Below are 72089 nucleotides of genomic sequence, written 5' to 3'. Positions count from 1 at the left end.
AACTGCTCCCCAGATGCCGATGACATTGTTAAGGAAGACACATTTTGGTTGAATGCCTTCAGTTGTGCAACTGACTAGGTTTTCCCTTTCCCTACTTATGTATGTAAGCATATGCATTCATGTGTTTACTTGCATCTGCACGGGTTTCGGTGTGTGTTGTCATCCATAGATTGTTTAGTTTGTGTGTGTGTGTGCAGCCATGTGTGTAAATGTGTGAGTGAGTCAGCTTTCATCTTCAGTCCAGTTGAGTTGGACAGGAGCCAGGGCCCAGCTTTAGGGCAGATAAAGAAAGAGAGAGAGCACACAGAGTAGAGTGCAAAAATAAGAGGAAGAAAAACAGTGGGAGAGGAGAAAATTGAGTTGGAGGGGGGAGTTTGACATAATTTGGCTAAACAGGCAATATCTGCACGCCAACACATATGCTCACCAGGAAAGAAAAAGCCTTACTGCCCTGTGTATTGCGTAAGAGATACGTAGGAGCTATAGAAAGATGGGCTCATTGTAATGGCTGGAATGGAATAACAAAACAGAGTCAACCGTGGTTTCCGTATGCTTGATGACTTTGATACCGTTCCATTTATTCTATTCTAGCCACGACAGTAAGCTAGTCCTATAGCCCCTCCCACCAGCCTCCACTGGTGTATAGGAGTGTGTAAAATGAAAGGATACCTCTCTGGAAGATGCTGCTCCCCTGAAGGGATTCTGTTTACTCTCCTCAGCCAACAGATTTGCAGCAGTAGGGGTGTGTTTTTCTCTCTGGAGCATGTGTGACTGTGTGTATGAGAAAGTGAGTGTCATGTGTGGGGATGTGGCAGAGAAAGAGTGGTATACAGTGCCTTGCAAAAGTGTTCACCCCTCTTGGCTTTTTTCCTATTTTGTTGAATTACAATCTGAAATTTAAATGGGTTTTTATTTGGATTTCATGTGATGGACATCAACAAAATAGTCCAAAATGGTGAAGTGAAATGGAGGTCATTGATCAGAGAGGCAACAAAGAGACCAAAGAAAACCCTGAAGGAGCTACAAAGCTCCACAGCAGAGATTGTAGTATCTGTCCATAGGATCACTTCAAGCCGAGCATTCCACAGAGCTGGGCTTTACGGAAGAGTGGCCAGAAAAAAAGCCATTGCTTAAAGAAAAAAATAAGCAAACGCATTTGGTGTTCGCCAAAAGGCATGTGGGAGACCCCCCTAACCATATGGAAGAAGGTACTCTGGTCAAATTAGACTTAAAAAATGTAGCTTTTTGGTCAAGGAAAATGCTGTCTGGCACAAACCCAACACCTCACATCACCCTGAGAACATCATCCCCACAGTGAAGCATGCTGGTGGCAGCATCATGCTGTGGGGATGTTTTTTATCTGTAGGGACTGGAAAACTGGACAGAATTGAAGGAATGATGGATTGAGCTAAATACACGGAAATTCTTGAGGGAAACCTGTTTCAGTCTTCCAGAGATTTGAGACTTGGACGGAGGTTCACCTTCCAGTAGGACAATGACCCTAAGCATACTGCTAAAGCAACACTCGAGTGGTTTAAGGGGAAACATTTAAATGTCTTGGAATGGCCTAGTCAAAGTCCAGACCTCAATCCAATTGAGAATCTGTGGTATGACTTAAAGATTGCTGTACACCAGCGGAACCCATCCAACTTGAAGGAGCTAAAGCAATTTTGCCTTGAAGAATTGACAAAAATCCCAGTGGCAAGATGTTCCAAGCTTATAGAGACTTACCCCAAGAGACTTGCAGCTGTAATTGCTGCAAAAGGTGGCTCTACAAAGTATTGACTTAGAGGGGTGAATAGTTATGTACACTCAAATTTTCATTTTTTTATTTTTTAATTTATTGTTTGTTTCACAATGTACATTTTTTTGCATCTTCAAAGTGGTAGGTATGTTGTGTAAATCAAATTATACAACCCCCCCCCCAAAATCCATTTTAATTCCAGTCTGTAAGGCAACAAAATAGGAAAAATGCCAAGAGTGGTGAATACTTTTGCATACCACTGTATGTTCATGTGGGAGTGAGAGAGCGTGTGTGTTGTCTCTGCATAAGAGTGTGTCTCCATGTGGCTCTGATTGTTATGTCTAAATCCTGGGCTTTTGTGTTCTTAAATGGAAAGACAGTGTGAAAGCCATTGGAACAACATGTACCTCAATGCCTCTCTGTTTTGAATTGAACAATTTTCCCTCTTAGACACACATGGGCTCTCTGTGTCTCCCCCTCTCTCTCACACATTACACTAAACATGGTCTGTCTGTCTTCTACTGTTCCTTTCCCCTCTGTCTAATAATACAATACAACTGACGGCTATTATCTTAACAATAAAAGCTGAACTGTTTATCATTCTTGGTTAATAGACACTGATATTCGTACACAGTGCCTTGAGAAAGTATTCATACCCCTTGACTTATTCCACATTTTGTTCAAATCAAACTTTATTTGTCACATGCACCAAATACAAGTGTAGACCTTGTTGTGCTTACTTACAAGCCCTAAATCAACAGTGCAGTTCAAGAAGAGTTAAGAAAAGATTTACCAAATAAACTAAAGTTTTTTAAAAAAGTAACACAATAACATAACAATAAAGAGGCTGTATACAGGGGTACCGGGACCGAGTCAGTGTGCAGGGGTACAGGTTAGTCGGGGTAATTTGTAGATGTAGGTAGGGGTGAAGTGACTTTGTATAGATAATAAACAGCGAGTAGCAGCAGTGTATAAAACAAATGGAGGGAGGGGGGGGGATCAATGTAAGTAGTCCAGTGGCCATTTTATTAATTGTTCAGCAGTCTTGTGGGGGTCGAAGCTGTTATGGAGCCTTTTGGCGCTCTGGTACCGCTTGCTGTGCGGTAGCAAAGAGAACAGTCTATGACTTGGGTGACTGGAGTTTCTGACAATTTAATGGGCGTTCCTCTGACACCGCCTATTATATAAGTCGGAAGTTTACATACACTTAGGTTGGAGTCATTAAAACTTGTTTTTCAACCACTCCACTGTCAAGCCCTGACCTTAGAGAGCCTTTTTATTTCTCTATTTGGTTAGGTCAGGGTGTGATTTGGGTGGGCATTCTAGTTGTCTATTTCTTTGTTGGCCGGGTATGGTTCCCAATCAGAGGCAGCTGTCTATCGTTGTCTCTGATTGGGAATCATACTTAGGCAGCCTGTTTTCCACCCTAGTTTGTAGGATCTTGGTTTTGCACAGTAGCTGTTTAGCCCTGCAGAACTTTACGATCGTTTATCCTTTGTTGTTTTTTTGGTGTTCATCTAAATAAAGAAAGATGTAGGCTTACCACGCTGTGCCTTGGTCTCATTCTTTCAACGGACGTAACAGAAGATCCCACCACAAACGGACCAAGCAGCGTGGCCATTGCATGTGTGTAGAAATGCAATGGAACCCAGCTAACTCTCACGGGGGTGCGCCTGAGTGAGCTCGCTGCACACTGCCAGACCCCTGGCTCAATCAGCTCTTATTCCCTCATCCTTCACAGTAGAAGCATCAACCAAGGTTCTAAAGACTGTTGTCATCTAGTGGAAGCCTTGGGAAGTGCAATATGACTCCATAGACACTGTATATTGGATAGGAAAACCTACAAACCTCAGATTTCCCACTTCCTGGTTGAATTTGTCTCAGAGTTCTGTTATACTCACAGACATCATTCAAACAGTTTTAGAAACTTCAGAGTGTTTTCTATACAACCCGACTAATAATATGCATATCTTAGCTTCTGGGCCTGAGTAGCAGGTAGTTTACTTTGGGCACCTTATTCATCCAAGCTACTCAAATACTGCCCCCAGCCATAAGAAGTTAAAGACAGATTATTTAACTTGTAATTCACTGTATCACATTTCCAGTGGGTCATAAGCTAACATACACTAAGTTGACTGTGCCTTTAAACAGCTTGGAAAATTCCAGAAAATGTTGTCATGGCTTTAGAAGCTTCTGATAGGCTAATTGACATAATTTGAGTTAATTGGAGGTGTACCTGTGGATGTATTTCAAGGCCTACCTTCAAACTCAGTGCCTCTTTGCTTGACATCATTGGAAAATCAAAAGAAATCAGCCCCCCCAAAAAAATTAGAGACCACCACAAGTCTGGTTCATCCTTTGGAGAAATTTCCAAACGCCTGACAGTACCATGATCATCTGTACAAACAATAGTACGCAAGTATAAACACCATGGGACCACGCAGCCATCATACCGCTCAGTCAATAAATTGCTTTAAAGTCACCATTGGCCTCATGGTGAAATAGCTGAGCAGTTTCCTTCCTCTTCGGCAACTGAGTTAGGATGGACAACTGTATCTTTGTAGTGACTGGGTGTATTGATACACCATCCAAAGTGTAATCAATAACTACATCAAACTCAAAGGGATGGATATTGAATGTCTGCTTTTTTTTACCCATCTACCAATAGGTGCACTTCTTTGTGAGGCATTGGAAACCTCCCTGGTCTTTGTGGTTGAGTCTGTGTTTGAAATTCACTGCTCAACTGAGGGACCTTACAGATAATTGTATGTGTTGGGTACGGAGATGAGGTAGTCATTCAAAAATCATGTTAAACACTTATCCACACAAAGTGAGTCCATTACAAGACATTTCAGCTTTTCATTTTTTATTAATTAGTAAAAGAAATATATATATATATATTTAAACATAATTATTCCACTTTGACATTATGGGGTATTGTGTGTAGGCCAGTGACAAATCAAATATAAATGTAATCCCTTTTAAATTCAGGATGTAACCCAACAAAAATATGGAAAAAGTCAAGGGGTGTGAATGCTTTCTGAAGGCACTGTATAGTAAGTATCATACTGTACAGACACAGAGACTGTAATGGGGTTCCATCCTCTTTTCCCTCCAGATCTGATGAAACTCAATACTGGTGGAGGGAGAGAGCCTAGGGGGGGGGCTGAGGGAGAGGGAGAGCAGCCTCCATATGGAGCTCTGTCTTTAGAGCCCAGAGTGAAGAATTATCCCTGAGTGTCTAGACAACCAGAAAGAGGCTGCATCCTGTGGAGGTATTTTGGTACTAATCTCCCCACTGACTCATCTGTAGCCATACATTAGCTGAGAAGCCTGTGCTAGGCATAATAATGAAGGGTTTATCACATTAATGAAATTAATATGGGTCTTAATCTGATTTCTTGTATCCTGCTGCCGCAGTGTTATTTATTTGAGATGGAGCCCCATGCCTGGTTTTGGAGGAAAGATCCAAGTGGAGCAGAGGTCTGAAGCACTGCATCTCAGTGCTAGAGGCGTCACTACAGACACCCTGGTTTGAATCCAGGCTGTATCACAACCGGCTGTGATTGGGAGTCACATAGGGCGACGCACAATTGGCCCAAAGTCGTCCGGGTTTGGCCGGTGTAGGCCGTCATTGTAAATAAGAATTTGTTCTTAACGGACTTGCCTAGTTAAATAAAGATTCAATTTCGAGGTATATTTGTGTGGCTTCCTAGCAGGACAGTGTTTGTCCATTGAGTTCCAGTCTACAAGTCCTAATGACCAAATTATATGCATCTAGCTCATTCTTGTACCAGGAAGGTGTGTGATCTACTGCCTGACTGTGTGTGTCTGACTACCGGTATGTTCAGTAACATTTGGCTGTGATTTTGTGTGTGACTGTGCATGTCTCTGTGTTTTCAGACCAACCAACTCCCTCTCTCAGCTCAAGGACATTTCACAAAGAAGTTGTTAATTTAACACATATGGTTCCAAGTGTGCCGGAAAGCTAACCATGTTTGTGTCTGGACCTCCTGAAAAATGTACTGTACCCCTTTCTAACTGTGTATCTGTTATGGCTAGGCGTTCCCCTAGGGGAACTCACCCCCCATTCAGCTGAAGAGGTGGCGCGGGGAATTCAAAAATATTCTTTAGAAATATTTAACTTTCACACATTAACAAGTTCAATACAGCAAATGAAAGATAAACATCTTGTTAATCTACACATCATGTCCGATTTTTTAATTTTTTTACAGTGAAAACACAACATATATTTATGTTAGACCACCACCAAATAAATAAAAAACACAGCCATTTTTCCCAGCCAAAGATAGGAGTCACAAAAGCAGAATTAGAGATAAAATGATTCACTAACCTTTGATAATCTTCATCAGATGACACTCATATGACATGTTACACAATACATTTATGTCTTGTTCGATAATATGCATATTTATATCCACAAATCTCGATTTACATTGACGTCATGTTCACAAATGCCTCCAAAATATCCAGAGTAATTACAGAGAGCTACGCCAGATAACAGAAATACTCATCAGAAACTTTGACGAAAGATACATGTTCTACATACAGTGGGCAAAAACGTATTTAGTCACCCACCAATTGTGCAAGTTCTCCCACTTAAAAAGACGAGAGAGGCCTGTAATTTTCATCATAGGTACACTTCAACTATGACAGACAAAATTAGGAAAAAAAAATCCAGAAAATCACATTGTAGGATTTTTAATGAATTTATTTGCAAATGATGGTGGAAAATAAGTATTTGGTCACCTACAAAAGTTTATCTCAATACTTTGTTATATACCCTTTGTTGGCAATGACAGAGGTCAAACGTTTTCTGTAAGTCTTCACAAGGTTTTCATACACTGTTGCTGGTTTTTTTGCCCATTCCTCCATGCAGATCTCCTCTAGAGCAGTGATGTTTTGGGGCTGTTGCTGGGCAACACGGACTTTCAACTCCCTCCAAAGATTTTCTATGGGGTTGAGATCTGGAGGCTGGCTAGGCCACTCCAGGACGTTGAAATGCTTCTTACGAAGCCACTCCTTCGTTACCCGGGCGGTGAGTTAGGGATCATTGTCATGCTGAAAGACCCAGCCACGTTTCATCTTCAATGCCCTTGCTGATGGAAGGAGGTTTTCACTCAAAATCTCACGATACATGGCCCCATTCATTCTTTCCTTTACACAGATCAGTCGTCCAGAACAGGGCTCCGGGCAGCCGAGCGGAAATGGAGGAAAACTCGCCTCCCTGCGGACCTGGCATCCTTTCACTCCCTCCTCTCTACATTTTCCTCTTCTGTCGCTGCTGCTAAAGCCACTTTCTACCACTCTAAATTCCAAGCATCTGCCTCTAACCCTAGGAAGCTCTTTGCCACCTTCTCCTCCCTCCTGAATCCCCCTCCCCCTCCCCCCCCTCCTCCTTCTCTGCAGATGACTTCGTCAACCATTTTGAAAAGAAGGTCGACGACATCCGATCCTCGTTTGCTAAGTCAAACGACACCGCTGGTTCTGCTCACACTGCCCTACCCTGTGCTCTGACCTCTTTCTCCACTCTCTCTCCAGATGAAATCTCGCGTCTTGTGACGGCCGGCCGCCCAACAACCTGCCCGCTTGACCCTATCCCCTCCTCTCTTCTCCAGACCATTTCCGGAGACCTTCTCCCTTACCTCACCTCGCTCATCAACTCATCCCTGACCGCTGGCTACGTCCCTTCCGTCTTCAAGAGAGCGAGAGTTGCACCCCTTCTGAAAAAACCTACACTCGATCCCTCCGATGTCAACAACTACAGACCAGTATCCCTTCTTTCTTTTCTCTCCAAAACCCTTGAACGTGCCGTCCTTGGCCAACTCTCCCGCTATCTCTCTCAGAATGACCTTCTTGATCCAAATCAGTCAGGTTTCAAGACTAGTCATTCAACTGAGACTGCTCTTCTCTGTATCACGGAGGCGCTCCGCACTGCTAAAGCTAACTCTCTCTCCTCTGCTCTCATCCTTCTAGACCTATCGGCTGCCTTCGATACTGTGAACCATCAGATCCTCCTCTCCACCCTCTCCGAGTTGGGCATCTCCGGCGCGGCCCACGCTTGGATTGCGTCCTACCTGACAGGTCGCTCCTACCAGGTGGCGTGGCGAGAATCCGTCTCCTCACCACGTGCTCTCACCACTGGTGTCCCCAGGGCTCTGTTCTAGGCCCTCTCCTATTCTCGCTATACACCAAGTCACTTGGCTCTGTCATAACCTCACATGGTCTCTCCTATCATTGCTATGCAGACGACACACAATTAATCTTCTCCTTTCCCCTTCTGATGACCAGGTGGCGAATCGCATCTCTGCATGTCTGGCAGACATATCAGTGTGGATGACGGATCACCACCTCAAGCTGAACCTCGGCAAGACGGAGCTGCTCTTCCTCCCGGGAAGGACTGCCCGTTCCATGATCTCGCCATCACGGTTGACAACTCCACTGTGTCCTCCTCCCAGAGCGCTAAGAACCTTGGCGTGATCCTGGACAACACCCTGTCGTTCTCAACTAACATCAAGGCGGTGGCCCGTTCCTGTAGGTTCATGCTCTACAACATCCACAGAGTACGACCCTGCCTCACACAGGAAGCGGCGCAGGTCCTAATCCAGGCACTTGTCATCTCCCGTCTGGATTACTGCAACTCGCTGTTGGCTGGGCTCCCTGTCTGTGCCATTAAACCCTACAACTCATCCAGAACGCCGCAGCCCGTCTGGTGTTCAACCTTCCCAAGTTCTCTCACGTCACCCCGCTCCTCCGCTCTCTCCACTGGCTTCCAGTTGAAGCTCGCATCCGCTACAAGACCATGGTGCTTGCCTACGGAGCTGTGAGGGGAACGGCACCTCAGTACCTCCAGGCTCTGATCAGGCCCTACACCCAAACAAGGGCACTGCGTTCATCCACCTCTGGCCTGCTCGCCTCCCTACCACTGAGGAAGTACAGTTCCCGCTCAGCCCAGTCAAAACTGTTCGCTGCTCTGGCCCCCCAATGGTGGAACAAACTCCCTCACGACGCCAGGACAGCGGAGTCAATCACCACCTTCCGGAGACACCTGAAACCCCACCTCTTTAAGGAATACCTAGGATAGGATAAAGTAATCCTTCTCACCCCCCTTAAAAGATTTAGATGCACTATTGTAAAGTGGCTGCTCCACTGGATGTCATAAGGTGAATGCACCAATTTGTAAGTCGCTCTGGATAAGAGCGTCTGCTAAATGACTTAAATGTTAAATGTAAATGTCCTGGTCCCTTTGCAGAAAAACAGCCCCAAAGCATGGTGTTTCCACCCCCATGCTTCACTGTAGGTATGGTGTTCTTTGGATGCAACTCAGCGTTCTTTGTCCTCCAAACACTTTAAACAATGCTACCTAAGCCACTTTAAACAATGCTACCTAATATAATGTTACATACCCTACATTATTCATCTCATATGCATACGTATATACTGTACTCTATATCATCGACTGCATCCTTATGTAATACATATATCACTAGCCACTTTAACTATGCCACTTTGTTTACATACTCATCTCATATGTATATACTGTACTCGATACCATCTACTGTATCTTGCCTATGCTGCTCTGTACCATCACTCATTCATATATCTTTATGTACATATTCTTTATCCCCTTACACTGTGTATAAGACAGTAGTTTTGGAATTGTTAGTTAGATTACTTGTTGGTTATTACTGCATTGTCGGAACTAGAAGCACAAGCATTTCGCTACACTCACATTAACCTCTTAAGCCCACCCGACACGCATGCGTCCCATCTAGCCATCTGGAAATGCAAATGCCCTACGCTAAATGCTAATAGCACTCGTTAAAACTCAAACGTTCATTAAAACACACATGCAGGGTACTGAATTAAAGCTACACTCGTTGTGAATCCAGCCAACAACTCAGATTTTTAAAATGCTTTTCGGCGAAAGCATGAGAAGCTATTATCTGATAGCATGCAACACCCCGAAATACCTGAAGGGGACGTAAACAAAATAATTAGCATAGCCGGCGCTACACAAAACGCAGAAATAAAATATAAAACATTCATTACCTTTGACAATCTTCTTTGTTGGCACTCCTAGATGTCCCATAAACATCACTATTGGGTCTTTTTTTCGATTAAATCGGTCCATATATACCCTAAATATCGATCTATGAAAAGTGTGTGATCCAGGAAAAAACACCGTTTTAAAACGCAACGTCATTTTTTTAAATTAAAAAAGTTGACGATAAACTTTCACAAAACACTTCGAAATACTTTTGTAATCCAACTTTAGGTATTAGTAAACGTTAATAATCTATCAAATTGATCACGGGGCGATGTGTATTCAATAGCTCCACATCTTCAAATCATGGTCGGAAATTTCTCTGCCAAAACATCCTGTCGGAGACCGGAAGGAATGGGCTCTCTTACTCGTTTGACCAAGAAACAAAGCCCAGGCAATTGACAAGACTGGTGACATCGTGTGGAAGCTGTAGGACTTGCAATCTCAGCCCCATGTAATTTGCTTTCCCATAGACAATACATGCAAAGTGGCGGATTGATATTTTTTCCAGATTTCGGTGATGAGTTTTTCTTCCGCTTTTCGATGAAACACACGTTCTGTTATAGTCACAGCCGTGATTTAACCGGTTTTAGAAACGTCCGAGTGTTTTCTATCCACACATACTAATCATATGCATATACTATATTCCTGGCATGAGTAGCAGGACGCTGAAATGTTGCGCGATTTTTAACAGAATGTTCGAAAAAGTAGGGGGTAGGCTTAACATCTGCTAACCATGTGTATGTGACAAATAAAATTGGATTTGATTTGATTTGAAACACGACAAGTTGAGTTTTTACCAAAAAGTTATATTTTGGTTTCATCTGACCATATGACATTCTCCCAATCTTTTTCTGGATCATTCAAATACTCTCTAGCAAACTTCAGCCGGTCCTGGACATGTACTGGCTTAAGCAGGGGGACACGTCTGGCACTGCAGGATTTGAGTCCCTGGCGGCGTAGTGTGTTACTGATGGTAGGCTTTGTTACTTTGGTCGCAGCTCTCTGCAGGTCATTCACTAGGTCCCCCCGTGTGGTTCTGGGATTTTTGCTCACCGTTCTTGTGATCATTTTGACCCCACGGGGTGAGATCTTGTGTGGAGCCCCAGATCGAGGGAGATTATCAGTGGTCTTGTATGTCTTCCATTTCCTAATAATTGCTCCCACAGTTGATTTCTTCAAACCAAGCTGCTTACCTATTGCAGATTCAGTCTTCCCAGCCTGGTGCAGGTCTACAATTTTGTTTCTGGTGTCCTTTGACAGCTCTTTGGTCTTGGCCATAATGGAGTTTGGAGTGTGACTGTTTGAGGTTGTGGACGGGTGTCTTTTATACTGATAACAAGTTCAAACAGGTACCATTAATACAGGTAACGAGTGGAGGACAGAGGAGCCTCTTAAAGAAGAAGTTACAGGTCTGTGAGAGCCAGAAACCTTGCTTGTTTGTAGGTGAACAAATACTTATTTTCCACCATAATTTGCAAATAAATTCATTAAAAATCCTACAATGTGATTTTCTGGATTTTTTTTCTCATTTTGTCTGTCATAGTTGAAGTGTACCTATGATGAAAATTACAGGCCTCTCTCATCTTTTTAAGTGGGAGAACTTGCACAAATGGTGGCTGACTACATTTTTTTTGCCCCACTGTATAATTAAAGATACACACTGGTTCTTAATGCAACCGCTGTGTCAGATTTTTTTTAAACGTTACGAAAAAAGCCTACCATGCAATAATCTGAGACGGTGCTCAGACGTAAATATATTTCTCCGCCATGTTGGAGTCAACAGAAATACGTAATTACATGATAAATATTCCCTTACCTTTGATGATCTTTCATCAGAATGTAGTGCAAGGAGTCCTAGTTCCACAATAAATTGTTGTTTTGTTCCATAATGTCCAATACTAGTGTCCAATTAGCTGCATTTGCTAGCACTTTCAGCTCACGTGCCCAAAAGCTGATGCTGGTCCAGGAGAACTCGGACGAAAACTTCAAAAATATATATTCCAGGTCGAATAAACTGTTCAAACTAAGTAGAGAATCAATCTTCAGGATGTTATTTTCATATATATCCAATAACGTTCCAACCGGAGCATACGTTTTCATCTGCAGCCAAATGGAACGATGGTGATATCAAGAGACGAACGCGCAACAGGGATATTGCATTCTGCCAGGACAGTGACTCATTCCCCTCCCATTCCGTCAAAGCTCTCACCAGAGGCTCCATTCCACGTTCTACTGAATGAGGACATCTAGTGGAAGGCGTAGGAAGTGCTCACAGATCCATATCTTATTTGGAAGTGAAGAGGCGATGACTTAAAATTAGACCCGCATTCAGAATTTCACTTCCTGTTTGGAAGATTGCCTGCCCTGTGAGTTCTGTTATACTCACAGACATAATTCAAACAGTTTTAGAAACTTCAGAGTGTTTTCTATCCAATAGTAATAATAATATGCATATATTAGCAATCTAGGACAGCGTAGGATGCAGTTCACTATGGGCACGCAATTCATCCAAAGTGAAAATACTGCCCCCTATCCCCAACAAGATTTATCTCTATCTCTCCCTGTGTATAATATGGCATATCTTTCACTATGGACTTCTCTTTCTCTTCGTCTATCTATCTTTTCGTTTCTCTCTGTCCCCGTCTCTCTCTCAGACACAGTACCAGTCGGACACAGTACCAGTCAAATCAGTTGTGTTGGGACAAGGTAGGGGTATACAGAATACAGAAGACAGCCCTATTTGGTAAGAGAGTGTGCAAAGCTGTAAAGGCTACTTTGAAGAATCTCTAATATAAAATATATAACACTTTTTTCGTTACTACATGATTCCATATGTGTTATTGCATAGTGTTGGTGTCTTCACTATTATTCTACAATGTAGAAAATAGTACAAATAAAGAAAACCCCTTGAATGAGTAGGTGTGTCCACACTTTTGACTGGTACTGTATCTATTTCCCTCTGTGTAGGCAGACAGATGGACACCCATGCTGGACTGGTAACTCATGGGGGGGGGGGGGGCTTTTGTGTGATCTTGGGCTGTTAGCTGAATCATGCCCCCCAGTGAGAGGACCATATTACTATAATCTCGGTACCCAGTGAACATAGCTTGGTAATGCCCCAATCATACCCTAAACACACGGCAACACACTCTCCCATTCACACTCATACACATTCCTGTGGTCATTCCTATAGCGTATCGTGTATGTGCTGCGCGGTCACACCCATTGTGTGAACACATGGATTGCATGCTTTAGGGTTTATTCATAGTAAATCACGCATGAAAACACATACTGTACATGGTTTACGTTTTTATATTAAACATTGACAAACTGAAAAGTGTGTGTGTGAGATGAGATGAGAGCTCTTTTCTACCTGCTCTACTTGACAGAGGATCTGTCTGAGTTGATTTGTTTCCTGTCTCACGGTGCATTTGCATGTTAGTTGTAAAATATGCACACTGATTTGATTACGCTCTGGAAGTGTTCCTACCCCACCCCTCTCTCATCAAATCAAATGTATTTATATAGCCTTTCGTACATCAGCTGATATCTCAAAGTGCTGTACAGAAACCCAGCCTAAAACCCCAAACAGCAAGCAATGCAGGTGTAGAAGCACGGTGGCTAGGAAAAACTCCCTAGAAAGGCCAAAACCTAGGAAGAAACCTAGAGAGGAACCAGGCTATGTGGGGTGGCCAGTCCTCTTCTGGCTGTGCCGGGTGGAGATTATAACAGAACATGGCCAAGATGTTCAAATGTTCATAAGTGACCAGCATGGTCCAATAATAATAAGGCAGAACAGTTGAAACTGGAGCAGCAGCATGGCCAGGTGGACTGGGGACAGCAAGGAGTCATCATGTCAGGTAGTCCTGAGGCATGGTCCTAGGGCTCAGGTCCTCCGAGAGAGAGAAAGAAAGCGAGAGAGAGAATTAGAGAGAGCACACTTAAATTCACACAGGACACCGAATAGGACAGGAGAAGTACTCCAGATAAAACAAACTGACCCTAGCCCCCCGACACATAAACTACTGCAGCATAAATACTGGAGGCTGAGACAGGAGGGGTCAGGAGACACTGTGGCCCCATCACCTCAAGCATCTCTGTACTAATGTAATGGTCTTAGGGAAAGCCTAGGGTTATTTTAGGTCCTAGGTCTAAGCTCGAGCAAGAGAGAGAGGTATTGTGCTCATTATCTGTGACTTCTCTCCAAACCCTCCAGTAGTGTGTATGGGTTGTTGTTTGTTTCCAGTCTATGTGGCAGTGAGACACTGTCTGGTATTGTTGACAGTAGATTCAGGCCTAGTGTCTGTGGTGCAGCAGGACAGATAGTTCAGCCTTGAGGAGTAGAGGAAGGGTGTGGTTCTACTGTTATCACTGTAAAAAAAAACTCCCCTGCACCCTTTCCACCGAATATAATATTGTTGACACAGTGGCCATGCACAGGTGAAATAAAGGGGGCCATACTTGCAAACATTAGAACAAGTTTAAAGTTAAGTTTAAGGATCAGCCAATTAATGTAATGTCACGTGATAGAATGCTACATGGTTGCTGATCCCATCAGACAACCTGGCACACGTTAGCCCTATGTTAACCTCACCAGGTGGCAGTGAGTATTTCTTGCAACAAATTCCTTGTCAGCCTATCAAAGATCTTGAACTTTCTCTCCACAAATCATGTGCATTCCTTAAAATAGGTCAATTCTGCCACCAGAGGGATACATGTACATCTTGAATTTTGAGTTTTACATGTATGCCTCTCGTGACCGAGTTGACTTATTTTAAGAAATGCCATTGGTTTGCAGGAAATATTCACTGCTACCCGGTGAGGTCAGGATAGGGCTAATGTGTGCTAGGTTATCTTATGGGACCAGCGTTCTATCACGTGACAGCACGTTGACGATTTTAATTGGTTGATGTTTAACGTTAACCCTGAATTTGAACAACTCCCTAGCCTCTCTCTGAATGATTTGGACATCCTTGGGTGAGTGAAGGAGTGACAGAGAGAGGGAGGAGATGAAGGGGTGGCATGGAGCCAGGGTGCAGGGCTTTGCACAGGGAAACACCAGCAGCCTTGGCTGCCTCGCTCTCCTCCAGAGGCATAGGTTGGGACAGATAGAGGAGAGGAGGAGGGTAGAGTTTCAGCATGAGAACACAGTCTGTTCCAATCCCTTTGTCTCTCTTGTCATGCACCATTCTCAACCTGACTCAGTTGGAAGTCAGACATTAGCTCAGTTTTGGTTTCTTTCTATTTACAAACACACCTTTCTTCTTGTAGCTGTAACAGTCCAGGTGTCACACTGGCTTTCACATGATTTTTCATGGCTTCCTGACTATTGGGAATGACAGCAACTATTTAATTTACTGCAACAGGTCTTTTAACTGACAGGAAGCATCTGAAAAGCTATATGTTGGCTTCAGAACTATTTTCTCACACCTTTGTCGGTCAATATTATAGATCCACTTATGCGATCATCACACTGCAATGTCTTCCAGTATGCTGATAACATCAAATATTGTCAATGGTGGGTGTAGCTGGTGCATGGAAGTCAGGCGCACGAGACCAGAGATGAGTGAACACGAAGCACTTTACTGAGGCAAATAGTAAGACCAGAACGCAACAGCGTCACCAAAACCAAATGCCCAAAACAAGTAAGGCAGCACACAGTACCACAAACAAAGTACCGTATGCCACAAAACACAGGTATACATCAAACCTGGTGCTAACCAGCCGGAAGCATGCCAACCTCGACAATAAACAATACCCCACACAGACATGGAGGGAACAGAGGGCTAAATACACATAGTAATTATGGGGAGACGTAAACCAGGTGTGCAGGAAAACAAGAAAAAACAAATGGAAAATGAAAGGTGGAGTGGCGATGTCTAGAAAACATGTAACGCCGACCGAACAAGGAGAGGGACCGACTTCGGTGGAAGTTGTAACAGGTATGTATTAACGGAATTATCATAATGAATAAACTTAAAAAAGGTTGAACCACAGCAAAAGAAAGACCTGTATGAGTTTATTATTACTTCTGTCAAGAGAGAGACAGAGAAGAAGAAAACACAGTTAAAAGGTGAAAGCAAAGCTCTGACTAGATTACATGTATATGAGTGGAGAATGTGATGTCAGTTTTTCTCACAAGGAAGGTTGGGAATGCAATTGTAGGCACATTTATTGGTGTGGGCCCTGGTCTCTGTGCTTGAGCTGTGCTATTGTGTAATAGTAATTGCGCCGGGCGGTTGGAGGCAATCATGTTGATATGCATGTAAACCGGAGGGGGAGGGAGAAAGAGAGAGGCAGCGAGAGATTGAGCAATCTGAAGGGTGCGTGAATTAGCGCGCTTGCTCCTGCTGGTTTGATTTGTCGTAGAGAGAACTGGCGTTTGGAATCCAAGTCAAAATCAACAGAAGACTTGTTATGCATTTTAGCCTATAGCTTGCTGCTCACCAGAGGTGGAATCGTGAGACAGAGGGCTGTGGATACGCATCCGTACCCGTGGCGACATGCATGCCCGACTCATAATCTGACGCAGAGGACGTAATATCTCAGGACAGGACACAGGAGCGCAGGTACATTGGGAATGATGAAAGGCGAGTTTGAGATTCATAAAAACTGTATGAACAGAGGAGAAAATCCGACAGGCAATTAATTATTAATGGGTGATTTAGCCATACACGCGCGCTTAAATATACCATATTCATATGCCTTTTATATAATGAGTTTATTATTTCGGGCTATGTGTGCCACATTTTGTCAATATGAATGAATGAAATCGAAATATTTGAGTGGCTGTGGTCGTTTTTCTATCGTTGGGAATCTCTGAGCTGTCGGGCACCGTGGGGACAGGCTGCTGCCGACATTCTCTGCCAGTTGGCTGCATCGTCGGTTCTGTAGCCTAGACCAACCTTTCGGGAAAAAACGGGCAAGGACAGACGTTCCTCTCCTCCCAATTATGCGATGATACTGATACTGATACCTGATACTACGCCAGACTATTATCCTCAAGACGTCCTACTCACCTTTAAATACTAACAGACCCAGATGCCCAATTTACTATAAGAAAGAGAAGGGGTGAGTTGGACACACAATGAGAATAGGATTGAGATCTTGATTGTAAATGTGGAATGCACAAATAGCCTATGGTTGTTGTGCACAAGTTGTGTGTGTGTGTGTGTGTGTGTGTGTGTGTGTGTGTGTGTGTGTGTGGTTTACACGTGCTCCTATGAAACTGAGGTCTGTCCGCTAGCTGGTAGCCTGTTGTGTGAGTGTGTTTATGCAACTAGCTCTCACAGTCTCATGTCACAATTATACATTCATCCATGTTTCTTAAACATGACACAAGTGTTTAAGGTTCAGTTTAGGCATTAACTCAGAATGGTTAAGGTAAGATTTAAGGTTTGGGATAGGCTAAAGACTAAAATCTCAAATAGCTGTATTCAATCTGGCAACCTTTTGAATCATAGGCAGATGCTCATTGTTGCCCCTAGTGGGCGATTTCCACTTCAGCTCCCAATGTCCACAGACATGTGTAACCGGAGTGAAATGGCTAGCTAGTTAGCGAGGTGCGCGCTGATAGCGTTTCAATCGGTGACGTCCCTCGCTCTGAGACCTGAAGTAGTTGTTTCCCTTGCAGGCCGCGGCTTTTGTGGGGCGATGGGTAACGATGCTTCGTGGGTGTCAGTTGTCGATGTGTGCAGAGAGTCCCTGGTTTGAGCCCAGGTAGGGGCGAGGAGAGGGACGGAAGCTATACTGTTACATTGATGCTGTTTACCCGGATCACTGGACAGAATAGTTAACATATCTGACTGACAAAGCACACAGCAGACATAGAACATTACTCACAACAAACCCCAAAACCTATACTGAGAGAGCAATAGACAGAACACAGGCAGAACATTGAGAATTGTTACAAAACACTTAAGAACAACAGACAGAATAAGTGTGTAGTCATAAGCGACATAAGCGAGGGAGAATATTGGAATACACCAAGGTGCAAAAATTGGTTGTGCATCAACAGTTTTTATCTTGATATGTCAGTGACTCATTTTGGGATTGGCAGACTCCTCAGTATTCCTTCACTATCAGCTGTTTCAATCAGTCAAGAGTCTGCCAATTAGAGTGTGTTTTCTGTGTGTCTCTACTCTTTCTGTATTCACATCTAAACCGGTCGTGGTCACAGCAAAAGTAGGTTTGGGGGTTCCATGGGTATGATCCTCTGTATACTTTACTCATTAGTGTTGCCAAGACGACCCACATTTTACCCATGTGTGTGTGTGCAAGTGCTTGTGTCTGTGCATGCGTGCGTGTGTGCATCAGTGTCTATCTGCAGTTAAAATACCTCCCTGTTCGAGTGAACTGTGGCTCGTCTCAGAAGAGGAGAACATCAGAGAAATATATCCACCTCAGACCTAGCTGAATATCTTCCTCATCCAGAGATCACAACGGGACAGCAGGACTCAGATTATTGGTTCTGGAGCCACAATAGCAAGCCTAACTCAGTGGAACAAGGAACACCTCTCTAATGCTTTATCATGTGACTGACTCTTCTGTGTGGTCAAAGTCACATTGGACAGGGTTATAGCCCTAGACAGAGTGGCAGAGGATCAACAACCTTTAGTGCTGGTTCATGATGGTGTGTCTATATCCGTAATAGAGTGCCTCTTACCACGTCCTTAAATACTTCACATTATGGAGATAACTGTCATGATACTGTAGGTGCACAAATACTGCATGTATCGCCTATTATTGGATCATTCAAACGGTTCATGTATTTATTACTCCACATGTTTTCTCAACATGGTATTGAGACAGAGATAGGGCATTACATGTAATCAGAGGTGTTGGGAACACTGTGAGTGAGTTAGTGTGTCGGTGGAGGGAGGGTCTGGTCTGATAGTAAGTGGTTTGTTTACATTCCTGCACGATGGTGGAATCTTAGCGGTCAAATTGACCACATACTTTACCCAATACATACACACACACACACACACACATTTCTCTCACCTCTCCCCTACATGACACGCTAACAGGCCATACATGTATAATAATATGCAGTAATACTTGAACTGTTCTGTTGGACTGTGGAATCGCACAATGTCCCTTCATGACACAGCTCTCTAGTACTATATTTCTGTCCTTCTCTCTCTCTATCACTCTCTCTCACTACACACTGTCTATAACTGTCGTCTAGCTCTATGCCTCTCTCGTACTCCTCTCTTGATTCTCACTTTCTCTCCTACTGTCCACATGTCTGCTATTATTAGTCTCTTGATCATTATTCCTATCTTTTCTCTTTCTCTCCCCATCTGTCTCCCACTCTCTCTTTCCTCACTTGTTCTCTCTTTGTCACTCTCTTTCTCACACTCATTCTTTCTCTCTCTATGTCACATTATTTCTGTCAATATCCAGTTCCAGTCTTCCTGTGCCACATTCGCAGACTCCCCCATTCACTCACACACACACACACACGCACACACACGCATATGGAGGCCAGTATGTGACCGTTCAGACTGGGGCTTTCTTGGGCGAACTCAGAGATCCCTCTGTCCACAAATAGGCTAGTCTCTGTTCCTGAAAATAGTCACAAATGTATGGACATTTCAGACCCTCACTCTCTGGAGTCTGACAAAAATGTGTATGTGTGTGCAAGAAATATAAAGAAAGAGAGTTTGCGTGTGTGTGAATGTCAATCTGGGCAATGTGTGTGTCAAAAATGGCTATGATATGTGGTAATTTCAGTTGAATCTGGAACAGAGATTTCATTCAGAATTGGAGAGGTATTTGGGCTTACTACGATGTACATGGCTTGGTTTTTCAGATTTAGACATTTAGTTTGAGCTTAAGGAATTCATCCTGATTTTTGCCTGTGATTTTTGGAACCCATTCGGTTTTGGAAATAAGAGTTTGCACCTGTTTCTCTATTTGTAGAAGAGATAGCAGTGCTTTCAGGAAGTATTCACACCCCTTGACTTTCACCACATTTTGTTGTGTTGCAGCATGAATTTAAAATAGACTAAATTGAGATTTACATACAATACCCCATAATGTCTAAGTGGATTTATGTTTTTAGAAATGTTTACAAATTAATGAAAAAAATAAGCTGAAATGTGTTTATATTCAACACTTTTGTTATGGCAAGCCTAAGTAAGTTCAGAAGTAAAAATGTGCTTAACAAGTCACATAAGTTGCATGGACTCACTATGTCTGCAATAATAGTTTTTAGCACGATTTTTAAATAACTACCTCATCTCTGTACCTCACACATACAATTATCTGTAAGGTCCCTCAGTTGAGCGTTTTAAGCACAGATTCAACCACAAAGACCAGGGAGGTTTTCCAATGGTTTGCAAAGAAGGGCACCTATTGATGGGTAAAAAATAAACAGACATTGAATATCCCTTTGAGCATGGTGCAATTATTAATTACACTTCGGATGGTGTATCAATACACCCAGTCACTACAAAGATACAGGCGTCCTTCTTAACTCAGTTGCCGGAGAGGAAGGAAACCAATCAGGTATTTCACCATGAGACTTAAAACAGTTACAGAATGGATGTGATAGGATAAATCAATGGATGTGATAGGATGAATCAACAACATTGTTGTTACTCCACAATACTAACCTAATTAACAGAGTGAAAAGAAGGAAGCCTGTACAAAATAAAAATGTTCAAAAAAATGTCTTGTTTGCAATAAGACACTAAAGTAAAACTGCAAAAAATGAACTTTATGTCCTGAATACAAAGTGTTATGTTTGGGGCAAATCCAACACAACAAGCATGGTAATTTCATAGCATGGTGGTGGCTGCATCAGGCTATGGGTATTCTTGTCACCGGCAAGGATTAAGGAGTTATGCACAGAGCTATCCACGGGCAAAATCCTAGAGGAAAACCTGGTTCAGTCTGCTTTCAGACACTGGGAGACAAATTAACCTTTCAGCAGGACAGTAACCTAAAGCATAAGGCCAAATATACACTGGAGTTGCTCACCAAGACAACATTAAATGTTCCTGAGTGGCCTAGTTACAGTTTTACATTAAATAGGCTTGAAAATCTATGGCAAGATGTCACACCCTGATCTGTTTCACCTGTCTTCGTGATTGTCTCTACTACCCTCCAGGTGTCACCCATCTTCCCCATTATCCCCTGTGTATTTATACCTGTGTTCTATGTTTGTCTGTTGCCAGTCCATTTAGTTTTGTCTAGCCTACCAGTGTTTTTTCCTCTGTTCCTGTCTCTTGATTGTTGTTGTTTTTTAGTTATCCCGGGTTTGACCTTTTCTGCATGCCCTGATCCTGAGCCTGCAGCAGGTCTGGGACAGGTAGCACGTCCGGTGAACAGGTCAGGGTTCCATAGCCGCAGGCAGAACAGTTGAAACTGGAGCAGCAGCACAGCCAGGTGGACTAGGGACAGCAAGGAGTCATCATGCCAGGTAGTCCTGAGGCATGGTCCTAGGGCTCAGGTCCTCCGAGAGAGAGAAAGAAAGAAAGAAAGCGAGAGAGAGAATTAGAGAGAGCATACTTAAATTCACACAGGACACTGGATAAGACAGGAGTACTCCAGATATAACAGACTGACCCTAGCCTCCCGACACAAACTACTGCAGCATAAATACTGGAGCCTGAGCCAGGAGGAGTCAGGAGACACTGTGGCCCCATCCGATGATACTCCCGGACAGGGCCAAACAGGCAGGATATAACCCCACCCACTTTGCCAAAGCACAGCCCCCACACCACTAGAGGGATATCTTCAACCACCAACTTACCATCCTGAGACAAGGCCGAGTATAGCACACAAATATCTCCGGCACGGCACAACCCGGGGGGGGGGGTGCCAACCCAGACAGGAAGATCACGTCAGTGACTCAACCCACTCAAGTGATGCACCCCTCCTAGGGACGGCATGGAAGAGCACCAAGCCAGTGGCTCAGCCCCTGTAATAGGGTTACAGGCAAAGAATCCCAGTGGAGAGAGGGGAACCGGCCAGGCAGAGACGGCAAGGGTGGCTCTTGTTCCAGAGCCTTTCCGTTCACCTTTACACTCCTGGGCCAGACTACACTCAATCATATGACCTACTGAAGAGATGAGTCTTCAGTAAAGACTTAAAGGTTGAGACCGAGTCTGCCTCTCTCACATGGGTAGGCAGACCATTCCATAAAAATGGAGCTCTATAGGAGAAAGCCCTGCCTCCAGCTGTTTGCTTAGAAATTCTAGGGACAATTAGGAGGCCTGCGTCTTGTGACTGTAGCGTACATGTAGGTATGTACGGCAGGAGCAAGCCCATGTAATGCTTTGTAGGTTAGCAGTAAAACCTTGAAATCAGCCCTTGACTTAACAGGAAGCCAGTGTAGGGAGGCTAGCATTGGAGTAATATGATCAAACGTTTTGGTTCTAGTCAGGACCGTATTTAGCACGAACTGAAGTTTATTTAGTGCTTTATCTGGGTAGCCGGAAGTCTAACCTAGAAGTTACTTCTAGTCTAACCTAGAAGTAACAAGAGCATGGATACATTTTTCTGCATCATTTTTGGATGGGAATTTTCTGATTTTTGCAATGTTACGTAGATGGAAAAAGCTGTCCTTAAAACAGTCTTGATATGTTCATCAAAAGAGAGATCAGGGTCCAGAGTAACGCCGAAGTCCTTCACAGTTTTATTTGAGACGACTGTACAACCAAGATTAACTGTCAGATTCAACAGAAGATCTCTTTGTATCTTGGGACCTAGAACAAGCATCTCTGTTTTGTCCGAGTTTAAAAGTAGAACGTTTTCAGCCATCCACTTCCTTATGTCTGAAACACAGGTTTTTCATGTTCTTCTGTTTTCCACTGTGATCTCAACTCATACCCCTTTATCTATGTTTGACATCCTTCTATTCTGCTTCTGCTTATCTCTCTATCTTCACAGCCCCTATCTCCCCTCCCACACCATGTTGAAATGACACCACCTGAACAAGGGAACAGTGATTCATTGTAGGTGGATTGGCCAATAGAAGGCTGGGGTCTGAGAAAAACAGATGGTTGAGTGGGAGAAGGAAATTAAACAGCGATACTACTCTGAGGAGGTGGAGATAGACAACTCTTTATTACCCTCTCTATTACCCTCTCTTTCTCTCTCTCTCTCTGTGTGTTTCTCTTTTTCTGTTTTTCTCTCTTTCATTATACCTCGCTAAAGGCGTTAGCAGGCTAGGTGAACCGAACGAGTGTTCTCTCATACTCCCTTAAAAGACCTTCGCTTGCAAAACTTGAAAAAACACTAAATAGTACTGTAGCCAGAATACACTTCCTCAAAATGTTACTCAATAAATGTTTTTACGTTTTTGCCGAGGAGATCTTAGTGGCGCACTTTTACATCTAACTGATATGTTTGGTGCAGTATTTCCAAAGTCATTTTTTGTTGTTGTTGCATGAAAACACTTAACACTTGTTGACCAATCACTGAGGAAGGGGAGTAGACTTTGGCTACCGACTTCGGCTTGCCTCGAGAAAATGTTTGTGTATACGAACAGCTGAAAAAAAACCTTGCTGAAGACCAAAACAAACAAAAATGTCTCAAAATGTTGTCATAATATATGCACTATCTGTTCCGAACTGTATCGGATGGGAAGCATGCGGACGCCTTAAAACCATCAATTTCGGAAGTGGAACATAACACATTATTGACAAGATCTCCGTTGAGATTTACAATTCCACATATGTATGAACACTGGCTCACATATGTTCACTCTCTTCCATGATGGTGCACACAACTGCACACACACGCGCATGCGCGCGCACACACGGCATCCTTAAACATACTTACTCACATGTGTCACTCCCATAACCACTTCACGCATGTGTTGTTCATGAGCAGTTGAACAGAGGATAGTATTAGTAATCGAGGTATAGAGAGAAAGTGTAGAAAGAGGCTGGGAGAAATAGAATAAGATAGTCCACATATACAGTTGAAGTCAGAAGTTTACATACACTTAGGTTGGAGTCATTAAAACTCGTCTTTCAACCACTCCACAATTTTCTTGTTAACAAACTATAGTTTTGGCAAGTCGGTTAGGACATATACTTTGTGCATGACACAAGAAATTGTTCCAAAAATTGTTTACAGACAGATTATTTCACTTATAATTCACTGTATCACAATTCCAGTGGGTCAGAAGTGTACATACACTAAGTTAACTGTGCCTTTAAACAGCTTGGAAAATTACAGAAAATTAGGCCATGGCTTTAGAAGCTTCTGATAGGCTAATTGACATAACATAATAGTCAATTGGATGTGCACCTGTGGAAGTATTTCAAGGCCTACCTTCAAACTCAGTGAACTCTTTGCTTGACATCATGGGAATATCAAAAGAAATCAGACAAGACCTCAGAAATGTCTGGTTCATCCTTGGGAGCAATATCCAAACGCCTGAAGGTACCACTTTCGTCTGTACAAACAATAGTACGCAAGTATGAACACCATGGGACAATGCAGACGTCATACCGCTCAGGACGGAGACGCATTCTGTCTAGTAGAGATGAACGTACTTTGGTGCAAAAAGTGCAAATCAATCCCAGAACAACAGAAAAGGACATTGTGAAGATGCTGGAGGAAACAGGTACAAAAGTATTTATATCCACATTAAAACAAGTCCTATATCGACATAACCTGAAAGGCCGCTGAGCAAGGAAGAAGCCACTGCTCCAAAACCGCCATAAAAAAAAAGCCAGACTACGATTTACAACTGCCCATGGGTACAAAGATCATACTTTTTGGAGAAATGTCCTGTGGTCTGATGAAACAAAAATAGAACTGTTTGGCCATAATGACCATCGTTATGTTTGGAGGAAAAAGGGGGACGCTTGCAAGCCGAAGAACACCATCCCAACCGTGAAGCACGGGGGTGGCAGCATCATGTTGTGGGGGTGCTTTGCTGCAGGAGGGACTGGTGCACTTCACAAAATAGATGGCATCATGAGGAAGGACAATTATGTGGACATATTGAAGCAACATCTCAAGACATCAGTCAGGAAGTTAAAGCATGGTCGCAAATGGGACTTTCAAATGGACAATGACCCCACGCATACTTCCAAAGTTGTGGCAAAATGGCTTAAGGACAACAAAGTCAAGGTATTGGAGTGGCCATCTCAAAGCCCTGACCTCAACCCTATAGAAAATATGTGGGCAGAACTGAAAAAGCGTGTGCGAGCAAGGAAGCCTACAAACCTGACTCAGTTACACCAACTCTGTCAGGAGGAATGGGCCAAAATTCACCCAACTTAATGTGTGAAGCCTTTGGAAGGCTACCCGAAACGTTTGACCCAAGTTAAACAATTTAAAGGCAATGCCACCAAGTACTAATTAAGTGTATGTTAACTTGTGACCCACTGGGATTGTGATGAAAGAAATAAAAGCTGAAAGAAATAATTCCCTCTACTATTATTCTGACGGTTCACATTCTTAAAATAAAGTGGTGATTCTAACTGACCTAAGACAGGGAATTCTAACTAGGATTAAATGTCAGGAATTGTGAAAAACTGAATATAATGTATTTGGCTAAGGTGCATGTAAACTTCCAACTTCAACTGTACTAGAGAGAAGATAGGTATTGTGTCAGAGGCTGAGAGAAAGAGACATACAAGGAGCCAATAAGATATAAAGGGATGCAAATAGAGACACACAATAGTGCCCATCTGCATTGGAGGAGTGAAACCAATTTTGCTCCTTTGCTCTGGTCATTATGCAGGCTTTCTGCATTATGCAATTTAAATTGGTCTGGTCTGTGTGTGTGTGTGTGTACACATTTCATTTGTTTGTTTGTGTGTCATGACTCACTGTAACTATACACCACACCCCTCTGTGTGTGTGCTGGTGTCGTGCCGCTTAAGCCTCTGGAAGAATTCAGTGACCTGCCCTCTGAGTCAGCACAGCAGAACAGCTATAAACACCACTCTATATAGGTACACACACAAGTTTCACATTTTTATTGTCAGTGAAATGCCTTTATTGCTTCCAATGCAGTAGTACTATAACAATTTTATTAAAAAGTCAACTAGAACAAAACACACGAGAAATAGAAATAAGAAGAACGCGAGAAAGTAAGCTCGGGTCCCATCGCTGGGTCGCTCCTTTTTTCAGTTCGCCACAGCTAGCGACTGGAACGAGCTGCAACAAACAATCACTTCATTCAAACACTCAATCATGGACACTCTTACTGACAGTTGTGGCTGTTTTGTGTAATGTATTGCTGTGTCTACCTTCATGCCCTTTGTGCTGTTGTCTGTGCCCAATAATGTTTGTACCATGTTTTGTGCTGCTACCATGTTGTGTTTCTACCATGTTGTTGTTGTGATACTACCATGTTGTGTTGCTACCATGCTGTGTTGTCATGGACTGCTGCCTTGCTATGTTGTTTTCTTAGGTCTCTCTTTATGTAGTCTTGTGTTGTCTCTCTTGTCATGATGGGTGTTTTGTCCTATATTTATATTTTCTTTATTTTTAATCCTCTGTCCCCGCAGGAGGCCTTTTGCCTTTTGGTAGGCCGTCATTGTAACTAAGAATTTGTGCTTAACTGACTTGCCTAGTTAAATAAAGGTTAAATAATAAATAAATAAAGTTCCAGGGTCAGTGCCAATACCATATCTACAATGTGCAGGGAAGGGTAGGGTTAGATATGTATAGGGGTAAGGTGACTACGCATCAGGATATATGATCAACAGAGTAGCAGCAGTATGTATGATTGTATGTAGAGTCAGTATGAATGTGTGTGTTATGTCTGTGAGAGCAAATGTGTGTGTGTGTGCATAGAGACAGTACAAAAATTCAATAGAAGGGTCATTGCAGATAGTCCGTGTAGCCGTTTTGTTAGCTATTTAGCAGTCTTTTGGCTTGGCGGTAGAAGCTGTTCGTTCGGGAGCCTGTTGGTGGGAGACTTGATGCTCCAGTACCATTGCCGTTTGGAAGCAGAGAGAACAGCTTGGGTGGCTGGGGTCTAACAATTGTGACCGACTGTCTTGATTCGGTCTTATGTAGCAAAATCAGATTTTTGAATTTTTTACATCAGATAAAGCAGACACACAGAGCTACAAAATGGTAAATCATACACTGTATTTGAGGAACAATGTGAACATGGTTCTGCTTTGAAAGTTGATAAACTTGTAAACTCACTTTTGGGAAAATGGCCTTTGAATGTTTTGGTAGTACTACTGGAGAGCCCTTCTTTGTTTGCACCCATTCAGCATCGTTCACACCATCTTAAACTTTAGCCCAACCCATCTCCTTAAGGGTTGATCCGCGTGTTCTGTACTAACAACAGGAGTCAAGCACCTAAGCTAACGTGCTAGCTACCTCCAGACACAACTTAGAGAACAGTTCACTGAACATTCTCGCCCTAGCAGAGCTGGTTAGGCTGTTATGTTATTCAGAGCGTTGGTGACTGCAACTGTGCTGTCAGATTGTCTGTTCGTAAATTCAGAGTGTTTCGCTCTGAGTGTTCAGAGCGCACACTGGACCGTCTGGCCGATGAGTAAGGTTGATCAGAACGTTCTGACCGCACAATGCCAGTCAAGCACCCAAGCTAACTGGCTAACACTGGATAGGTTGCTAGTTATTTCCAGACACAAATTAGAAAACACCCCACTCTTAACATTTTACTCGCCCTAGCAGAGCTGGTTAGGTTGTTTTCCTGTTATCCCGAGCATTTGTGAATGTAACTGTGCTGCTGGTAACAATTGAATGCCATTTTTTGCATACATTCACTGACACTGGCTATATTGAACAGGTGTTGAGCGTTTGTAAATTCATCAGTTATTCTGCACTCCGGCACACTCAGGTGAGAGTGCTCTGAAATCGGAGTTGATGGCCAGACTGAATTTACAAATGCACCCGAAATGGTTACTTGCACAGTCTTTTGTTAAGACATGTAGCTTGCTAGCTAGATAAACAATGAACCATAATCCCAATTTATGGTGCTACGACCCTGCATGAATCTGCAGGTAGCTAACCAACCAGCTTCAATGTTAGCTAGCTAACATTAGGCTATAGCTAGCCAAGCAAATTGCTCTGAGATACGAATAATACGTTCATACACGTAACATTAGCTAGCAAGCCAGCCAGCTAATGTTAGCTAGCTAGCTAGGTAAACAATGAACCATAATCCCGACTCATGACGTTACTACCCAGCATGAATCTGCAGGTAGGTAACCAACCAGGTTAAATGTTAGCTAGCTAACATTACTCTATAGCTAGCCAAGCAAATGGCTCTGAAATATAAAAAATATGATCATACACATAACATTAGCTAGCTAGCTAGCTAACAGTACACTTTAACTTGAAATAAACCACTTTCTGTCAAAATTAGAAACTTGTAATATCTGAAAATGTAGCTAGCTAGACTGTCTTACCCGTATACATCATTCATGGATAGACGCGTCTCCTGTCAGATGCCATGGTTACCCTTAGTTTGAAGATGTCATCCAGAAAGTGGAGAGCAACACTTATGCAGTTTTACTACACAATACATTTTTAAAAAGCCACGTTACACAGGACTACCTAGACAAACTGAGCAGATCAAAAAGACAGAAGCATGCTATATGGCAGACCAATCCAAACTCATCTCTCAGCATGTCCAGACTACTCATTATCTCAGCCAATCATGGCTAGCTGGAAGGTTGCTGACTTTTTCTGGCTAAACCAACTAGGCTCGTAATTTAACCATTTTATTTGTATTTATAGATGGCTTACAAGTTTGTTATTAAGGCACATGTAAGTTCAGATGTTCAAGAAGGAATTTCTGCCAAAAAAACACATTTTGATAAGAAAAATGTTTTGCATTAGAACGGCTCTCCTGTAAAGTAGTGACCCACGATATACGCCTAGTTTCCTGAAACGGGTCACAAATGGTTACTTGCATAGTAGCAATATCAAAAATAGATAGTGTCAATATAAAGAAAAAAGATGCCAGTAGAAAGAACAAAATAATATACAGTCTGTACAAGAACAATCTCAATAACGATATCAGTGATAGATTGTCAGGACCTCTAGGAGTAGTGGGTGCGGAGTCAGGCGCAGAGAGCAGAGGGTTTAGGACAATCGTATTTATTCCGGTACAGAAACGGTCACGCCAAAACCAGGACCCAAAAAGTCCAGAGAAAATAAGAACAATGCACATCCACAAAAATGAACAGAGGAACAAGAGCAGGCGGGCATAACCGGCTTAAATAGCCCTAACCAAAACCCAAACAAGAAACAGGTGTAACCAATAAGACAAAACTAACAGAATCCAAGATGGCGTAGCAGTAGTTGTCCTGTCGTATCGTCTCTCTGTAAATATCGTCTCTTTTTCGTTTTAGATATTTTTTAGATATTTTTTTCTTCGCATATCCTTAAAAACATTTTGCTAAACCTAAGCTTCCAAATACTCTTCTGCAACCCGCCAATGTAGCTACTTTCCTAAAGTAGTTATATTTACTTCGGAACCGGACCCTCTCAACTGAAGCTAGCCAGCTAACTACCAGCTATGCTAGCGGTCATCAACAAACCTTTAGCTCGGAAAGCTCTCGCCAGTTCGAACAACGCGACGCTAACCGCGTCGGACCATAACGGACCTAATTAATTTTTTTTACCCCCGGATTCCCACCACAAACGGAACATTCTTCAACTGGATCCTCGCAACTAGCTATCGAGCTTAACAGCAACCCTGGTTGATTACTCCTGGCTAGCGTTTCCACCCACGTAGCTTGAAGCTAGCCCGGCCAGAGCTCCTAGCATACTCCTGGGCTACAATACCTTGACTACGACCAGTCTATCGATATCACCGCATGAAGAGGAATAAACAGACTCACCCCATCGCGACGTCCTCCAAAGGCTAACTCTCTAGCCCTCGCTATCTCCTTGCTTGCTAGTTCGGCACGCTAACTGCTAGCTTGTTTAGCCCAGGTCCGCTAACTACTACCTTGTTTACCCCGGGCCTGCTAATCTGTTAGCTTGTTAACACAGGCCTGCTAACCGTCCCGCCGCGTCCCAAAAACGCAGTGGCCCATATGTACTCTATCTCTTCCCGAATTTAAAAAAAAATTGTTTATACCTTCCGGAAACTTGCCTCACCCAATGTGATACGGAATCGCTATTATCTTTATTTTTAGAACACACTCAAGAACCTCCAGAAGCTAACCAGCTAGCTAGCTACAAGCTATTTAGTCATTGTTAGTTTTCTTAACCTGGATAACACTCGCCAGCCCAGCCCCCCTGCCCCATCCACCGCTGCCCCCTGGACTCTGATCACTTGGCTACATAGCTGATGCACGCTGGACTGTCCATTAATCACGGTACTCCATTCTGCTTGTTTGTTTTATCTGTCGGCCGAGTTGCCTAGTCAATGCCATCTCACCTGCTGTTGTTATGCTAGCTGATTAGCTGTTGTCTCACCCACTGTTTTAGCTAGCTTTCCCAATTCAACACCTGTGTTCACTGTATGCATCGCTGTATGTCTCTCTCAAATGTCAATATGCCTTGTATACTATTGCTCAGGTTAGTTATCATTGTTTTAGTTCACAATGGAGCCCCTAGCCCTATTCCTCACACCCCTGATACCTCCTTTGTCCCACCTCCCACATATGCGGTGACCTCACCCATTACAACCAGCATGTCCAGAGATAAAACCTCTCTCATCATCACCCAGTGCCTGGGCTTACCTCCGCCGTACCCGCACCCCACCATACCCCTGTCTGTGCATTATGCCCTGAATATATTCTACCATGCCCAGAAACCTGCTCCTCTTATTCTCTGTCCCCAACGCTCTAGGCGACCAATTTTGATAGCCCTTAGCCGCACCCTCATACTACTCCTTCTCTGTTCCGCGGGTGATGTGGAGGTAAACCCGGGCCCTGCATGTCCCCAGGCACCCTCATTTGTTGACTTCTGTGATCGAAAAAGCCTTGGTTTCATGCATGTCAACATTAGAAGCCTCCTCCCTAAGTTTGTTTTACTCACTGCTTTAGCACACTCTGCTAACCCTGATGTCCTTGCCGTGTCTGAATCCTGGCTCAGGAAGGCCACCAAAAATTCAGAGATTTCCATACCCAACTATAACATCTTCCGTCAAGATAGAACTGCCAAAGGGGGAGGAGTCGCAGTCTACTGCAGAGATAGCCTGCAAAGTAATGTCATACTTTCCAGGTCCATACCCAAACAGTTCGAGCTACTAATTCTGAAAATTACTCTCTCCAGAAATAAGTCTCTCACTGTTGCCGCCTGCTACCGACCCCTCTCAGCTCCCAGCTGTGCCCTGGACACCATTTGTGAATTGATTGCCCCCCATCTAGCTTCTGAGTTTGTTCTGTTAGGTGACCTAAACTGGGATATGCTTAACACCCCGGCAGTCCTACAATCTAAGCTAGATGCCCTCAATCTCACACAAATCATCAAGGAACCCACCAGGTACAACCCTAACTCTGTAAGCAAGGGCACCCTCATAGACGTCATCCTGACCAACTGGCCCTCCAAATACACCTCCGCTGTCTTCAACCAGGATCTCAGCGACCACTGCCTCATTGCCTGTATCCGCTACGGTGCCGCAGACAAACGACCACCCCTCATCACTGTCAAACGCTCCCTAAAACACTTCTGTGAGCAGGCCTTTCTAATCGACCTGGCCCGGGTATCCTGGAAGGACATTGACCTCATCCCGTCAGTTGAGGATGCCTGGTCATTCTTTAAGAGTAACTTCCTCACCATATTAGATAAGCATGCTCCGTTCAAAAAATGCAGAACTAAGAACAGATACAGCCCTTGGTTCACTCCAGACCTGACTGCCCTCGACCAGCACAAAAACATCCTGTGGCGGACTGCAATAGCATCGAACAGTCCCCGCGATATGCAACTGTTCAGGGAAGTCAGGAACCAATACACGCAGTCAGTCAGGAAAGCTAAGGCCAGCTTCTTCAGGCAGAAGTTTGCATCCTGTAGCTCCAACTCCAAAAGTTCTGGGACACTGTGAAGTCCATGGAGAACAAGAGCACCTCCTCCCAGCTGCCCACTGCACTGAGGCTAGGGAACACGGTCACCACCGACAAATCCATGATTATCGAAAACTTCAACAAGCATTTCTCAACGGCTGGCCATGCCTTCCGCCTGGCTACTCCTACCTCGGCCAACAGCTCCGGCCCCCGCAGCTCCTCGCCCAAGCCTCTCCAGGTTCTCCTTTACCCAAATCCAGATAGCAGATGTTCTGAAAGAGCTGCAAAACCTGGACCCGTATAAATCAGCTGGGCTTGACAATCTGGACCCTCTATTTCTGAAACTATCCGCCGCCATTGTCGCAACCCCTATTACCAGCCTGTTCAACCTCTCTTTCATATCGTCTGAGATCCCCAAGGATTGGAAAGCTGCCGCAGTCATCCCCCTCTTCAAAGGGGGAGACACCCTGGACCCAAACTGTTACAGACCTATATCAATTCTGCCCTGCCTATCTAAGGTCTTCGAAAGCCAAGTCAACAAACAGGTCACTGACCATCTCGAATCCCACCGTATCTTCTCCGCTATGCAATCTGGTTTCCGAGCCGGTCACGGGTGCATCTCAGCCACACTCAAGGTACTAAACGACATCATAACCGCCATCGATAAAAGACAGTACTGTGCAGCTGTCTTCATCGACCTTGCCAAGGCTTTCGACTCTGTCAATCACCATATTCTTATCGGCAGACTCAGTAGCCTCGGCTTTTCGGATGACTGCCTTGCCTGGTTCACCAATTACTTTGCAGACAGAGTTCAGTGTGTCAAATCGGAGGGCATGTTGTCCGGTCCTCTGGCAGTCTCTATGGGGGTGCCACAGGGTTCAATTCTCGGGCCGACTCTTTTCTCTGTGTATATCAATGATGTTGCTCTTGCTGCGGGCGATTCCCTGATCCACCTCTACGCAGACGACACCATTCTATACACTTTCGGCCCGTCATTGGACACTGTGCTATCTAACCTCCAATCGAGCTTCAATGCCATACAACACTCCTTCCGTGGCCTCCAACTGCTCTTAAACGCTAGTAAAACCAAATGCATGCTTTTCAACCGATCGCTGCCTGCACCCGCTTGCCCGACTAGCATCACCACACTGGATGGTTCCGACCTTGAATATGTGGACACCTATAAGTACCTAGGTGTCTGGCTAGACTGCAAACTCTCCTTCCAGACCCATATCAAACATCTCCAATCGAAAATCAAATCAAGAGTCGGCTTTCTATTCCGCAACAAAGCCTCCTTCACTCACGCTGCCAAGCTTACCCTAGTAAAACTGACTATCCTACCGATCCTCGACTTCGGCGATGTCATCTACAAAATGGCTTCCAACACTCAACTCAGCAAACTGGATGCAGTTTATCACAGTGCCATCCGTTTTGTCACTAAAGCACCTTATACCACCCACCACTGCGACTTGTATGCTCTAGTCGGCTGGCCCTCGCTACATATTCGTCGCCAGACCCACTGGCTCCAGGTCATCTACAAGGCCATGCTAGGCAAAGCTCCGCCTTATCTCAGCTCACTGGTCACGATGGCAACACCTATCCGTAGCACGCGCTCCAGCAGGTGTATCTCATTGAGCATCCCCAAAGCCAACACCTCATTCGCCGCCTTTCGTTCCAGTACTCTGCTGCCTGTGACTGGAACGAATTGCAAAAATCGCTGAAGTTGGAGACTTTATCTCCCTCACCAACTTCAAACATCAGCTATCTGAGCAGCTAACCGATCGCTGCAGCTGTACATAATCTATTGGTAAATAGCCCACCCATTTTCACCTACCTCATCCCCACAGTTTTTATTTATTTACTTTTCTGCTCTTTTGCACACAAATATCTCTACCTGTACATGATCATCTGATCATTTATCACTCCAGTGTTAATCTGCAATATTGTAATTATTCGCCTACCTCCTCATGCCTTTTGCACACATTGTATATAGACTCCCCTTTTTTTTCTCTATTGTGTTATTGACTTGTTAATTGTTTACTCCATGTGTAACTCTGTGTTGTCTGTTCACTCTGCTATGCTTTATCTTGGCCAGGTCGCAGTTGCAAATGAGAACCTGTTCTCAACTAGCCTACCTGGTTAAATAAAGGTGAAATAAAAAAAATAAAAAAATAAAAGGAAAAGGGGATCGGTGGCAGCTAGTAGACCGGTGACGACGACCGCCGAGCGCCGCCCGAACAGGAAGAGGAGCCACCTTTGGTGGGAGTTGTAACATAGATGAGCTATTTATATGCATACAATCAGGGGTAAAGTTGCTGAGCAGCTGTATAAAAAAAAAATAGTAGCAACAACGTATGGCGTGTGTGTTATGAGAGAGTCATGTGAATAGAGGCACTGCAGATAGTGCTGATGACTGGGAACTCGCCCCCAGTGATGAACTGGTCCATCCGAACCACACATGAACAATGGAATCTGTATTTGGAGAGCCTGTTTCTGTCCTGCCCTTGACTTTGGTGCAGGGTATGTGATGTCTATAGCCTCTTCGTTGCAAAATTCCCTGATCTTCTGTGGTGGTTAATTTATTTACCCTCAAATGAGGAGAGATAAACTTATCACACAAGTCAGAGTCATACTAAAACTACATCTTTATACACTTATTAATAAGGGATACAACACACACATAAAGTGAATTGATTGAGTGCTCTACAATAATGATGGCTGGTCGACAAATCACTCTTAGGTGATTCGTTGAGAGCCCCGAGATAAAGGTGTAAAGGTATTTTCTAGCCAATATACACCCCAGAGGCCCATCCTCAGTAGAACACACCCAGATGAGTGTTCTAGCAACCCATTATTCTCTTGCATAAAACAACCATTTGATGCAATAACAGTATTATAACATAATCTTGTAATTGCTCTTACACTTCTCAAAAATATAAGTTTGTCTAGCTGTGTCCAGTCCAGGTGGTGCTTGTACAGGCAGACCATCTATGACAGGATGGATGTCAGCGTTGCACAGCAGCTGAAACTTGGTCTTGACTGAGTCTGAACACTCTTTGGCGACAACAACACCAGGCTCCAGAGCATCGGAGCTGTAAAACAGGAAATAACAAAAAAACAGAGAAGACATTACAGATGGCATACTAGTTTGTTATTAAGGCACATGAAAGTTCAAATGTTCAAGAAGGCATTTCTGCCAAAAAACGCATTTTGATAAAAAATGTAAATAAACGTTCAAATGCCTCTCCTGTTAAGTCGTGACTCGTGACATACGCCTGGTTTCCTGAAATGAGTTACAATTTTCTGTTACTTCCTTTCAAACCGCCTGATATAGAGGTCCTGGATGGCAAAGCACAACGGTGTTGGTGGGTTATTCTGTCCGCGGACAGACGCCCACCCAGACCCTCCCCTATAGGTTCAGGTTTTGCGGCCGGAGTCCGCACCTTGGGGTGGGTACTGTCACGTTCTGACCATAGTTCTGTTATTTTATTCTTTGTTTTAGTATGGTCAGGGCGTGACTGGGGTGGGCAGTCTATGTTTGTCTTTCTATGTTGGTTTTTGTGTTCAGCCTAGTATGGTCCTCAATCAGAGGCAGGTGTCGTTAGTGTTCTCTGATTGAGAATCATACTTAGGTAGCCTGGGTTTCACTGTTGGTTTGTGGGTGTTTGTTTCCGTGTGAGTGTTTGTCGCCACACGATACTGTTTCGGTTTTCATCACATTGTTTTGTATTTCAGTGTTCAGTTCGTTTTTAATAAATCGTCATGAACACTTACCACGCTGCATTTTGATTCGATCCTTACTCCTCTTCAGACGAAGAGGAAATCTGCCATTACAGTAATGTTTTCTTCACAGCAAACAGCAAGCAAATTAAGTCTGTTTTTACATCCATTGAGAATGACAATAGTTCCTCAATGTATTTCAAAAATCTTTCTCTCTCCCTTTCAATAACCACTCAGCGTGAAAGGGAAAAATGTAATGCTCTGATCCAGTGGGAAACGTCATAAAATAGGCCTACCTTATCAGTGCTTGACTTGGACGGAAATAGGTCCCGGTACTCGTTTTGGGTACTGGTGCTGTTTATATTTAGGTGCAGGAACTCCACAATACTTTTGAAATAATATTCTATAAGAGGAACAGGAGCTCAAGCAGGAGAAAATTTGAGGTGCCGGTACTCGGCTCTGGTGAGCTCCTGCCCAAGTCAAGCACTGCTTCTTATCCCTTGCGCAAATTGCCTACAGCGGTGTCTGTCCCGAGCTCACTGGTGCAGGAAACTCTGACAGCCCAGATTTTTTTTTTTTACAATGTAGCAAGTTCACTAGTGCAAGCTTCAGGCTGGACCCAACTTAATAGTTGATACAATGTTTCAAGTTGGTTGCAGACAGGCCATGTGTAGCCAATGGGATTTATAGGATATTTATTTTTATCAGGATATTTTCTACCTGCAGGCTGCTATTTTTATTTGTTGGCTTTATGTATGGTTATTTTTACATAGTTGGCAAATGGCAATAGATGTTACTTTTTAGGTTTGTGTCATTTTCACTTAGATTTGGATAGAATTTCGATTGACCACATGACAATGATTTTGAAATATGAAGATGTTATTATAAATTAAATGAAACTGTTTCACGAAAATGTGCATATGAAAACCATAACTGGCACGCAGATCGGTAGAAATGGCAATATAAATGGGAATTGAACATGAAAAAGGTTGCCGACTCCTCATGTAGCCGATTACTGACAACTTCAGGAGAGTAAATGCAGAATCAGGAGAATAGCTGGGTCAGTTTTTTTTTGGGGGGGGGGGGGGGTTGTTGTTATCTGGTGCCCTCTTGAGGCATTTGTCTTATTTCATCAAACCGCAAACTTTAAGCATCAGACAAGCTCAATGCATATAGTTGATTTTATAAAAACACATACAGTATATATGGAATGTCAGGTGACTGTGTGGAGAGGATTGTCTATATATGGAAAAATACACGTTTAAAAATGTCCAGCAATCAATTCAGGTCGAAAGAACAGATGACTTTTGGTCGACAAAGATGATTTTTTAGTCGGGGACAGACCAAAATGTTTTTCAATTAATCCCGTAAGGAATGGGTTGCCAACTGGAGATTGTTAAAAGAAATATGTTATTTCACTCACTCATTCATTCATTCATTCATTCATTTGTGTATGCTGCTTATGTGGCTTCATGTGTGGTCCCCGAGAGCTGTACGAAGTTAATGTGTAAAGGAAATATGGAGAGGAAATCATGTGTGCTCTGCGGAAGTGACATTTTATTCCCCGCATCCAAAGGCCGTGGCGCGCATGTTATAATATTCACTCCTATACTGAGTTAACCTCATCCATCATTCTCTGTTCTGTCTGTGTCTACAGAGCCCAGTATGAGGATGGTGTGACAGACGGATGGAAAGACAAATAGAGGGACTGTAGAAATCAATACCCTCAACAGCCAGACCATGGCCACTGCATCCATCCTCACCCTCCTCCTCCTCTCCTCTCTCCATCCCTCTTCTGGCCAGGTGATCGTCAGCTCCTCCTCCTCATCCTCCTCTCTTCCAGACCCTGTCATCACTCCATCCCTCAAACCCAGTCTGCCCTCCTCTCGTCCCAGAGGTCGGAGCGACGGGTCTGTCAGAGTGATCAACACGGATTGGCCCACAGAGGGAGACGGTAGGGGGAAGGGGGCTCTGACCTGGGACAGGGTGGGGGGGAAATGGGCACTCCCACAACACAGACTAGAACTATAGACCTCAGTCAATCCCATTCCCCCTCTCAGAAACTCAACATTGGGTCTGCCCAAAGCCAGTCCACTTCTGTTGAGGCTAGGACAGGTACTATGGTAACCCCAGAACCAAGTGGGGTTGCATCTGCAAAGGGACCACCCACCAAATCCTCAGGTGCTGAGCCAGTGACATCAGGGGGCAGGGAATCTGATGGACCAATTGTACCAAAGGATGTAGATGATTGGCAGATGACTGGATCAGGAAGTGAATTTGTCCCTACAGTGATGGCTGTTGTGAAGAAAGAGTCACCGGTTGCCTTGACAACGTCAGATGCAATGGCACAGTTCCGGCCACAGGCTCAGACGGCTTTCAGCGGAGGGCCATCATCCAAGATGGCCGAAGCCCAGATGACCCCGACGGTCAGCCCCACTGTCCAGCCCCGCCTATCTGCCCTGACAACAGCCAAAACAATCCTTTCCACACAGTCACCTGACATAAGATTGACAGTCGTCACCGTGGTGTCAACAGTCCGTGGAGGAGTAGTGACAGGTGAGTACCTAAAGATAAACTTATATGTACAGTACCAGTCAAAAGTTTATTTAGACTATTTTCTACGTTGTAGAATAACAGTGAAGACATCAAAACTATGAAATAACACATGGAATCATGTAGTAACCAAAAAAGTGTTATATTTAAGATTCTTCAAAGTAGCCACCCTTTGCCTTGATGACAGCTTTGCACACTCTTGGCATTCTCTCAACCAGCTTCATGAGGTAGTCACCTGGAATGCACTTCAATTAACAGGTGTGCCTTGTTAAAAGTTCATTTGTAGAATTTCTTTCCTTAATGCATTTGAGCCAATCAATTGTGTTGTGACAAGGTAGCTGTGGTATACAGAAGATAGCCCTATTTGGTAAAATACCAAGTCCATATTATGGCAATAACAGCCTAAATAAGAAAAGAGTAACAACAGGCCATCATTACTTTAAGACATAAAGGTTAGTCAATCTGGAAAATTTCAAGGACTTTGAAGTTTCTTCAAGTGCAGTCGCAAAAACCATCAAGCACTATGATAAAACTGGCTCTCATGAGGACCGCCACAGGAAAGGAAAACCCAGAGTTACCTCTGCTGCAGAGGATAAGGTCATTAGAGTTACCAGCCTCAGAACTCTGTTATTAACTGCATCTCAGATTGCATCCCCAATAAATGCTTCAGAGTTCCACTGACAGACACATCTCAACATCAACTGTTCAGAGGAACCTGCATGAATTTCATGGTCAAATTGCTGCAAAGAAACCACTACTAAAGGACACCAGTAAGAAAAAGGGACTTGCTTAGTCCAAGAAACACGAGCAAAGGACATTAGACCGGTGGAAATCTGTCCTTTGGTCTGATGAGTCCAAATGTGAGATTTTTGGTTCCAACCGCCATGTCTTTGTAAGACGTAGAGTAGGTGAACGGATGATCTCTGCATGTGTGGTACCCACCATGAAGGAGGAGGTGTGATGGTGTGGGTTGCTTTGCTGGTGACACTGTCAGTGATTTATTTAGAATTCAAGGCACACTTAACCAGCATGGTTACCACAGCATTCTGCAGCGATATGCCATGCCATCTGGTTTGCGCTTAGTGGGACTATCATTGTTTTTCCAACAAGACACTGACCCAAAACACACCTCCAGGGTTATTTGACCAAGAAGGAGAGTGATGGAGTGTTTCATCAGATGACCTGTCCTCCACAATCACCTGACCTCAACCCAATTGAGATGGTTTGGAATGAGTTGGTCCGCAGAATGCCAACAAGTGCTCAGCATATGTGGGTACTCCTTCAAGACTGTTGGAAAAGCATTCCTCGTGAGCTGGTTGAGAGAATGCCAAGAGTGTTCAAAGCTGTCATCAAGGCAAAGGGTATATTTTGGTCTTTTACCAAATAGGGCTATCTTCTGTATACCACCCCTACCTTGTGACAACACAACTGATTGGCTCAAATGCGTTCAGAAGGAAAGAAATTCCACAAAGGGTGGCTACGTTGAAGAATCTCAAATATAAAATATATTTTGATTTGTTTAACACTTTTTTGGTTACTACATGAGTCCATAGTTGTGATGTCTTCACTATTACTCTACAATGTAGAATATAGTAGAAATAAATCAAAAAAATCCTTGAATGAGACTGGTAGTGTAGTTTCAGAGGAATATGTTTTAACCTACAGTAGAAGTACTAGTGGAGTAGTAGACATTCATCCATAACTGGAGCTTGAGTACTGTGTTATAATCTCTGAGTGGTTCTTTATCATGTTGTTAGAACTTTTGAGTAGTATTGGAGTGACATTTATGTAGTTGTCAGCAGAGGGGCTGCTTCATGTCTCTTGTGTCTTTCTTCAGGTAATATGACAGCTAACACTACTACAGCCACAGACGGACCAATAGTAGGACAGACCTCCACTGTGACATCACCATCTCCCAGAGCAACCACTCCTGGCTCAACCAATCATCAGCCAAAGTCAGCGGCACCTCAGGGAACCACTCCCAGCTCAACCAATCAACAGCCAAGTACCACAGCACAAGGAGCAACCACCACAACTAAAACCAATACGACGACAACAAAAGAAGAACCCAGAAATACTTCAATAAGCACAACCAATCAACCGACAAAGGCTACTGAACCAGGAAGAACTACCAGTACCATCAAACAGTCGGCCAAGACAGGTAGAGAAAGTAGGCTTTTGGGTGTTGTAGTTCCCTGGGTGAAAAACAAAAGCAGCTTTGACTGGGCCTAAGTTTCCTTTTTATTTATGCAGCTGGAGTTTTTACTGGAAGTTCCTGGAAGAGGCTCAAAGGAGGGAAGAGGCAGAGACAGAGTAGGCGAGAGAGGGATGGAAAGTGGATGTGCGCAGGGTAGACTCAGGCAGGAAGGAGAGGAAGATGGACAGAGAGAAGAGCATAGAAACAATGTAGCACACTTTTAAAAGTAAATATGCCTGGAACACCTTTTGGGTTGCTACACCGATGAAATCTTTTTAATAATATATCAGAAGAATGGAGGCGTGGCTTTCAGATAATTATTTATGGCCACCCATTAGAGTAAATGTAATTCCTGTTCATCATGTTAAGTTTGTACACTACAAATAAAGTTATAAAAATGGAGTGTTTATGCATATTACATATTTTAATATAATATTAACATAGCTGACTACATATAGTAACTATTCCTACTTTGGGATTTGACTAGGCACTTGGGGAACTCATAAACCCCTGTAAGCCTCATTGAAACTACGAAACGGTCAATGTTCAACCTTAATATGACAATACAACTGAAGAGATTAACAGGAATTACATTTACTCTAACGGTAGGCCAAAAAGTATCTATCAGAAAGCCACACACCTTACTAAGCCATGCTACATTGAAACATTAAAGGGTCCTCCAATAAACCCTCAACTAACCGAAGGTGCAAATATGAACCATTGACTAGCCATGCTTCCTTGAGGATCTGCAAGGGTTCCTTCCAATTCTAAGATCGTAGAGAAAAGATGAAAAAGAGAAAGAGATAAAGGATTAAAGAGTGACGCTGAGAGATTGAACAATGGAAGGGGATAGCGAGGACATAGAAGAGTAAGGAGGTAGTGAGTGAAAGATAAAGTAAGGCAGAAGGAGTGGTAAAGGGTATAGAAAGTACACAGGGTGAATAATGAAAACGAGATGGATGAGAGAGTGATGGAGAACAGGAAGAAGTAGAGGAGAGGAAAAGCAGACAGAAAAGGAAAATAATGACACGTGGGGTCTCTTTGATACTATCAGGACAACATTTGAGCCACGTTTAACCTCTTCAGTCGACCCTCTACTTTTTTGAACATTTTGTTAAAAATCGCGCAACATTTCAGCGCCCTGCTACTCATGCCAGGAATATAGTACGTTCATATGGTTAGAATGTGTGGATAGGAAACCCTCGGACGTTTTTAAAACTGGTTAAATCACGACTGTGGCTATTACATAACGTGCGTTACATCGGAAAGCGCAGGAAAACCTGATCACAGAAAATGGAAATAAATATCCTTGCGCCACTTCTAGCAATTGTTAACAGTGAGCCGAATTAGATAAGACCGAGCATTCAACTCCCACAGCATCCCCATGTTGTCTAGAGTCTTGTGAATTGAATCATCATTGATTCTTGGTTGAACCGAAAGAGGGGCACGACTTACCTCCGGTCTCCGCCCAGATCATTCCGGAAGAGCTCTCTCCTGAAATTTTTTCCAAGACGACAGCTAATGATATTTACATCGCCTACGGATGATTTTTATCGCTTATTAACGTTTACTAATACCTAAAGTAGCATTACAAACGTATTTCGAAGTGTTTTGTGAAAGTTTATCGTCTACTTTTTGAATTTTAAAATATGACGTTACGTTGTGAAATCGCTGTTTTTTTCGTTTATCACACAGTCTACATATAACGATATCTTGGCTTTATATGGCCCGATTTAATCGAAATAAAGACCCAATAGTGTTTATGGGACATCTAGGAGTGCCAACAAAGAAGATGGTGAAAGGTAATGACTGTTTTCTATTTTATTGTGCGGTTTGTGTAACGCCGAAATGCTAATTATTTTGTTTACGTCCCCTGCTGTGCTTTTCTGTTGTAGTGTATTGGTGCATGCTATCAGATAATAGCTTCTCATGCTGTCGCCGAAAAGCATTTTAAAAATCGGACTTGTTGCCTGGATTCACAACGAGTGTAGCTTTAATTTGATACCCTGCATGTGTATTTTAATGAACTTTTGAGTTTTAACTAATACTATTAGCATTTAGCGTAGCACATTTGCATTTCCAGAGCTCTAGTTGGGACGCAAGCGTCCCAAGTAGAGGCAAGAGGTTAAACAACCCTCCATTTGGTCTGTTGTCCCCAGAAGTGTACTGAAACTGAACGACTATGCCTCTTTACAGAACACTGAGGTTGATAGGTTAACTAATGGCTCATAATAATGATAACAGAGAGATGCTTATACAGTATGTGCTTTCATATGTATTTTGTGTGTGTTGGCACATGGGTTGGTCTTGTTAGTGTGTTGTAACGTTTGTGTGTGTGTGCGCGTTTGTGTGTGTGTGTGTGTTAGAGAGTGGGGACTTCCAAGTGCCTCCAACTGTGAAATTTGAGCAGCACATCTGGGACATGTCTGAGTCCTGCTGCTCAGAAAGTGGAGAGTGTAGATAACATCTCTGGGATATGTGGGACGGTAGCGTCCCACCTCGCCAACAGCCAGTGAAATTGCATGGCACCAAATTCAAAACCACAGAAATCCCATAATTAAAATTCCTCAAACATACAAGTATTTTACACCATTTTAAAGATAAACTTGTTGTAGATCCAGCCACAGTGTCCGATTTCAACAAGGCTTTACTGCGAAAGTACAACGGTAGAGTTTGTTAGGTCAGTACCGAGTCACAAAAAGCAGAAATAGAATTAATCACTAACCTTTGATGATCTTCATCAGGTGACACTCATAGGACGTTATGTTACACAATACATGTATGTTTTGTTCGATAAAGTTCATATTTATATCAAAAATCTCAGTTTACATTGGCACGTTATTTTCAGTAGTTCCAAAACATCCGGTGATTTTGCAGAGAGCCACATCAATTTACAGAAATACTCATAATAAACATTGCTAAAAGATACAAGTGTTATGCATGGAATTTTAGATCCACTTCTCCTTAACCTCTTGATTCTAGCCATCCCAGATCCGGGATCGTGAATACAGCCTCAAAAGCTCATTACCACAACGCAACGTTAACTATTCATGAAAATCGCAAATGGAATGAAATAAATATGCTAGCTCTCAAGCTTAGCCTTTTGTTAACAACACTGTCATCTCAGATTTTCAAAATATGCTTTTCAACCATAGCAAAACAAGCATTTGTGTAAGATTATTGATAGCTAGCGTAGCATTTAGCGTAGCATTCAGCATGCAACATTTTCACAAAAACAAGAAAAGCATTCAAATAAAATCATTTACCTTTGAAGAACTTTGGATGTTTTCAGTGAGGAGACTCTCAGTTAGATAGCAAATGTTCAGTTTTTCCTGAAAGATTCTTTGTGTAGGAGAAATCGCTCCGTTTTGTTCGTCACGTTTGGCTACCAAAAAAAAACAAAAATTCAGTCATCAAAACGCCAAACTTTTTTCCAAATTAACATGGTAAACGTTGTTTAGAATCAATCCTCAAGGTGTTTTTCACATATCTCTTCGATGATATATCGTTCGTGGAAGTCTCCTCTCTCCTCTGAATCACATGGAAGAATGCTTGCAGCTGGAGATTACGCACCAATTTCGACAAAGGACACCGGGCGTAGTCTCTTATGTAGTCTCTTATGGCCAATCTTCCAATGATATGCCTACAAACACGTCACAATGCTGCAGACACCTTGGGGAAACGGCAGAACGTGTAGGCTCGTGCAGGGCGCATTCACAGCCATATAAGGAGACAATGGAAAACAGCGCCTCAAAAATGTTGCTCATTTCCTGTTTGAAGTTTCATCTTGGTTTCGCCTGTAGCATCAGTTCTGTGGCACTCACAGATAATATCTTTGCAGTTTTGGAAACGTCAGTGTTTTCTTTCCAAAGCTGTCAATTATATTCATAGTCGAGCATCTTTTCGTGACAAAATATCTTGTTTAAAACGGGAACGTTTTTTCATCCAAAAATGAAATACTGCCCCTAGTGTTCCAAGAGGTTAATGCAACCTCTGTGTTAGATTTTTTTTAAACTTTACGGAACTTTACCATGCAATAATCTGAATACAGCGCTTAGACACAAAAACAAGCCATACAGATATCCGCCATGTTATGGAGTCAACAGAAGTCAGAAATAGCATTATAAATATTCACCTACCTTTGATGATCTTCATCAGAATGCACTCCCAGGAATCCCAGTTCCACAATAAATGTTTGATTTGTTCGATAATGTCCATCATTTATGTCCAAATACCTCCTTTTTGTTCACTCGTTTAGTACACAATCCAAACTCACGAGGCGCGGGGAAGTCCAGGCGAAAGTTCAGACGAAAAGTCCTATTACAGTTCGTAGAAACATATCAACCGAAGTATAGAATCAATCTTTAGGATGTTTTTATCATTAATCTTCAATAATGTTTCAACCAGAGATTTCCTTTGTCTGTAGAAATGCAATGGAACGCAGCTAATTCTCACGTGAGCGCATGTGATCAGCTTATGGCACTCTGCCAGACCCCTGACTCAATCAGCCCTCATTCCCCCCTCCTTCACAGTAGAAGCCTCAAACAAGGTTCTAAAGACTGTTGACATCTAGTGGAAGCCTTAGGAAGTGCAATATGACCCCATAGACACTGTATATTTGATAGGCAATGAGTTGAATAACTACAAACCTCAGATTTCCCACTTCCTGGTTGGATTTTTTCTCAGGTTTTTGCCTGTCATATGAGTTCTGTTATACTCAGGCATCATTCAAACAGTTTTAGAAACTTCAGCGTGTTTTCCATCCAAATCTACTAATTATATGCATATTCTAGCATTTATGGCTGAGTAGCAAGCAGTTTACTCTGGGCACCTTTTTATCCAAGCTACTCATAACTGCCCCCCAGTCCCAAAGACGTTAAGAGAAGGGAGTTACACAAATGTGAGAGGTTGTGTGTGACCATTTGTGTGTGTGTGTGCTTTTTCCTTTTTCCCTATGTAGGTGCCTTGAATATTGTGTTTGATAGACTAGCGAGTGAGAATGTCTGTAGACCATCTGTCAGTTTTCTGTCAGTTTTCTTGTCGTACAGACATGAAAAAAGTCTCTGCGACTGTCGCAATGTCCGCAATGTTGTCATGGTTACCAGACTGCCACAGCAACCAGACCAAATCCTCATGTAACAAGATGATGTAGGGGTTGTAAATTCTCAGATAGAATGACCTACTTTTTTATTTCTTCACATTGTGGCAGTAAGGTGTTTTCTGTAAGCTCACCATTACCTTGTAAATAATAATGTGGGTTTATTTTCCTGTAATAATAAACAAAAAGTAGTTGTCAGCTATACTCTGGTCATTATTTGAACTGGCTAGCCAGCTAGAATGAGCAAAAGCATTGTTTAGAAATAGCTTTTGGTTGCCTGGCTTGCTAGGTTGACATTTACTGAACTCATTTTTAAACGGATGGGATCATTGATGTTGAAATAGAGAAAGTATGCTATTTGGAGGCCTGGACTGCTGATATAATCATCTCGCTAGGACAATTGTCTACAGACATGTCGATAGACGGACTGTAAACCAGCTTTTAAACTTTTTTCATGTCTGTGCAACATGGAAACTGACAGTCGCAATCTAATTGTCTACAGACATGTTGTTAGACCACGTATAAGCTGGCCTTTAGGACTCAAAGAGCTCTGAGTGTTCTGTTCACCATTTCTTTACTTCTCCAAGTGTGTGTGTGCGTTCTTGCGTGCGTCAGCTCGCGAGCACGCACGTGTGTGTGTCTTTAGAGAAGGCTGGGAGAGACTGGTAGAATTTATGATTACAAATTGTCTGAGATTAAAGTTGAGCCAAACCCCATATATTTCTCGGACAGCATACAGTGCATTTGGAAAGTATTTAAACCTTTTTCTACATTTTGTTACGTTACAGCCTTATTCAAAAATGGATTAAATAAAAAATATTTCCACATCAAACTACACACAATATCCCACAATTACAACGTGAAAACAGGTTTTTAGAAATTTTAGCAAATGTATTAAAAATAAAAACAGAAATACCTCATTTACATAACCATTCAGACCCTTCGCTATGAGATTTGAAATTGACCTCAGGTGCATCCTGTTTCCATTGATCATCCTTGAGGTGTTTCTACAACTTGATGAGGTGACCAAGAACCCAATGGTAACTCTGACAGAGTTGATGGAAGAACCTTCCAGAAGGACAACCATCTCTGTGGCAAACAAAATTCTCTGGTCTGATGAAATCAATATTGAACTCTTTGGCCTGAATGCCAAGTGTCATGTCTGGAGGAAACCTGGCACCATCCCTACGGTGAAGCATGGTGGTGGCAGCATCATGCTGTGGGGATGTTTTTCAGCGACAGTGGCTGGGAGACTATTCAGGATTGAGGGAAAGATGAACGGAGTAAATTACAGAGAAATACTTGATGAAATCCTGCTCCAGAACGCTCAGGACCACAGACTGGGGTAAAGGTTCACCTTCCAACAGGACAACGACCCTAAGCACACAGCCAAGACAACGCAGGAGTGGCATCGGGGTAAGTTACTGAATATCCTTGAGTGGCCCAGCCAGAGCCCGGACTTGAACCCGATCGAACATCTCTGGAGAGACTTGAAAATAGTTGTGCAGCCACGCTCCCTATCCAACCTGACAGAGCTTGAGATGATCTGCAGAGAAGAATGGAAGAAACTCCCCAAATACAGGTGTGCCAAGCTTGTAGCGTCATACCCAAGAAGACTCAAGGCTGTAATCGCTGTCAAAGGTGCTTCAACAAAGTACCGAGTAAAGTGTCTGAATACTTTGTTTTTCCTTTGTGATTATGGGGTATTGTGTGTAGATTGATGAAGGATTTTTTTTTAAACTTTTTTTTAGAAAAGGCTGTAATGTAACAAAATGTGGAAAAAGTTAAGGGGTCTGAATACTTTCCGAATCCACTGTAAGTTGTGTTATGGTAGTCCACCCAGTCAGTGTTATCTTAGTGTTTAAGCTCTGGTGGTTGGAGGGGATGAATGGAATTGTGATTGGAGTGTTATTGGCTTTACCGGGCTTAACAGGATAAGGTGGAGCTCTCTGGGAAAATGATTTGCTTGTTTTACCTTGAACTGCAGATAGATCGTATGTGCGTTTTCATGTGTGAACACATGTACGTGTGTGTGTCAGAGAGAGAGTGTGTGAAGGGAGGGGGAACAGGCATATGTGATAGATATTGTGGCAGGTCTTTGATAGTTTCAATTTGTGTCATGTGCTTCATGCTCTATTCCCACAGATATATTATGTGCTATACAGGATTTTTTACAAAATTTTTCATTGTAATTTCTGAAAATGTCCATTTATTTTTATTGAACCTTTATTTAACTAGGCAAGTCAGTTAAAAACAAATGCTTATTTCTAATGATGGCCTACCCCGGCCAAACCTTAACCCGGACGACGCTGGGCCAATTGTGCGCCGTCCATAACAGTGCGCCGTCCATAACATTTTTTTTTTTTATCACAACGTGAAATGTGCTTCCATTCAGTCAGAACTCAAAGGGCAAATAAAGGTGTGTTGACTGTGTTAAAGGCACTGAACTGTCTTGTTTGCTGAATGAGAAAATGAAATAGGCAGTGGCATGGTGCATATTGCCATAGAAGCACAGCGACTATGCCTCAATGCAGTCGTGATCGTGGCTTATTGGGGGTGTGGCCATCTTGTGAGAGTGAATGTCATTCCAATTAATCTGCTCTTTTTTTATTTATTCAAATCTGACTAACCCAGTGCACTGCTTACTACAAATTCTACAGTGCCTTAAGAAAGTTTTCCTACCCCTTGACTTATTCGGTCACAGCCTGAATTCAAAATGGATTAAATAGATTTTCTTCTCACCCATGTACACACGATACCCCATAATGACAGTTTAAATGTTTTGAAAATTAAATAAAGAAATATCTCATTTACATAAGTATTCATAGCCCTGAATCAATTCGTTAGAATGACCTTTGGAAGCGATTGCACACCTGGATTGTACAATAATGGCACATGATTATCTAAATGCACATTAAATCTTTAAGCTCTGTCAAGTTGTTTGATTTTCATTGCTAAACAGACATTTTCAAGTATTGCCATATACTTTCAAGCTGTTTTAAGTCAAAACTTTAACTAGGCCACTCAGGAACATTCAATGTCATCTTGGTAAGCAACAGTGTATATTTGGCCTTGTGTTATTGTCCTGCTGAAAGGTGAATCTGTCTCCCAATGTATGTTGGAAAGCAGACTTATCCAGGTTTTGCCTGTGATTAACTCTAATCTTTAACACATACTGTATGTACTTTAAGAAAGTAGTGTGCGCATCACACACACTTGCACATCAGATGCACACACACACACAATATTGTACAATATTTGCACATTATTCATTAAAAAAATATTCAAGCTCTGCCAAGTTGGTTGTTGATCATTGCTAGACAGCTATTTTCAAGTCCTGCCATATATTTTCAAGCCCATTTAAGTCAAAAATGTAACTTTTAAAATAATAATGTGCAAATATTGTACAATCCAGGTGTGCAAAGCTCTTAGAGTTACCCAGAAAGACTAACAGTTGGAATTGCTGCCAAAAGCGATTGTATCATGTGTTGACTCAGGGGTGTAAATACTTAACGAAATTAGATATTTATGTATTTAATTTTCAATACATTTCCAAAAATGAATAAAAACATGCTCTTACTTTGTCACTTTGAATTCAGGCTGTAACACAGCAAAATATGGAAAAAGTCAGGAGATATGAATACTTTCTGATTATGTCAAGAGATGATCTCATCAATTACACAATCTAGTAATAAGCAGTGAGCTCCTAACAGGGAGAGGAAGAGGTGGAGAGGAGGTGATAATAAGAGAGAGACTATTTACCATTTGGATTTTGTGTGGGGGCTGTTTGGGGTTGAAAGAGGTGAACTGTTTCACAATTACCCTTTGTGATTTTTTGCCCTCATTGGAAAAGACTGTTGACAAAGTTGAAATATTGAGTGTTGAGTGTCCTTTGGCCTGGTAGGAGGTCAAGATATTCAACTCCCTGTGGGTTATTTGTTGCCTTGTGGAGGAGAACCTGCTGTGCTTTCAATACACTCTTCTCATAGGAAATTAGCCCCCTCTAGTGGGGTAGATGGTCCACTGTATGTGTCCACTTGTTTTAGCTGGGTTCTGCTCTATTAAAGAACGTGTATTTGAGTATTATTGTCAATCATAACAATCATGTTTTGGGACAGTTCAACATGATGAATTAACAATTTCTCTCTCTGCCTCCAGGGATGACCCCTCTCCACATCACCCCTACTCTACATATTGTCAGAGGGCGGTACATCCCCAAAAATGACCCCCGCCCAGTTCAGAGGAACCACTCTATCCCTGTGGGCCGCCCTCACCTCCACCCATTCTCCTCTCCCTCCTCCACTCTCAGCTCCTTAACTTCCCCCAACGGCACCTCTCTCCTGTGGGATGACCTGAGAAGGACGCTGGGCTTCGCCTGGGGGCTCCATGTCTACGGCTCGGCTGTCCTCTTCCTGCTCTTCCTGGCTGGAGCGACCCTGGCTCTGGTCCTATCCCCTAGCATGCACTGCCCTCACCGTGGTGCACTGGTCCTGGCCAACACCCTCCTCCTCCTGGCGGGCGCAGCCAGGGCAGCTATGTGCCTGATTGACCCATACGGAACAAGGAAGATTCTTCCACGGCCTACATTGACTGCTCTTTATAACCTCCCTCTGCCGTTACTGGTGTGGGCTCAGGCTGCACTGGTGCTGCTCGCCATGAAGGGGGCACGTGTGAGTCTGCTGCCATCTGCTCTGGAGCGCCCTCCTCTGGTGGCTGTGTTGGCTGTATTACAGTGCACCCTGCTGCTGGCTGCTGACCTGCTCTCCCCAGCCCTGTCCCCAGCCGTGCCTGTCACCCTGCAATCTCTATCTCTCTGCTGGGGCCTGGCACTCTGTCTGGGCTTCCTGTGCTATGTCTTCCCCAGCCTCCGCCACCTGCCCACCCAGCCACCTGTCCCAGAGGAGGGGAGGGCAGTTAAAGCTTGGCCGGGGGGTAGGAGGGCAGGGTCAGTGGTGGGTCGTGTGCTGGTGTTGTCTGCCCTCCTAGGGGCATTGTGCTGTGGGCTCCATGTCCACGCCACCATGTGGCTCTACGGGATGTTGGGGGACTGGAGGCGCTTCTGCTGGGACTGGTGGCTGGTGCACTTCTGGGCCCGGCTTTTGGAGCTGGCCTGGGCCTTTTCTCTCATTCTCTTGGGCTCCTGGGTGTTCTGGAGGCCCCAGAGGGCCCAAGGGAGAGGAGAGGAGGGAGCAGTGGAGAGCAGGGGGGGAGGAGATCTCCCCTCACCTGGACAGTCATCTGGGTTGACTCATAAACACACCTGCTGGGCCAAGATAGTCCAGAGCCTGACGGGGAAGCCCTGTGGGAAGTCAGAGAGTAACGGAGTGGGAGGGATAGGAGTAAGAGGGGGCGGGGCGGGGGAGCTGCCTAATAACTGGGCAGGGCAGGAGCGCTCAGGGGCTGACATCAGCAAGAGTCTGATCAGAAACCAGAACCGTGAGGCTCCACCATCACACCCCTGTGGCGTCAAGGACAGCAACCGTGGACGTAACCAGAGGGGCAGGTCTGCAGAAAATGGGGTGTCGGATAGGTCCACAGGATCTCTGTTGCAGGCGTTAGGCCACCCCCCACTGCACTTGCTTAGCGGCAGCCTGGAGCAGGAGAAGGAGTCAGGGGTGTCTCTGTATGAGTTTGACCTGCGACCCCCCTCCCCCATCGACCTGAGCCGCAGCATTGATGAGGCCCTGCACCAAAAGCACCTCCTCCATGGGGGCAGCCTGTTTCAGCCCCTGTGCGCCCCCTCACCCACTCCCTTCCCGGGCTCAGCTGTCAGTCAGGGGGGCCCCTGGCTCCGCAGGAACACTGACCCACAGATCTCTGACAGCAGTGAAGATCGCTTAGCCTGTACAGATTCCTCCGTGCCACTTGGCAGTGTGCTCAACAGTGTTCCAAACAGGCAGGTCACTGCTCCCCCCACGCCCTCTCACCAGGGGCACTGCTGGGCCGGGGACAGGGGAGCCAGTGTCCCCTCCTCAGTTTCCTGTCCCATCTCCCTGCACCCCTCCAGAACCTCCAAGGGGCATCTTGGGGATGAGGGGGAAGTCGACACAAGGCTGTTCCTCACCCCAGACACTAAGACCCAGAGGGGGAGGGTAAAGAGGGAGGGAGCGGGAGGGAAGAGTTACCTTGTGGTCAGCAGGCAGGATGACTTGGCCAGCATCAGCAGTGAGATTATTGACCTCTGAACCCATAACTCTAACCCAGGACATCAGGACCAGTGACCAAGCCCCAAGCAAAACCATCAAAAAACAAACTTACATAAAGTTATTACCTAAGTGTTAAGGTCTTAAGTCTATCTAGTCAACTAGACTTTATCATAAACATTGACTTAACTACATGAGGAATGTTACGTGAATCATGGACAGAGGACCTATTTTGAGAAGATGAGGGAAAATACATAAAAGCATTCATATCCCCTGAGTAAAAACAGATGTCCTATATGGGACATTATCCAGTGTTTGCTCTAAATGTGAGTGGTTCCAATGTATTTATGGCACAGGTGTGGCTAACCTGACTCAGATTCTTATGTGAACAACAGAACACACACACAAACACACGCCTACAGATACACACCTGTGTACATTTGATTAACTTGCTGCATTTCACATACATCAGCACATACTGTACATTCACTCCTTGTAGCACTATTATTTAAGGTGGTACTGAGCAAACAGAGGAATGGATTGATACAGGATTCATATTGGTGACTACCCAGGGATTCCTTAATATTTATTGGTCATCTCTCTACCATTCCCTCTGTGAATCTGTTGCCAGCCATGTATGTTAAATATGAACGTCGTGGGTCCTTCCTTTCTGAAAGCCCCTGTTAAAAATGCATTTATATGAATTTATTCACTTTTTTCGCTTTGATAGTATTAATTTGCTGTCCTTGATATTTGAACTTGATGCATACGTTCATGTGTTTTTAAGAGTTGTGCCATACACATTGATCACATTGGTGGTTGATTTCAAGTTATGCTTAAAAATACATTAATAACACATTACCTGACTGACAACTGTGGTCTTTTTCCATATTTCCTCTCGCAGGAAATTCGTGTAGCAGTCCACACGCATAGGATTGCTGGTAATCGGCTCATAATTGATTTGCTGTTTCAGTAGTTTGCCTTGTATGTAAATGTGATGTTTATTAGGAAAAACAACTGAACTGACACGCAGAAAGAAAGTGCATTATCCTGTGAAACTGTGGCTGATGCCCGGAGCTGAAGCTAAAATAGTTCCTGCTAAAACCAGACATTTTAGTTTGAAAATGATGCTGATACATTTCACCTGCTGATTGTGTGTGGTACATTCTATCACGGACTGTCAAAGCCTATGACTGCATTTTGTAACACTCAATATAACTGACATCAGTATAAACATACCCACAATATTTTATCAGTTGCAGCATATCAATGCACACCGTGAACTTTTTGTATTTTTTTAGCTATGCTCCTTGCTCCATACAGCTAAGCAGCTATATTTCATTATACTTGCCTACTGTACTATGAACTACAACACTTCTGTACTGTAGTACGCTACTGCCTAGACATGAGCACTCTAGGCAGAAGTATTTTTACTACTCAAGAGGAAAATATCATACAAGTATATTATGTAACGTAAGAAAGTATGTATGTTATTTTTGGATCTTTGTAAATAAAGGTGCACTTCAAAAATGATCAAAAGGTATTTACTGTGAAGACAATCTGAAGTGGTCTTTGAAGCGTTGAACAGAGTTATCTGCCAAGAGAGTGATGACTGGTCATGGCTTATGGAGGAATATTGGGAACAGTGACTGTCCAGCCCTAATTTCTGATATGCAGGATAGAAGTGTTGAAATAAGTTTCACAACAAACAATACCAGGGATTGCAGTAGACGTTAGCATTTCATTTTTAGGGGTTAAATGGCAGTGGCACTCTCTAATTTGGAGCTGTGTCCATTTTAAAATGATACTGAACAAAGCCCAGGAGTCGACCCTCAGTCCCATATCTCCTCTTGAGAACTGGGTTGAGCAAAATAGGCACAAAATGGGAGAAGATATTTTGAAACGGAGTAAAATGGGGAGGTACTAGATCACCTCCAATAAGAAACCCTCTTCTTTTTCTTTTTTTTAGATTTAAAATCCTTCCAAACGTGTCATACCGAACACGGCCTGGGTCCCTGTGCGACAGGATCAGCTGTTTTCTGCCTCTTTCAGGGTCATTGCAGTCTCTCCCTATGACGTGAAATGATTGACTTGTTTAATATTTACAGTACAGTACAATGGGGTGGTGCTGTTGTCCACATTCCAATGACCCCATCTGATTTCAGTATACTTTGCTGTTTCTCCATTCACTTTCAGCTTGAGGTACTGTAGAAATCATCCTTATAACTACACGTTTAGGATCAGATCACCCTACCTCCAATTCTAACCTTAACCATTTGGATGGATGACGAATATCTGACCCTCTACCCGTGATCTGGGACAACTTCTGCCTTCTCCTTCATTGCATTATGGGGTTGGGTTAGAAGGACCTTCAGCAGTGATTGGCAGTTGTGGGGATGTTTGTGCCATAGTACAGCAAACCAATCAGTCCTCCTCTGTGAACAGTCATCACAGTGCAGAAGTAAAGATTTTCCAACATATTCATTTAATTCATTTGCTAGTTGACTGTTTCTATATAAAGTTGTATTATATTGTGTTGCGGCATCTTATCTGGTTTCAAATAAATATGAGAAATATTTTAAAATAATCTGAAATAATGTGTTATTACTTAGTGTGTTTTTGCTGCCAATACTTACAGTATTATGTGTTATTACACTTGTAGTACAGGTCTTAAAAATGTCACAGCATGTAAATTGCTTTAGATAATGAAGGCAGTCCTATATTATTATACAGCTCATTCATTTACTCGTTTATTATCTCGTTCACTTAAACTTTCCATCCATGAATCTTTTTAGGAAGTTGTTATTGTATACTTGGCATTACGGGCCACATGAGTGTGTGAGAGAGAGAGGTATATAACAGAGAAACATAGAGGACAAGCATAAATGTACGCAGACGGTACCCTGGAGTTCTGCTCCTAGATGGACTTGGGCAGCAACTGGACTGGGAGGTGAGTCTTGAGGTGAGGAGAGGTGGTTAACTTGTCCAGAACCTCCACCCCCAGGACAAACAGTAGAGTAATAAAGTAGCTGTTTGATGGTCATAAACAACATCACCAAATCCCTCTTGATTTTAAACATGTTTTTACATATCCATTTTTTTTTACAGTGAAATTACAAAATGGCAGAAGTAAATGTTGAAGTTTTCCAATTCTCTATTATAAACTGAAGGGAAAAGTGGAATGTGCATCTTCAGGAAAGGAACTTGGATGTCAGAAGCTCAGGGGCTGTCCGACCAAAGTACAGCAGGTCTAGAATGTAGGAGACCAACGTGGTTCCTAAGAAGGATAAAGAGAGAGGATGGATACACAGTCATTCACGAACCCAAACACTGTCTTTAATGAAACCTCAACATCAGACATAGAGAATGTAATCCAGCCTGGCCTGGAAGTTATTCTTCTGTCCCAGCTGTCAGTGAAGTAGTTGGTCATAGAGACTATGGAAGTCAAAGAGTTTTGGTTTAAGTTGGCAGCCCCATCTGTAAAAATTAGAAATGTAGGTTGTTTTCTCCAGAACCAAAACAATAGGGTGTTTAGGATGTGAGGTTTAGTCCTTGTGAAGTTTTTTTAACAGTGAAGAAGCAGATCTGACTTTTCTTGCCCAGAGTGAGGCGTTTTATTTGCGTGGAGGTAATAATTAGCCGGTGACTGTACAATATACACAAAATATAAGAAACGGGTGGTTGCACTGTATATAGCGTACATTCTCCTTGTATAGCCTATAGCATACATTCTCCTTGTATAGCCTATAGCGTACATTCTCCTTGTATAGCCTATAGCGTACATTCTCGTGTCTTTTACTTTTCGTGTTGTAAATTAGTTTTTATTTGGCTCTTTAAGATCCCAGTCAGGATCTTCTGTCTTTTAACATATTACAACTTATTTTGTGACAATTGCGTTGTTTAGGTGTCACGCCTTGGTCATAGTATTTTGTGTTTTCGTTATATATTTGGTCAGGCCAGGGTGTGACATGGGTTTATTTGTTGTGTTTCGTATTGGGGTTTTGTAGGCATTGGGATTGCGGCTGAGTAGGGGTGTAGCATAGGTTTGGCTGCCTGAGGCGGTTCTCAATCAGAGTCAGGTGATTCTCATTGTCTCTGATTGGGAACCATATTTAGGTAGCCGGGGTTTCACTGTGCATTTCGTGGGTGATTGTTCCTGTCTCTGTGTAGTGTTCACCAGATAGGCTGTAATAAGTTTCGCGTTCCGTTTGTTGTTAATGTTTATTCAGTTATTTCATGTATCGTCATTTCTTCATTAAAGAACATGATTAACCACCACGCTGCATTTCGGTCCTCTCCTTCGACAGACGAACGACGTTACAGAATCACCCACCACTCACGGACCGAGCGGCATGGTAACAGGCAGCGACAGCAGGAGAAACGAAAGGAAGAATGGACATGGGAAGACGTGTTGGATGGCAAAGGTTGTTACACTTGGGAGGAGATACTGGCCGGAAGAGATCGCCTCCCATGGGAACAGGTGGAGGCACTTAGGAGAGCAGAGGCAGCCGGAGATAAGAGCCGACGATACGAGGGAACACGGTTGGCAAGGAAGCCCGAAAAGCAGCCCCAAAAATGTATTGGGGGAGGGCTCAGGGAGAGAGTGGCAGAGTCAGGAGTCAGACCTGAGCCAACTCCCCCTGTTAATCGTGAGGAGCAGCGATCAAAGGACTTCTGGACTTGGGAAGAGATATTGGATGGAAAAGGACCCTGGGCACAGCCTGGTGAATATCGACGCCCCAAAGAAGAACTGGAGGCGGCAAAAGCGGAGAGGCGCTGGTATGAAGAGGCAGCACGGCGACTCGGATGGAAGCCTGAGAGTCGGCCCCAAAAATGTATTGGGGGGAGGCTCATAGGGAGTATGGCTATGCCAGGTAGGAGACCTGCGCAAACTCCCTGTGCTTACCGGGGGGCTAAAGAGACCGGGCAGGCACCGTGTTATGCTAGTGAGCGCACTGTGTCTCCAGTGCGGGTGCATAGCCCGGTGCGGTACATACCAGCTCTTCGTATTAGCCGGGCTAGAGTGGGCATCGAGCCAAGTAAGGTTGGGCAGGCTCGGTGCTCAAGAGCTCCAGTGCGCCTGCACGGTCCGGTCTATCCAGTGCCACCTCCACACACCAGTCCTCCGGTAGCAGCTCCCCGCACCAGGCTTCCTGTGCGTGTCCTCGGTCCAGTTCCAGCACCACGCATCAAGCCTTCAGTGCGCCTCGCCTGTTTAGCGCAGCCAGAGCCTTCCTCCTCTACAGCGCTGCCGGAGCCTCCCGCCTGTCCAGCGCACCCAGCGCTTTCCTCCTCTCCTGCGCTGTTGGAGTCTCCCGCCTGTTTAGCGCAGCCAGAGCCTTCCTCCTCTACAGCGCTGCCGGAGTCTCCCGCCTGTTCAGCGCTTCCAGAGCCTTCCTCCTCTACAGCGCTGCTGGAGCCTCCTGCCTGTTCAGAGCAGCCTGAGCTGCCAGACTGCATGGAGCAGCCTGAGCTGCCAGACTGCATGGAGCAGCCAGAGCTGCCAGTCTGCATGGAGCAGCCAGAGCTGCCAGTCTGCATGGAGCAGCCAGAGCTGTCAATCAGCATGGAGCAGCCAGAGCTGTCAATCAGCATGGAGCAGCCAGAGCTGCCAATCTGCATGGAGCAGCCAGAGATGCCAGTCTGCATGGAGCAGCCAGAGCTGCCAGTCTCCATGGAGCAGCCAGAGCTGCCAATCTGCATGGAGCAGCCAGAGCTGCCAATCTGCATGGAGCAGCCAGAGCTGCCAATCTGCATGGAGCAGCCAGAGCTGCCAATCTGCATGGAGCAGCCAGAGCTGCCAATCTGCATGGAGCAGCCAGAGCTGCCAATCTGCATGGAGCAGCCAGAGCTGCCAATCTGCATGGAGCAGCCAGAGCTGCCAGTCTGCATGGAGCAGCCAGAGCTGCCAATCGGCATGGAGCAGCCAGAGCTGCCAATCTGCATGGAGCAGCCAGAGCTGTCAACCAGATTCTTCCAGATCTGCCAGTCAACCAGATTCTTCCAGATCTGCCAGTCAACCAGACTCTTCCAGATCTGCCAGTCAACCAGAATCTTCCAGATCCGCCAGCCAGCCAGGATCTACCGGAGCCGACTACCTGCCTGAGCTTCCTCTCAGTGCTGAGCTTCCTCTCAGTGCTGAGCTTCCTCTCAGTGCTGGGCTTCCTCTCAGTGCTGGGCTTCCTCTCAGTGCTGGGCTCCCTCTCAGTGCCGGGCTTCCCCTCAGTGCCGAGCTGCCCCTCAGTCCCAAGCTGCCCCTCAGTCCCGAGCTGCCCCTCAGTCCCGAGCTGCCCCTCAGTCCCGAGCTGCCCCTCAGTCCCGAGCTGCCCCTCAGTCCCGAGCTGCTTCAGTCCCGAGCTGCCCCTCTGTCCCGAGCTGCCCCTCTGTCCCGAGCTGCCCCTGTGTCCCGAGCTGCCCCTCTGTCCCGAGCTGCCCCTCTGTCCCGAGCTGCCCCTCTGTCCCGAGCTGCCCCTCAGTCCCGAGCTACCCCTCAGTCCCGAGCTTCCCCTCAGTACCGAGCTGCCCCTCTGTCCCGAGCTGCCCCTCTGTCCCGAGCTGCCCCTCTGTCCCGAGCTGCCCCTCAGTCCAGTGGGGTTCTGGGTGAGGACTATTAGGCCATGGTCGGCGGCGACGGTGGATTATCCCAGGACGCGAGGGGGAGGAACTATGACATGTATGAAGTGGGGTCCACGTCCCAAGCCGGAGCCGCCACCATGGACAGACGCCCACCCGGACCCTCCCTATGGTTTTGAGGTGCGTCCGGGAGTCCGCACCTTAGGGGGGGGGGGGTTCTGTCACGCCTTGGTCATAGTATTTTGTGTTTTCGTTATATATTTGGTCAGGCCAGGGTGTGACATGGGTTTATTTGTTGTGTTTCGTATTGGGGTTTTGTAGGCATTGGGATTGCGGCTGAGTCGGGGTGTAGCATAGGTTTGGCTGCCTGAGGCGGTTCTCAATCAGAGTCAGGTGATTCTCGTTGTCTCTGATTGGGAACCATATTTAGGTAGCCGGGGTTTCACTGTGTATTTCGTGGGTGATTGTTCCTGTCTCTGTGTAGTGTTCACCAGATAGGCTGTAATAAGTTTTGCGTTCCGTTTGTTGTTTTTGTTTATTCAGTTATTTCATGTATCGTCATTTCTTCATTAAAGAACATGATTAACCACCACGCTGCATTTCGGTCCTCTCCTTCGACAGACGAACGACGTTACATTAGGCTACTCTATAACATGCTAGAAATGCATTCATAAGGCTTAAAAGGCCATAGCCCACACAGTGGTGTGTATTCATGGACACTAAGGGAAGCCAGGCTTCCCCAAAACACTTACCCCAAAAAATTACAATTAAAATACTTTTGTCACTCTGTGTTTCACAATTTTCCTGCAATTAGCAAGAGGCTGAATGTATCTCACAGCAGAAAGCATCCTAGCGAGCGAAACAGCGCCCCTATGTCTCTCTACGTGTAGGCCATCCAGTGTTGCCAACTTAGCGACTTTGACGCTATATTTTTCTGATGTTATTGGATACTTTTGGAGACTCTGGCGTGAAAGCACGTATCGTTCTTACTCTTCTCAACGAGCAGCGGGTGCTGCCATGGGCCCCACCCCCGTCCCAAAGCCAGCTGCAGTCAGAGCAGGAGATGTTCACCCCTCCGCTTCCAGACTGCCGTCGCTGGCTGATCCAGCCCTGGTTTACATTTTTAAATAACAATTAACCTGAATTAGAGCCAGACTAGTCACCATAATTCTCTCACATTACCATTGACAGTTTTTTTTTCTATTGGTCCATTTAGATTGTTAATGTAGATTGTATACACAAAAAAATGTTTAAAAATGTTTTACTGTGGCTCCTAAACTAAACTAAAAAACTAAAACATGTAATTAAAAACTAAGTAACTCCGCCAGAGTGTCTCTTTTGGGTCACTTTGCCGCTCCCTAGCCCAGATAAAGGAGGAGGGTTGGAATTGTGACATAAAAAAAAACAAGAATCGACAGAAAACAGTTAATTTGTAGTTCTATACATATTTAGGGTGTTTAGGGTCACTCACTTTTCATTTAGGGTCACTCACTTTTTGTCTCCCCCACGACGTTATTCCTCTCTCCTAAAGTGTCCATCACATTTACATGCACATGGGCAATTATGCAAATTAGGTGATGTCATTTAGCAACTTCTAGCGACTGAGGCCATCTATCTGATACTGTCTGGTCCAAACGAGTATGACATTGTTGTCGCCTGTAGCATTGAATGCAAGGGTGCCAGTGAGCATATGGTCTCCCATGACAAAAAAAGTTAGCCAATCAGCTTTGAGCTAAACTGAGCGAGCTCAATTGTGAATGGTCCTGGCAGGGAAAAAAAGTTTCATGGGAAGCCAGTTTGGATTTCAGTACTCTCCAATCAAATTGCTTTGAGAGCATATGTCATTAACAGAAACAACTTGAATTGTTGCATCTAGTTGTGTTGTTGTCCTCTGGTGGCTAGCTAGCTAGCAATGAGGAATCGGCCCAGAAGCAGCCGTCTTCCGGGGCCGGAACTGATTGAATCGGCCCAGAATCGAGTGTCGGATTCGGCCCGGAATCGAGCTATTTCCGTCTTCTGAAATTCAGCCGAATTGTCAGCATCTTACCAGAATCCCTCCAGAAGTGTCCCGATGCAAATTTTTATAAATTACCCGATTTAGTAATTTTAAATATTACTATTATACATTTTATACATAGAAATGATACCCATCCCCATATGTGTTTTTTACCCCCTTTTCATCATATCCAATTGGTAGTTACAATCTTGCCTCGGGGAGGCGAAGTTCGAGAGCCGTGCGTCCTCCAAAACACAACCCCGCCAATCCACACTGCTTCTTGACACAATGCATGCTTAACCCGGAAGCCAGTCGCATCAATGTGTCAGAGGAAACACCGTACACCTGGCGACCGTGTCAGTGTCAGTGTGCATACGCCCGGCCTGCGACTGCAGTCAAGACAGAGTGATGGGACAAGGACATCCCGGCCGGCCAAACAGGTATCAAACCAGCATCTGTAGCAATGCAGCTTGCACTGCAATTCATTGTCTTAGACCGCTGCACCACTTGGGAGGCCCCATCCACAAAGTTTTTAATGCTGATCAATTGCCTTGCACAAAGTTTCAAAATTCTAAAATACTACTTAAACAGCAAAGACTCTTAAAGAATTTAAATTTAATGTTAATTTTATTTTTTGATCACAGAAACAATGAGAAAATATGGAAAAATAAATAAATAATGAAATGTTAATTATAAAAAGCAGCCAGTGTAATCATCTGCCAGAGATTAGCCACAATCGGCCCAAGCCACAAGTACTACATGTGGGCCAGATAACTCACACCGGAATCGGCCCGAGCTCAATCCCCGCATCCTACCCATAAGTAATACTGCCGAAGGCGGGCCAGACTCGGGCCACAGATTCAGCCGAGTGCCCCGAGTCTCAGTCGGAATCGGCCCAGATCCACTGTGCTAGCTGGGTAGCTACAGTGGCGGAATAAATTCAACCACACACATAGGCCTAACTATTGATTCAGGACTACGGACAGTTACTGCGAGCCAAAGCATCAAAAAAAGGCACACCGTCTCTGCTATTTCAGTCACATGCTGAAAGAGAGCGCCGATTAAAAACAGCAGTCACACACAGCATCAAATAATGTTAAAGAAAAAGCAGCCCATTCACTCGAAAATAATAAGCCAGTAGACCCCAATAAAAAGACACAACCATTTAGCAAACACAAAATGAACAAGCTAGCTATTACGTCACATTGCAAACATATTTTATCATGTTCAGCACACAAAATAACCGGTAGTCTAAAGTTAAAATGCAACAATGTTTCACACGCATTATATCAAAGATATTAATAGCGGGCATTTGCAGGGTCATATAGTTTGTCCTTTGATTTTATATAGGCGAGAGGTACTTTCTCGATTGAGATCAAAGCCAAGGCTGACAGTTCAGGGTGGTGAATGTCATTTCAACAGACGGAATGGTGAAGACCAGACAGGTCAACCTGGTCTCAGAGCATTTCGTATTATTCTGTACGTACATCCAAAGCAAGGTCCATACAGAAATAGTTTGTTGAGATTGGTGTGGAAGAACTTGACTGCCCTGCACAGAGCCCTGACCTTAATCCCATCGAACACCTTTGGGATGAATTGGTCATGTAGTGTATTATACATAATACACTACATGACCAATTCATCCCAAAGGTGTTCGATGTAGTGTATTATACATAATACACTACATGACCAATTCATCCCAAAGGTGTTCGATGGGATTAAGGTCAGGGCTCTGTGCAGGGCAGTCAAGTTCTTCCACACCAATCTCAACAAACTATTTCTGTATGGACCTTGCTTTGTGCACAGTGGCCTACCACTTCAAGGATGAGCCGTTGTTGCTCCTAGACGTTTCCACTTCACAATAACAGTACGTACAGTGGACCGGGGGCAGCTCTAGCTGGGCAGAAATTTGACGAACTGACTTGTTGGAAAGGTGGAATCCTATGACGGTGCCGTGTTAAAAGTCACAGAGCTCTTCAGTACAGGCCATTCTACTGCCAATGTTTGTTTATGGAGATTGTATTGCTGTGTGCTCAATTTTATACACCTGGCAGCAACGGGTGGGGATAAAATAGCCGAATCCACTAATTTGAAGGGGTGTCAACAAACTTTTGGCCATTTAGTGTATGTTAGTTTCATATGGTGTGGATGTCCATTACCCATGTTGTATATTATGAATTACAATTCATATTATCTGGTACGAATTTGCAAAAGATATGATATGTTAGGAATTCTAGCTAGGTCGCTAGGTGGCTAACATTAGCTAACTGGCTAACGTTAACTAGGCTAGGGGTTAGGGTTTAAGGTTAGGGTTAAGTTTAAGAGTTAGATTAAAGGGTTAAGTTTAGAGTTAGGGAAAGGGTTAGCTAAGAGAGTTAAGGTTAGGGTTAGCTAAAAGTGTTGAAGTTAGTAGTGCAAAGTAGCTCAAAAGTAGTAAGCAGTTGAAAAGTTGGTCAAATTGTCCGTGATGAGATTCGCACTCGCAACCTTTTGCTTGCTAGAATTTCGCAATATACACCCACCCATCCACCCTGACGAACCACTCTACTTGAGTTTTTCCTTAGAGTAACCAACACTCTTGCCGTGTGTAACCATACCAAATATACTGTATCATACTAATTTCAGTGTCCTGAATTTACTTTTACTATTTTATGTCTAGTCTATGAAACCAGGTTGGTCAGGAAAGCAGATACATACTCTCATTCAGCCTCTTCTACCATAGAAAGTGGAGGAGGTCGGCTGAGCTCCTACGCTCGAAGTGAGACATGGAGTTAAGTTTTCATCCGCAACACCAGCAATCTCCGACAATGTGGTCACTCTGGTCTTTCTGAAGTGCTGCTTGATGAGGCCGAAGCACCAGTCGAAGGCAAACTTGGTGTGCAGAGAGCTGGGACCATTTGAGTCAATTGGAGGCTGGATTTCAAGGCCTACCTTCAAACTCAGTGCCTATTTGCTTGACATCATGGGAAAATCAAAGGAAACCAGCCAAGACCTCAGAAAAAAATTGTAGACCTCCACAAGTCTGGTTCACCTTGGGAGCAATTCCCAAATGCCTTCAGGTACCGCGTTTATCTGTACAAACAATAGTATGCAAGTATAAACACATTGGGACCACACAGCCATCATAACGCTCAGGAAGAAGACACATTCTGTCTCCTAGCGATGAACGTACTTTGGTGCAAAAAGTGCAAGTCAATCCCAGAACAACAGCAAAGGACCTTGTGAAGATGCTGGAGGAAACCGGTACAAAAGTATCCATGAGTCCTATATCGACATAACCTGAAAGGCCGCTCAGCAAGGAAGAAGCCACTGCTCCAAAACCGCCATAAAAAAGCCAGACTATGGTTGGCAACTGCACATGGGTTACAAAGATCGTACTTTTTTGAGAAATGTCCTCTGGTCTGATGAAACAAAAATAGAACTCTTTGGCCATAATGACCATCGTTATGTTTGGAGGAAAAAGGGGGAGGCTTGCAAGCTGAAGACACCATCCCAACCGTGAAGCACGGGGGTGGCAGCATCATGTTGTGGGGGTGCTTTGCTGCAGGAGGGACTGGTGCACTTCACAAAATAGATGGCATCATAAGGGGGGAAAATTACGTGGATATATTGAAGCAACATCTCAAGACATCAGTCAAGAAGTTAAAGCATGGTCGCAAATGAGTCCTCCAAATGAACAATGACCCCAAGCATACTTCCAAAGTTCTGGCAAAATTTGTGGGCAGAACTGAAAAAGCGTGTGCAAGCAAGGAGGCCTACAAACCTGACTCAGTTACACCAGCTCTGTCAGGGGGAATGGGCCCAAATTCACTCAATTTATTGAGGGAAGCTTGTGGAAGGCTACCCAAAACGTTTGACCCAAGTTAAACAATTTGAAGTTAGTACTACCAAATACTAATTGAGTGTATGTAAACTTCTGACCCACTGGAAATGTGATGAAAGAAATAAAAGCTGAAATAAATCATTCTGTCTACTATTATTCTGACATTTCACATTCTTAAAATAAAGTGGTGATCCTAACTGACCTAAGACAGGGAATTCTTACTAGGATTAAATGTCAGGAATTGTGAAAAATTGAGTTTAAATGTATTTGGCTAAGATGTATGGAAACATCCGACTTCACCTGTATATATATGTACATATTCTCATTCACCCCTCTAGATTTGTGTGTATTAGGTAGTTGTTTGGGAATTTCTCGATGACTTGTTAGATATTTCTGCACTGTCGGAACTAGAAGCACAAGCGTTTCACAACACTCGCATTAACATCTGCTAACAACGCGTATGTGACCAATAACGTTTGATTTGTGTGGTTGTGGTATGTAATTGTCATCAGTAGATGTGGTCAGAAGTTGTGTGGTTGAGGTCAGAAGTTGGGCAGTTGAGGTCAGTAGTTATGTGGATCGGTAGTTGTGTGGATATGGTCAGTAGTTAAATGTGTGATCAGAAGTTGTGTGGTTGTGGTATGTAATTGTGTGGTGGTTGTCACTAGATATGGTAAGCAGTTGTGTGGTTGCTGTCAGAAGTTGTAAAGTTGTGGTATGTAATAGTGTTAGTGGTCAAAATGGCAGCTGCTTGCGAAACACGTGGTAATGCAGTTACAAAAACAGCTGTACCGTAAGTTCCATATTGAATATTTTGATTCCGCGAACAGCTATGAATAGCATAGAAGTAGATGAATATGCCATAAGCTCTACCTTTTTGTCTAAGTGGTTGCGGTAGTGGTCAAAACGGACGTTGTTTGCAAAAATGTTACAGAAAATGCTGTTGATGCGGTTACTTAATTAAACTTCTGTAAATATTGATCAGAATATAATTTTGTGTCAGAACTCCAGAGTTGAATAGCAGAGAAGTAGACGAAGCTGGTAAACCTTTAATTTCAGCTCGAAAATGACAGTTGGAAGTGATGATGACACAATTGAGAGCTTTAGAATCTTGACAAATCCAATGTTAATGGACAGAGTGAAAAAAAAATGACAAAAAAGTGAATGTAAAAAGTATAGCAGATATCAAAAAGTAGTATACAAACAACTCGATCCAGACCATTCTGCAATTCTGAAATTGGAATGGCGTTTCTAGCATAAACGCTGTAGGAGTAGGCGACGGAATAAGAAGAAGCAGTATGTTGAATATCTAAGCTGGGGCTGCTAGCCCCACCAATAATACTATTTTACATGATTATTTAATGACTACCTCATCTCTGTACTCCACATATACAGCGCATTTATCTTTAAGGTCCCTCAGTCGAGCAGTGAATTTCAAACACAGATTCAGCCTCGCAAACAAGGGCACCTTGAATGAGCCTAATGAAGTTGTAAATTACACTGTATCAATACACCCAGTCACTACAAAGATACCGGTGTCCCTCCGAACTCAGTTGCCGGAGAGGAAGGAAACCGCTCAGGGATTTCACCATGAGGCAAAATGGTGAATTTAAAAAAGTTAGAATTTAATGTTTGTGATAGCAGAAAATGGAGGATGATGAACAACATTGTAGTTATTCCACAATACTAATCTAACTGACAGAGTGAAAAGAAGGAAGCATGTACAGAATACAAATATTCCAAAACATGCATCATGTTTGCAATAAGGTACTAAAGTAAAACTGCAAAAAATAAATAGTACCTGCAAAACAACAACGTCAACAGTGAAGATGCGACTCCAGGATGCTGAACTTCTAGGCAGAGTTGCAAAGAAAAAGCCATAACTTAGACTGGCCAATAAAAAGAAAAGATTAAGATAGGCAAAATAACACAGACACTGGACAGAGGCCAGCATCCCGGAGTTGCCTTTTCACTGTTGACGTTGAGACTGGTGTTTTGCTGGTATTATTTAATTAAGCTGCCAGTTGAGGACTTGTGAGGCGTCTGTTTCTCAAACTAGACACTCATGTACTTGTCCTCTTGATCAGTTGTGCACCGGAGCCTCCCACTCCTCTTTATATTCTGGTTAGGGCCAGTTTGCGCTGTTCTGTGAAGGGAGTAGTACAGAGCGTTGTATGAGATCTTTAGTTTCTTGGCAATTTCTCACATGGAATACCTTCAATTCTCAGAACAACAATAGACTGACAAGTTTCAGAAGAAATGGTTTTGTTTCTGGCCATTTTGATCTTGTAATCAAACCCATAAACTTGGATTAGCTAACACAACATGCCATTGGAACACAAAAGTGATGGTTGCTGATAATAGGCATCTCTGGATCATTTTCCTAGTTGTTCAAATAATCTGCCGTTTCCAGCTACAATAGTCATTTACAAAATTAACAATGTCTACACTGTATTTCTGATCAATTTGATGTTATTTTAATGGGCAAAATAAATAATTTTCTTTCAAAAACAAGGACATTTCTATGTGACCTAAACATTTGAACGGTAGTGTATATATTTTTTAAAGAATAATGTGCAATATCTTACAATACAGGGCTGCTGTCCAAACACTTAAAAGACACACCCTATCCCCTCAGCCCTCAAATTAAGTGGACACTTCTGACGACGTATCATGACGGGGCAAGGGGCCAGGGAGGAAGGAATGATTTTTAAAATGGACCACCCTTGGCCAGAAATTCGTCACTAGTTCAATGCAATTCAAGGGGCTTTATTGGCATGGGAAACATATAACATTGCCAAAGCAAGTGAAGTAGATAAAAATGAACAGCAAACACTACACTCACAGAAGTTCCAAAAGAATAAAGACATTTCAAGTGTCATGTTATGTGTTGTAACAATGTGCTAATGGTTGAAGTACAAAAGGGAAAATAAATAAACAGAAATATGGGTTGCATTTACAATGGAGTTTGTTCTTCACTGGCTGCCCTTTTCTTATGGCCACAGGTCACAAATCTTGCTGCTTTGATGGAACACTGTGGTATTTAACCCAGTAGATATGGGAGTTTACCAAGATTGGGTTTGTTTTCGAATTCTTTGTGGATCTGTGTGATCTGAGGGAAATATGTGTCTCTAATAGGGTGTCGTGTCTTTACTATCATTAAACTGAAGACTTTGTTTTTATCAAAGATTGTCTGTAATTAGTTACTCGATTAAACTGAATAATCATTTAACTGTAATTAACTAGGAAGTTGGGGCACCAAGGAAAGTATTCAGATTACAAAGTTATAATTTCCCAATATAACCTTTCAGATATTTTCATATCTGATCAATAGTCTTCTGATTAATGATTTATAAATTTTACCTCACGTTAGTCTCATTCCAAACGTCGTAAATTGTTGGTTATCTGCACGAATCCAGTCTTCACTATGAGTCCTCCATAAATAAATTGTCTTAAATCATTAATTTATTACTAACTAAGTCATTCACAGAAATGCATAAACAAACAGTAAATATGGTTACATGAAATGATAGAATGTGCCCTAGTGGGCTGAACCGGCATGGCAGCTTGTTAGACAAAGGGGCAATGGGGGGTCGACTAAGAAGTTCCTACAGAGTTAATTATAACAATTGAAATGCTAATCCCTTACACATGAACTCTCACTCATTCGGGAACAATTGCAATCAATATATATATTTACGCTCAGTGTGTCGTCTTGATCGCCGGTGAAAAGTATTTCTATTGTAGAATTGTCCATCTCTCCCTCTCTCTCTCGGTCTTGGTTGGAGGGGATAGTTCAAAGTGACATTCATTATAGAATGGATTTTATTTATTTTAATTTTATTTCACCTTTATTTAACCAGGTAGGCTAGTTGAGAACAAGTTCTCATTTGCAACTGCGACCTGGCCAAGATAAAGCATAGCAGTGTGAACAGACAACACAGAGTTACACATGGAGTAAACAATTAACAAGTCAATAACACAGTAGAAAAAAAGGGGAGTCTATATACAATGTGTGCAAAAGGCATGAGGAGGTAGGCGAATAATTACAATTTTGCAGATTAACACTGGAGTGATAAGTGATCAGATGATCATGTACAGGTAGAGATATTGGTGTGCAAAAGAGCAGAAAAGTAAATAAATAAAAACAGTATGGGGATGAGGTAGGTGAAAATGGGTGGGCTATTTACCAATAGACTATGTACAGCTGCAGCAATCGGTTAGCTGCTCAGATAGCTGATGTTTGAAGTTGGTGAGGGAGATAAAAGTCTAACTTCAGCGATTTTTGCAATTCGTTCCAGTCACAGGCAGCAGAGTACTGGAACGAAAGGCGGCCAAATGAGGTGTTGGCTTTAGGGATGATCAGTGAGATACACCTGCTGGAGCGCGTGCTACGGATGGGTGTTGCCATCGTGACCAGTGAACTGAGATAAGGCGGAGCTTTACCTAGCATGGACTTGTAGATGACCTGGAGCCAGTGGGTCTGGCGACGAATATGTAGCGAGGGCCAGCCGACTAGAGCATACAAGTCGCAGTGGTGGGTGGTATAAGGTGCTTTAGTGACAAAACGGATGGCACTGTGATAAACTGCATCCAGTTTGCTTAGTAGAGTGTTGGAAGCCATTTTGTAGATGACATCGCCGAAGTCGAGGATCGGTAGGATAGTCAGTTTTACTAGGGTAAGCTTGGCGGCGTGAGTGAAGGAGGCTTTGTCGCGGAATAGAAAGCCGACTCTTGATTTGATTTTTGATTGGAGATGTTTGATATGAGTCTGGAAGGAGAGTTTGCAGTCTAGCCAGACACCTAGGTACTTATAGATGTCCACATATTCAAGGTCGGAACCATCCAGGGTGGTGATGCTAGTCGGGCAAGCGGGTGCAGGCAGCGATCGGTTGAAAAGCATGCATTTGGTTTTACTAGCGTTTAAGAGCAGTTGGAGGCCACGGAAGGAGTGTTGTATGGCATTGAAGCTCGTTTGGAGGTTAGATAGCACAGTGTCCAATGATGGGCCGAAAGTATATAGAATGGTGTCGTCTGCGTAGAGGTGGATCAGGGAATCACCCGCAGCAAGAGCAACATCATTGATATATACAGAGAAAAGAGTCGGCCCGAGATTTGAACCCTGTGGCACCCCCATGGAGACTGCCAGAGGACCGGACAGCATGCCCTCCGATTTGACACACTGAACTCTGTCTGCAAAGTAATTGGTGAACCAGGCAAGGCAGTCATCCGAAAAACCGGGCTACTGAGTCTGCCGATAAGAATATGGTGATTGACAGAGTCGAAAGCCTTGGCAAGGTCGATGAAGACGGCTGCACAGTACTGTATTTTATCGATGGCGGTTATGATATCGTTTAGTACCTTGAGTGTGGCTGAGGTGCACCCGTGACCGGCTCGGAAACCAGATTGCACAGCGGAGAAGGTACGGTGGGATTCGAGATGGTCAGTGACCTGTTTGTTGACTTGGCTTTCGAAGACCTTAGATAGGCAGGGCAGGATGGATATAGGTCTGTAACAGTTTGGGTCCAGGGTGTCTCTCCCTTTGAAGAGGGGGATGACTGCGGCAGCTTTCCAATCCTTGGGGATCTCAGACGATATGAAAGAGAGGTTGAACAGGCTGGTAATAGGGGTTGCGACAATGGCGGCGGATAGTTTCAGAAATAGAGGGTCCAGATTGTCAAGCCCAGCTGATTTGTACGGGTCCAGGTTTTGCAGCTCTTTCAGAACATCTGCTATCTGGATTTGGGTAAAGGAGAACCTGGAGAGGCTTGGGCGAGGCGCTGCGGGAGGGGCGGAGCTGTTGGCCGAGGTTGGAGTAGCCAGGCGGAAGGCATGGCCAGCCGTTGAGAAATGCTTATTGAAGTTTTCGATAATCATCGATTTATCGGTGGTGACCGTGTTACCTAGCCTCAGTGCAGTGGGCAGCTGGGAGGAGGATGCTTCGGCGGTTGTCGTTCTTCGTGTTCAATGATGCCGAATCCCTAGCTGCAGACTAGTAATTAATCAAAGACTTGTTCTCATTCTGTCGGTATCGATAGTCTAAGAGTTTAACCACGTGGTATGGTTAAAAAGATTCAGCAATGGTCTACACCTTTAGCCCTCTCGTAATTGAGGCAAGCTTGGTCTACAACCTTAGTCCCCTTCCTAATGGAGAAAAACATGGTCTGGTGATAATTTCTCAAAGTTGGGTTTTATTCAGAATGGCAGAAGAGGGCTGTCCCAGGATGTCTGACCCTAACTGGGCTCAGGGGCGGTCCTCTGATTTAGTTCAAATCAAAAGGGAATTGTATTTTTCTTCATTAAACAGTCCACACTCATATTACACCATTATACAAACAGTATCATCCTTACTCATTCATCTTATACAACAATTAGACGTAAACCTCATATCTGAGGCTATTACATAAACAGCGTTATGGTAATGTGGCCATACCATCCCCCATGAGCTTCCCAAGTTGTGACAAACGCACCAGTTCGTAGCTGGATTCTTCACTGATCTTTTACACTTACTCTGGAACATGACATTTGTTCGTACCTCACGTGCTGTGAGGTGGAAGGATTTCCTTTGTCCTCTGTGAAAGTTTACCCTCTATAACTGTGTGTCCATGAGGCAAGGTTTTCCTTGGGAATTTCGACCTCACTCTGCCCACAGGAGTCTGGTTGTAGAAGCAGAGAGCGGGGGATGGTGCTCGCTGTACTCAAAGAGGGCAACGTCATGACAAGGGTTGCAAAGGGTCGGAAACTTTCCATGGGAAGTTAAGCCTGGGAATCTTGGGAATTTTGCTTAAATTCATCAAAAAAGTTAGCTTATAACAGTGAAGCGTTTTTGTGGGATACACATAAGTTAATTAAACTTTCCCCAATTCAATGGAATTGCAACTCAATGCAATGGAATTGTACAGCTGATTCTCAAGATCTTGCACACACTACTACACGGTCTGAGCCAAGGACAACATGCTTTCTGGTAAGTTTTGATTACAATACTGGGTGGGTTGAATATATTTTATATGACATATATGATGTTTGTTAAATAGTAAATAGTAGCCTACAGCAAAGTGTGTTTAAATAATTTCTAACTTGTTAACAATTTCCGAAAGTTACTTTTTTCTACCATGTGGGTTTTAGCTTGCTTGAGCCTGCTAACTGAGTGTTAATTCACCTGTTTCCATACATGATTTGTTTTAAAACATTTATCTCACAAAGGAGTTGTTTAATCTAACTGGTTAACTATTTATCTGTGTATGGATTTGTATTTGCTTGTTTTTTTACTAATTTTTTACTAATCTTGACGGGAAAATGCCACGGGCACTATCTGATGTGTGGAGACATTTCACTACAGCTAATGTAGAAGGGAAAAGCTGTGTACATTTGCAAATACTGTGCCAAATCATATGTGAAGACTGCAACAAAGATGCAGAATCATCTGGCCAAGTGCATAAAGTTCCCTTAGCGCTCACAACAAGCAACCTCTGACAAAAGTCCCTCTACTTGAGGTGAAAATGATGAATCAGACACCTTATCGATAGCAACAGCTCATGGTCCTCCTGGAATCAGAAGTTCAAGTGAAGGTCAAGCAAATCATAGAGAAAGCAGACTGTATTGCAATCATCTCTGATGGGTGGTCGAATGTTTGTGGGCAAGGAATAATTAACTACATAATCTCCACCCCTCAACCAGTATTCTACAAGATCACAGACACAAGGGACAACAGACACCCCGGTCTCTACATTGCTGATGAGCTGAAGGCAATCATCAATGACCTTGGACCACTGAAGGTATATACACTGGTGACAGACAATGCTGCGAACATGAAGGCTGCTTGGTCTAAAGTGGAGGAGTCCTACCCTCACATCACACCCATTGGCTATGCTGCTCATGCATTGAATCTGCTCCTCAAGGACATCACGGCACTGAAAACAATGGATACACTCTACAAGAGAGCCAAGGAAATGGTTAGGTATGTGAAGGGTCATCAAGTTATAGCAGCAATCTACTTCCCCAAGAAAAGTGAGAAGAATAAGAGCACCACATTGAAGCTGCCCAGCAACACCCATTGGGGTGGTGTTGTCATCATGTCTGACAGTCTCCTGGAGGGGAAGGAGTCTCTCCAAGAAATGGCCATATCACAGTCTGCCGATATGGACAACACCATCAAGAGGATCCTCCTGGATTATGTATTTTGGGTGAGCAGCCTGAAACTCCTGAAACCTATGGCAGTAACCATTGCACGGATTGTGGGAGATAA

At 43.7% G+C, this 72089-nt stretch overlaps 1 protein-coding gene across 1 annotated transcript; it reads left to right on the top strand.

The window, feature by feature from the left end:
- Positions 1–16078: 16078 nt before the first annotated feature.
- On the top strand, positions 16079–54039 carry LOC115131846 (proline-rich transmembrane protein 3-like). The gene is given in 5 exon segments (XM_029663873.2): positions 16079–16886; positions 37119–37415; positions 37418–38017; positions 39852–40175; positions 49468–54039. Coding segments are annotated over 4 exon segments (3165 nt in total). The 5' UTR covers positions 16079–16886; positions 37119–37201; the 3' UTR covers positions 51495–54039.
- Positions 54040–72089: the final 18050 nt, after the last annotated feature.

This window comes from Oncorhynchus nerka, linkage group LG7 (genome assembly GCF_034236695.1).
Source record: "Oncorhynchus nerka isolate Pitt River linkage group LG7, Oner_Uvic_2.0, whole genome shotgun sequence".
NCBI lineage: Eukaryota > Metazoa > Chordata > Actinopteri > Salmoniformes > Salmonidae > Oncorhynchus > Oncorhynchus nerka.
This window is presented reverse-complemented; position numbering and strand designations above follow the sequence as displayed.